The 72,089-nt window shown below is 42.6% G+C and overlaps 3 protein-coding genes across 3 annotated transcripts in view; 1 reads left to right on the plus strand and 2 right to left on the minus strand.

The window, feature by feature from the left end:
* Window positions 1–821: 821 nt before the first annotated feature.
* Window positions 822–13,504, minus strand: urod (uroporphyrinogen decarboxylase). Its single transcript, XM_007899937.2, has 10 exons — window positions 13,372–13,504; window positions 11,349–11,461; window positions 10,658–10,737; window positions 9,719–9,781; window positions 9,011–9,208; window positions 8,179–8,340; window positions 5,297–5,434; window positions 2,141–2,241; window positions 1,334–1,400; window positions 822–1,233 (listed from the first exon to the last, which is right to left on the minus strand). Exons 1-10 carry the CDS (start codon window positions 13,395–13,397, stop codon window positions 1,069–1,071), a joined length of 1,113 nt encoding a protein of 370 aa, XP_007898128.2. The 5' UTR covers window positions 13,398–13,504; the 3' UTR covers window positions 822–1,068.
* Window positions 13,505–14,365: 861 nt separating this feature from the next.
* Window positions 14,366–30,890, plus strand: hectd3 (HECT domain containing 3). Its single transcript, XM_007899938.2, has 22 exons — window positions 14,366–14,547; window positions 17,077–17,400; window positions 18,322–18,482; window positions 19,768–19,860; window positions 20,424–20,559; window positions 20,686–20,801; window positions 21,410–21,523; window positions 22,080–22,162; window positions 22,565–22,730; window positions 23,050–23,131; window positions 23,266–23,448; window positions 23,987–24,039; window positions 24,446–24,510; window positions 25,382–25,485; window positions 25,751–25,870; window positions 26,213–26,302; window positions 26,909–27,115; window positions 27,603–27,732; window positions 27,919–27,993; window positions 28,678–28,759; window positions 29,210–29,281; window positions 29,650–30,890. Exons 2-22 carry the CDS (start codon window positions 17,083–17,085, stop codon window positions 29,732–29,734), a joined length of 2,535 nt encoding a protein of 844 aa, XP_007898129.1. The 5' UTR covers window positions 14,366–14,547; window positions 17,077–17,082; the 3' UTR covers window positions 29,735–30,890.
* Window positions 30,891–58,196: 27,306 nt separating this feature from the next.
* The window catches only part of ptch2 (patched 2), a 73,722-nt gene continuing 59,829 nt past the window's right edge, over window positions 58,197–72,089 (minus strand). The window contains 7 exon segments of the mRNA XM_042335007.1: window positions 58,197–58,353; window positions 58,619–59,164; window positions 59,708–59,977; window positions 61,040–61,139; window positions 66,770–66,912; window positions 67,385–67,522; window positions 71,453–71,733. Coding sequence (XP_042190941.1) covers window positions 58,619–59,164; window positions 59,708–59,977; window positions 61,040–61,139; window positions 66,770–66,912; window positions 67,385–67,522; window positions 71,453–71,733 — 1,478 coding nt within the window. The 3' untranslated portion in view covers window positions 58,197–58,353.

Raw genomic sequence — 72,089 nt, forward strand, 5'->3', positions numbered from 1 at the left:
GGAGCAGAGGGAGGCAGCGGAAGAGTCCAAGGGGGAGAGAACAACTGAATACAAGTAGTGAAGGGTGGGGAGTAGATGGGGGCAATTTGGGAAGAGGAAATCCGGGTCAGGGCAGCAGCCAAAAGCACACACCAAGACTGGAAGCAAAGCAATCAATGGGGCATTTTCAGAGGCTGGAGGAGATAGCGCAGAGGAGAGAGGGGGGGGTGGGGGAAAGGCACTCATAGTGTTATTTAGGCTGGACAAGAGCCGGACAGAGGGTTTGAGAGAGAAGCGAGAGGACAAGGCAAGGGAGGGAGATTACAGAACAAAATGATAAAAATGATACTTATCCTGTTTGTTTTGAAATATTGCAAAAGGAAGCAACGTCACACTGTAAATTTTGGCCGTTGATTCAGGCAGGAAAGTTTGAATTGGCATCTCCGCGCCAGGACCCACTGACCTGCTGGTACCCGCTGGCCTCACTCCCTTGACAGTCCCCCTCTCACACTGACCTCACTCCCGCAATAACCTTAATGCCTCGCTGGTGCCACTCTTACTGTTACACCAGCCATACTCGTCCCAATAATGGTCGCAATCAGGTTTCAGAGAATTAAGTTTTGATCAGTTACTATCTCTATAGGGAGAGCACAGGGAGTCAGTCAGATCTGCAACTCAGACATTGATTAAAATACCCTCCATTATACCCAAAAATCTGAATCACATTTGCACATCAGGAGTGTTCCCACCGCATAAATGCTAACCTTCAGGCAACAAGTGGTGGTAACCCACATTCTTGTTCCAATTCTGCTCCTTGAACAATAACAAAACAACAAGTGATATGTAGTGACCAAATATCCTTCAGTACTTTCGCAGTTATAATTTTATTTCACCCACAAAATATAGTCAATTCACTTTACAATATATTCTGTGAAGCACTTTGAGACGTCACAAGGATGTGATGAGGCGCTGTACCAAATGCAATGATTATTATTTTAACTCTTTCCTTGCAACACTTTTGATTACGTCACATTTCTCTTCTTATCCGACTTGTCAAATCCTTTTCCTCAGTACAGAATACTGAAGCTTCTATTCATTCTTGTTCATTTGTTGTGAATGTGAATGTACAGCTTCGACAAAAGCACCCACATGTTCAGGATCCATGTCAGGGTACAGACCGTGTCCCAGATTGGCAATGTAGCGCTGTGTGCCAAATTCTTCAATCATCTTCTTCACAGTTTCACCGATTTTGTCCTAAATTTAAGGATAAACCAGAAATATTGACGAGTTAGAATCTGTTCTTGATCACATCAGACTTGAATTCAAGTGGTGACTTTTTCACTACTTTACTAACCTTTGGTGCGTAAAGTGCACAGGGATCCATGTTACCTTGAAGAGTTACATTTTTTCCTAGTTTTTCCCTGAAAAATAAATAAAAATAAATTACTCTTCATTGGAAAACTTTGACACCTTTAGTTTGTAAACTTCCTGGCTACATAAAAAACATACTGTGGCCAGGGAACTACCTACTGGAGGAATAATGGATGAGGACGATGGGGCAATACCATACATCTTCCACAACAGGTTTTCAGTTGCTCAGTGGTGCAAAGCTTTGGCATTCCAAATAGATACTGAAGCACTTTGTAAAACTGTGTTTGGTATAAAAACAAAGCAATCTCCACTTTGCATTAATTCCAGAAATTTCAAAATACAAATTATCAGTTTGTAAGTTGCCAGTTTGTTGCCAATATAATTTCCTGTATTCTCGGCATCCGTGATCCCAGTGATTAGAAAGTTAGATATTTTTTAGCCTAGGAAACCAGCATACCATGCTTCTGGTACAGTGCAAGTCCACAGTAGACCCGCTTTGGATCTGCTGCAGAATGATTTGTTTTACTCAAACGCAAAGCACTTATCTGTAATTCAAATNCCCCACCTCCCACAACCAAAAGACCTGTTGTTCAGAGCACCCAGAGTGTTCATTACTATAAGTGGTGTTGGCCAGTTGGCGAGTTACAATATTTACTATGTTTCAACAACAGGTAACGTGGTTACGTTTAATTTTTTAAAAAAGTTTAGGTTTCTCCTCATTTCCCACGGTTTTACTGGGTGACCACCATCTGGCCCACTGCTCATGCCACTCCACTGATGATATTCTTACCGTGCCACTTTAGGCTGTATGGTCCAGTCCAACCCAACCACCTCATACCCAGACTCAGAAAGATCTTCCAAGGCATAATGGCCATCCTTTGCAAACACAATCTAGAAAAATAATTACAGTAAAACATTGGAATTAGGAGAGCTAAAGGATCCCATATGAGATCAACAAAACTCACTGCTGAAACAAATACTTATTTGAAAATTAGAACTTTGTAATGGTTTGATTCTTAACTGTGGGTTTCGCTAATTAAGGAGATTACATTATTTTCCTGTGTATATATCCACAGGTTTGACTGCCTTGTAAACGAGCATCTTGTGAACAGAAATGGGTTTGAAGTGAACTACCTAAGTTATGAATTCTTTACATTTGTTAAAACACTCTAAAAAAAGGTAGATTATGGTAATTATATGCAAAGTACTAGCAAGAGGAAAAACTTGAGTTGAGTTGTATTAGAATGTACCTATGACATGGAGGGGTGGGGGTAGAAAAGTTATCCATACATTTGAGATTAATGGTTAACAAGTGCAGTAGTTTCTTATTTTAAATAAGATTTCTAGGAGATGAGAGAACGTCAGGCTGCATTCAGGCATAATTTTGTTCTGAACAGACTAGAGTTGTCTGGAAGCCATTGTATTTATGCAGAATATGGATTAGCTGTCTCTTTCCATGCAGCCAGCCAGGGTTGTTTTGTAAATGTGATTTACTGTGGAATCCATCAAGGTCACAAACTCCCTTTTCCCCTTTCAGGAACAATCAATTTTCTTTTTGACAAAAAAATAATAAAGTAGGGCACCTCAAAGTAACAACACACGACAGTGAATGCTTAAGTGTCTCATTAGTATGACCAATGCCAGTCAAAACAATTGCATATTACTTTCTTTTTACACTTTCACATCTCTAATTACCCTTCTGTTTGATTTCCAGTGAAAATTCCTGCTAGCAATTCAGACATTAACAAACCAAAAAGCTTTTTATCAAGAGGTAACAGACCAGAGAACTGGACTCCAAACTAGAAGAGCAGAATTAGAAACGAGTTCCAACAGTCGGTCACAATCATTCCCCTCCCAACTCTGTGGAGTAATTTTAAAATTGGGGCCATAATATCTTGGATTTTGACCATCCCTATGAGGAATAAGAGTTGTGGCAAATACATGAAAGAGACCAATACTTTGTCCCTTGATAAACCTATGATTATATATAGGAAATATTTGACTGCTTAACAGAGAATGGCAAACTTAAACACAGTAGAAAGGTGGTAATCAAGAGTTGATAGTTATTCAAAATAATATTTTCCAGGTAGGTGGGCAATTGGCACAAGGGAGTCCATCAGGTTTTTCAGGTGAGGTTGGAATTTGTATAGTGCCTCATCCTACATTTCAATTAATAATAATTAATGTTAAGTGTTGTGGCTGCATTTGTAGGTAAATTCACTCCTCTTTTTCAATAGTATAAAACCCCGATTGTCCAGCGCCCTGAGCCATCTTTCCAACATGAAGGGCCCTATACAAGTGTAATTTGTTGTTGTTATTGTTGTATAATAGAATCTTTACCATCCACCCAAAAAGGCAGATGAGATCTCAGTTTAACGCCTAATCTGAACCTCCAACAGCTAAAATGTCAGCCTTGATGGAGTTCACATTGCACAATGTGGCAGTGATATAATAAAACAGATTCCACGTTACCAGTGTCAAATACACCGTATATAGAACTGCTGCATTTTCCCACAGCCAAAGAAGGAGGATGATATAAAAAGATTCTTCCTACTTGTTCAAAGTAAACCAGGAAAATCAGAATGGTAAAATTGCAGCTAAATAATACTCTATATGGTAACAATAACGATAGGAAAGATAAAATTATGAATTCATTGCTGGCTTCTCAAGCCTTCTTGACGTGGGCTTGAAAATCTCTCCTGTCATGAAATCTTGCTGAGTCTGCAAGGCTTGCCCAGTGCAGCAGTAACATGTCAAGCCTGAGAATTTACAGTTCTGCAGATCTGTTCATTACCTCCTTCAAAAACAACAAAAAACAAATGTAATGCTAAAATATGAATTTATCCAGTTGTCCTATTATGTAGTTTTGTCCGTTAAACCTTTTAAAACTTAAGTGTCATGTCAGCTTGTTTCCCTGTGACAGCGCATCTGTGCAGATGAGATTTTTTGCACTGTTACCAGGTTCTGTGCTTGTGATCTTATTTAAATGAAGAGCTTCAAACTGCTTTAATGGGCACAGGGATCACCTTATGTATATGTAATGATGTGTGAGGGAGACGAAAAGCAAAAATAGCCGATTGCTGAAGAATTTCAAATCAAGAAGATAGATTACAATAGGATGTCTCATGGGATTAAATAAAGTTTTATAAATTTAAATGAAATGAAAAAATCAGCTGCCTGTGCAAAATGAACCAAGGTTAAAGCAGTGTTTAAATTTGAATAAGGGTTTATACGTAGAGATGCTTTTAAATTTTGCTTTGTGAATTATGGGCTGTTTAAAACAAGAGCAAGCTATGGCAAAGAAACAATTGCACTCTTTCTCATCCCCATCCAAACCTTATTCTTCATGTCTCAAATTATTCTCAGAGAAGTTTGTTCTCTATCGTACAAGATTTCACATCTTAAAATTCAATTTCTAGACATTTTCAAATATCTCCATTACAGTGAAGCTCGTGAAAGGCAGAGTTGGTACAAGTGGATATGAGATGTTGATTTGATGTCTACTTTTGCCTGCATACATTCTGGTACCTTGGATGGTCACTACACTTAGCTACATAAATGATTTTGTTCTTCCTGTTTTACCCTCCCACTCCTGAAGCTGTATCGGTAAGACTACACAGGTGCCAGGTGCCCAAATAGCCATTATTCATTCGAACATTATTTTTAAAGTCTTTCGATTTTACAATATATTCTGTGAAGTGAGAACTGATAAGGAACCCTAACCCTAAGTTAACGATAATTATTTATAAACAAAACTAGAAATCAAACAACTGATGTGAGTCAAACACATGGCAATAAGAGGGATTGTAAAATACTTTTAGTGATGTAAGTATAGTAATAAAAACTAAGATATCCGTCAAAGAATAAGTTGATAAAAATGACAGTTGAAATCAAGACGTAGGAGAAGTTAGAAAATCCACACAAAATAAGGGATGACCGTGTTTACCATTGGTACTTGATCCAGGCTGAACTCTTTCAACTTCTTCTTGACTTGCAAGGCAATCTGTCTGATGTACGGAAGTGCAAACTCACGGAACTGCTCACGTCCGAGGTGACCTGCATGAGATTCAAACACCTGCAATGCCTGCAAAATCATTAACAGTAATAATTAAGGAAAGAAATTAAAGGAACAAAAATTAAATGAAATCTTTTGTAGGATGCTAAATTAGTAGACTGGAAATTAAGTCCTAGCTATCTGGTCATTGTCTATTAAAAAGAAAGTAACTATTAGTTACCAGAGATTTCCACCCCCCTGCAATTTAAAATTATCTCAATATAAATATCTTTCCATGCAGTCCATCAGGTTCTCTTTTTGAAACAATATTTAAATATGAAAGGAATGACACAGAACAAAGGGTATTTGATGGTACATTACACGGTGAGACACGATTGGCAGCAGTACCGAGCTAATGTTAATACTAAAGCAGTGATTCTCATATTACAGCATTTGATTTATGGAAAGCTGTTAGAAAAGGTCATTTTCTGGGCACTTTGATACATGCACACTGTGCATATTATATAACAAGAGTTGTGCATTACTCATTCTCTGCCTATCTAAAAACAAAAATAAAACCAACTAATCTTTGGAAAAATAAACATTATCTTTGCTGTTAAGAAGGTTGAAAACCTGAAGATATTTGAAATCCAATTACTTTTTAAAAAGTCACTCTAAAACTTTTCAGAAGCTGATGGTTCAACAATGGGACTGACTAATTTGATGGGACTGTTAGACCTAATGACAAGCCGGTTACACATGGTCCCACATTCAGTGTAAGCACTTTGTAAACCTACATGTGGACCATTTTCAAATATATCAAATGCAAGGATTATTATTATTATATATTCATTTATTTTAACCAGGCATTAACCAAAGTCCAGAGTGCACATGCCCTGTTCAATGCCAGGGTATTTTGAAGGTTGAAACGTCTCAAAGCACTTCGCTTCTTTTTAAAAGACAATGACCAGATAGCACAGTTTACGTGAGCTAGTATTTATATTGAAAGGGAAGAGCTATGAAGTGTATCATTTTATTAGAATCCTTTAAAAATAACTCTAATTGAAGCTAACCATTATGAACCTCAGTTGAGGAAATGAGGTTTTGTGCACATGATTCTCTTCATTCCATACTCTCATTAATCACTGGAACTACAGTATATAGAAGCTGGGACAGGCAAATAAATATACACTGAACTTTCATACACTAGCTATACATAACTGGCTCAGGAGCTGCAATTGAGGAGGTCTGGAAACACAGTGCCGTTTGGCAAAGGGCCAAATGATGAAGCGTTGCTATTATATCAGGATGTCCTAATCAGCTCATAAATCTTCAGATAGTACAATGACAACAACAAATTGCATTTATGCAATACCTTTCATGTCAGGAGGATGTCCCAAGGCACCAGACAGTGAAGCGTTCGCACCTGAGCTGGGGGTTGGAATGTAGGGGGTGGAGAGCAAGAGGGATGGAGGTGGGAGGGTGACAAAAGGCACAGTCAAAGAGGAAGATCTTGAGATGAGCCTTGAAGGAGGCAAAGGAACAGTGTAACTCCAGGATAGAGTTCCAGAGGGTGGGGGCAGAAAGGCTAAAGGCCTAACTGCTAATGGTAGAGTGGGCAGAGCAGGAGTAGGAATGTCCCAGGTTCATATCCTGCTGTAGTGAGTTAACTGATCTTGTCTTTCAGAACTACAATTGACTTGAGTGTTTAGAATGGAAACTTGGACTAGATATCTGTGCTTGTGGAACCTTACCCATTTCTGGCTCTAGAAAAGGTTGGGGAGAAAGAACTTCTCTAGGATTTCGCTGCACAAAAACAATGATCAATTCTACTGACAATGAACTACAACTTTAGGGAAACCTTTTTCCATATTTCAAACATTGGAAACATTAAATATGAGATAACCATGTAATCCTTCTCCTATTGTGACCTGTAAACTTTGAGTTTGAAACTCAAAAATCTCAAAAACATAGCAAAGTCCTTTTTTTTAAAGTGTTAAAGACTACTTACTGTAATCTTCAGACAACTGAATTAAGACATTTGTTTGCATGTACAAATTCTGCCACGCAGTGGGGTTTCTGTGCTACTGCAGTTCAAGGAGAAACAGTATTTGCTATATAAACATATGCCCATGATTTTCTCCAACTATCCTGACCACACAGCAGCAACCCCGGTTTACTGGATGGTGATCAACCAACAAACTATTACAAAGGCTTTTTATTTTTAAAAAGAACATAGGTTTGGGGATGAATTCTATGGATAGAAAACCGTTCGTGTCAGTATTTTAGCTCTCATAAACTACTTAATACTTGCAGTCAAAATTGTGATGTTACTTTACACTTGCCCATTAGGAACTGTGTGAAGGCACACTACTATACTGGAAACAGAAACTCACATGCCTTTCATCTAGGTTGGATTTGAACATAGATCGTATAAAAGGACAGCATGCTAATCTAATGTGTTAGCATTAATTGCCATTTTCGGTTTGAAATAAAGCCAGCTCTAGGCATTCACAATTAGGCCTTTTGTGAAGAGTGAACATTAAACCACTGTCGATATTCTCAAATTAGAAGTCACAATTAGTGCATCACATCCAGTTTGCAAATATCATAAATGAAATGCCAATATGTCACAGCCATTGACCAATTTAAACTCCCGCTACTTGAATTTTGAAAATTAAAAGCAGGCCATCTTCAGACTGAATCTCTGTTCACCGCCACAATTAGATCAAATAATAATTAGTTGCAGAATGTTCTCCCATTGGTATTACATAGGATTACAGGAGAATGTAACATGCAAAATTACGTTCAACAGAATGTCAGAAATGAGCTACCTGAGCTCCTGCTGCCACCTGCCCCACCAGATAATCGACGATGACATCAGTTAAGATTTTCAACAATTTGTGACTGCCCTCAGGATACTGGTAGAGCCACCGTTTTGCTTTGGACATTGTTTTTGAACCACCTCCTTCAATCATGTATGTCATTAAAGTCCACTACAAAGGGTAAAGATGAAAAGAAGGATTAATGACAGTACATTGGAAAGACTAGTTTTTAAAATAATTCTATTTGGTTTTCTCTTCCAAAGAAGGTATGATATTTGAGCATTTTCATTTACCACAAGATGCAAGTAGAACAAAAATGATATTTAGTGAAATCCCAGCCATGGCAAATTCTAACAAGAGACTATAATTGAAAACCCTTCCTCTTGTACAACTACAATCTCTAAACCACAGTACAAAGTTGTATTATTTGACTTATATGGCACAGCATTTGTTCCAATTGCCTAGATTTGTTGTAAAATCAAAGAAGACATGTTCTTTCCATTTGTAACCCCTCTCTTCCTCAACCCCTTAGTAGCAAAGAGCTGACATAAATCCACACACAAATAAAGATCTCACTGCGTGACGGAGACCTGGATGAAAACCTGTAACCCACTCTGCAGCACAGCAGAATGATAGGCTGCTTGATGGGATTCTGAATAAATCAACTCTCGCTTTACTTTTAAGTGATTTTCAAAAAATAGTAAATAAACACCAGTAAAAGTTTGTTTTACTTAATAATAAAAAATCAATATGAAAATAATTTTTAAAAAGTTAGTTTTAACCAACTGCCTGCTTTGAAGGTTCCGCTTTAAAATTATAATTGAATTCCTCTCCAACATACCGGGGCTCCCGTGAACCCAATTAGAGGAACTTTTCCTTCCAGTTTGTGCCGGGTCAGTGTTATAGCCTGGAACACGTATCTCAAATCTACAGGCACATCAACGTCCTTACGCAGCTTCAGAAGATCTTTAGGCAGCTTCAATGGCTCAGGAAAGCTTGGACCTTTTTCAGGAACCATGTTCACCTCCATCCCCAAGGCCTTAAAATAAGAACAAGTGTTTTAGGAAAAAAAGACTAGGAATATAGAAAGAAGATTGACACCTTACCTTTTTGTATGTGGACGTCGCTACCACATATTTGCTCACCTCAGAAATAAGTATATTTGGATTTCTCTACTCTGAGTGGTCAGAGGTAAACTCCAGGATCTTCTTCCCCATCCCTCTTCCAACATCAGTTAGTGGGTTCATCAAATGTGGTGTGCATTATCAGAGATTTTGCCATTGAGAATGGCATGTGTGGGGCAGGGCAGGGAGAGAAATGGGACACATTTGTTGTGCTAAATATTGAATTTTATTGCTAAACTGACATCAGTACATCCATCTTCCGGGTTGTGCGGAATTTGTCTGGCATGTTTAACTAAGGTGAAAACAAACAGAAATTTGCTCAGAAGTAAAGGAGAGTCACAGCTTATGTGCAATCCTGAGTGCATCAAGAAACCCCCTTTCCATAAATCCAAATTAACCTGATGAAAAAAATAAAATCCTCTTACCTGCGGTATTACCAGAATGTCAGAGAAAATGATCGCAGCATCGAATTGGAACCTTCTGAGGGGCTGGAAAAAGTAGACACGAGAAAAATGCTAATTAAAAAGAGCCAATAACATTGCACAAAATGTAAAAATAAAGGGTTATAAGTGATCACAAGATCAGGTTTCTGCATTACAAGTGAGAACAAACCAACACATATCAAAATTGATCAGTTTATTTTTGTTATACATACAGATCCAATGCAATTGTTACCAGTGTTGCTTGTTTCTACCAAAGGAACAGGCTTGTTTAGTCCAAAATGAAATCTGAAAGATTGTCTGGTGTAGTCATTCAAATGCTGTCCTTGCATTTCAACAATTCCCCTGTCTCACCCCCAGCTTGAGTGCCACGTCAATATTGTACCATAATATTGGGACATCCTCCAGAAGTGAAGAGGGCTAATAAATGTAAATCCATGGCCTACCAAAATTATTGGTGAACTTTTGAGTTTTTACTTTTATTCTTCTACCTAACTTTAGATCCTTGGTGATGCAACCACAAATATTACACTCTGCTGATCTAGGGAGGAGTCATCTTCCCTCCCAATATAATTGCCTGTTTTACCTCTCTTTTCCAGCTGATATTGCCATGTGTAAAAGCCACTCTCTAGGTGAAATTGAGTATACACAAGTCAAAGCTAGTCAGAAATCTAACTGCTTAACTGTAGCTACTAAATTACTGTAGTGCCCATTTTTCAATTCAAATCAGCACTACTTACCATCAGTATTATCTACTAACAGGAATTTTGTTTTAGATACCTCACTCCCTGCTCTCAGCCCCTCCTGATCCCAATCCCCAGCTTGGGTGCACATCCTTGACTTTTGCGTTTTGCGACATCTTCCCGACGTGAAAGATGCTATACAAATTTGTTGTTGTATTCACAAATAGCCTGCCCAACTCACCTGCAATGTCAACTCACAGCAGACCTCTGGAGTTTTACAAGTTTGGAAAAATTCTTGGCTGGCTCTCGTTTCCCGGAATTCTGTGAAAAAGAACAAAAAATAGTTTGTTTGCCCATTAGGAAACCCTTGTGCAGCAGCATTCACCAGTAAATATGTAAGGAAACTTTGTATTTATTATTTAGTTAATGATGAAATAATATGTGCAATTTGGATGTTAAACAATTGGTTCCTTTGATACAGTTCAACATTTATATTCTTGTTCCAGTTCTTGTTCCGTGTAAAATAACAAGATAGCACATGTAATCACCAGATGTCCTTCAGTACTTTCACAGAGATAGCATTTTATTTTAGCTCTTTCCTTACAAATTGTTGGGGCCTTCAGTTCTCTGGTATACACCATATTATTATAAAAGACTCTGATTATTAAGTGCTGCCACAAGGCTACTTAGACTTCTATTCTAAATATTGCCCAGTTGCACATTATACAGTATTGAGTTATGATGCATTCACAACGGTATGCATATACTGTACTATAAAATCAAGTGGTGGCACTTGCACTGGTTCAGTTACATTTGGGCCAAGTGAAAAACTTCAGTTGTTTTTATTGTTGTAAATATACTGTGAAATGTTATGTTCTATATTACATCCTATTATTTACCACAGCAACACAGATAAAAGCTCCGTTCCTTACCTGGGAGGTATCTCCCAGCCTGCCTCATACACCAGACAGGGACATGGTCAGTCACTTCACCCCATGCTGCTTTGAGAAAGGTGGAATTTTTCAATGGAGGAAAGTTTCTGGGGCTGAAATCAATGAATCGCTTTATGAGTCAAATGAACCAGGAACATCAACATGCAAACTGCTAAACCTATTTGAGCCCTTTTTTAAATTACTATAATATTGTGAATTGTTGTGTATTAATTATAGCTAAGGAAAACATTACAGCACTCAGACATTTATAGCTCTGGTGTCACCATCTTACCTTGCAAAGATGTTTTAAAGTCTTTAACTGTGTTTGAACATTACACCCACCTTAAAAGAAACTAACCTTATCTAACAAACCAGCTAACTGAAAAGATGGAACTCCTTTGTTTTAGATAAAGAGGGTGTTCATGAGACAGATAAATGCAGAGTCACGATCCCAAGAACTGACTATGTTGAAGAATTAAAGGGACACCTACCAACATTTTAATTTGAAGAGTAGAATATGTAACTGTAACTAACTGCCATAGAGCTTCATTAACAATAAAATGTCTTCCTGCAAAAATAAGAGTAATGAAAGCAATCATAACGACTTGTATTTATATAGTACCCTTCACATAAAATAACATCTCAGAGCGCTTTACAGTGAGCACTTAACAACGGCACATGAATAATAATCCTTGCATTTGACATAGCACCTTATCATGTCTTCAAGATGTCTCAAAGCGCTTCACAGGATATACTGTAAAGCATAGTGACTATATTGTATGGGCGAAACGCGGCAATCAATTGTGCACGGCAGTCGTGGATTGAACGACCAAATTATTATTATTTTGAAGGAATTATTACCTCCGGAAAGCAAACCGCCATACAAGCAGGTTCTGCTTACCGTTAGGTAAACCGAAGCGCGTGCGCGTGAGAGTGAGGAAACTTGTCTAAGGTTCTCTCTCTTTAAAAGCAGGATATGATTTAATAAGATTGACCGGTCAGCGCATTCTGAACTCAAACACTGGGAGTAAATCTAAATCCTGCGACTAATGATCATTTGAAGCCGTTGCGCTCTGGCGTTATTAATTATTACAAGTTAATTAAAACCCTCGTAACTTGCACATTTAGTTTTTTCCCCCCACCCGCACCCCCCCAAAACTAAAGCCCCTTCAAAAAAAACTCGTGGCGACACAACGACTGCCGACAGCAGCACAGGACGGACGGTCGGCGCGAAGGTTACCTAAGCCATCGAGACGTCGCAGAACCACCGCACAAACCGCCGTTGTTGGCCCGATGTGCGCCGCGGTGGCTCCGCTGCCTCTCCCTCTTTTAGGAGTCCTGTGGTTTAGTGGTTGCAGCACTTCGCCTCAACAACAACAACAACAACAACATTGCATTTATAGAGCGCCTTTCAGGTCGGGAGGACGTCCCGGGACGCCTCGCGAGCCGGAGGGGCCCTGAGCTATTATTATATCCAATGCAGTGATGATGATGATGATGATGAAGATTATTATTATTAAAGCCACAAAGGCCCCTTTTAAAACAAGAGGCATTACAGAGCCCTGGGAGCCATGGCAACTCGCCCCCAGGTGGGTCGCAATCCCCCCCCACCCCCCACACCCCCCACACACCCCCCTCCCACACCCCCCCCCCCACACCCACACACCACCCCCCACACGCCCACCCACCCCACCCCCACACACCCCCGCACACACACCCCCCACACACACCCCCCCCACACACACTCCCACCCCCCACACCCCCCCCCCACCGTGGCCGATCAGTGTGGAACCCGCCGGCAGCTCAGCTCAGTACCCCCGAGTGGCTCTGAAACACCGTCGGCTCTCAACTCAACCATCAGCGTTCAGCACTTCCGGCACTTGTGAATGAAAAGCTCTTTCCTCCGTCTCTCTCACTCACTCTCTCACTCACTCCTCCACCACCACCACCGCAGCAGCAGCAGCACAGGGCCTGAGGTAAAGCCCTCTCTCTCCCTCTCTCCCGCCCTCAGTGCTGTACTCACAGAGGGGTCAGATGTCTGCACTCCATGGTCGGCAGTTCGGTTGTGAGGACTGTCAACTGTCCCCGTCCCCAACCGACCAACTCCCCCCCGATCACAGCGAGAGCTTCTCCCTCTGCTCCTCACCCCACACCAACCGTCACCTCCCCCGCCCCCCTCGCGCCCTGTCACACCAACCGTCACCTCCCCCGCCCCGCCCCCTCGCCCTGTCACACCAACCGTCACCTCCCCCGCCCCGCCCCCCTCGCCCTGTCACACCAACCGTCACCTCCCCCGCCCCGCCCCCCTCGTCCTGTCACACCAACCGTCACCTCCCCCGCCCCGCCCCCCTCGCCCTGTCACACCAACCGTCACCTCCCCCGCCCCGCCCCCTCGCCCTGTCACACCAACCGTCACCTCCCCCGCCCCGCCCCCCTCGCGTCCTGTCACACCAACCGTCACCTCCCCGCCCCGCCCCCCCGCCCTGTCACACCAACCGTCACCTCCCCCGCCCCGCCCCCCTCGCCCTGTCACACCAACCGTCACCTCCCCCGCCCCGCCCCCCGCGCCCTGTCACACCAACCGTCACCTCCCCGCCCCCCCGCCCCGTCACACCAACCGTCACCTCCCCCGCCCCGCCCCCTCGCGCCCTGTCAGACCAACCGTCACCTCCCCCGCCCCGCCCCCCTCGCCCTGTCACACCAACCGTCACCTCCCCCGCCCCGCCCCCCTCGCGCCCTGTCACACCAACCGTCACCTCCCCCGCCCCGCCCCCCTCGCCCTGTCACACCAACCGTCACCTCCCCCGCCCCGCCCCCTCGCCCTGTCAGACCAACCGTCACCCCGGTGACGTCCCACGCCGCGCGCCTCGGCTCGGCTCAGCCAATGAACGTTGGGCGTTTTCAGATCACGAGTCCACAACCTCTTACGTGACAGCCTCCCCCCCCCTCCCCGCGCCGCCCCCTCACGCACCGCCACCGCCACCTCCCGCCTCTTCAGGAAGAGGATCGACTGCGGCCTGTGGCCGGGGGGGGAATGCGGGGCAGCGGCCGGGACAGGGCTCGAGGCGGGTGTCGGGGGGCAAAACAACAACGGGAATCAAAGGGTATTTTGACGCGAGTCTGACAGGGGAGCGGCCCAGTCGGCTCCAGGGCTCCGACTTTGTGACGGGAAAACAAAAGGCCCCGCCCCCGCCAGGAGGTTAGTGGTGTGTGTGTGTGTGTGTGGGGGAACCGATCTGCTTCAGGGACCCCGACCGCCGGCACAGACGAGACACGTTCGTCAAGAGCCTCCTCTGCCCACACGGAGAGGTGACTGACCGACCGCCCGACTCTCTGACCATTCATTCCTCTGCAAATATAGCAGCAAAACCTGATGAACTACCAATGGTGACTGTAATCCCGGCATTGATGGGATACAACAACAACAACAACAACAAGATTCCATTTATAAAGCGCCTTTCACGTCAGGAGGACGTCCCAAAGCGCTGTACAGTTGGGTCAGGACCCGAGCATTGGGGGGGAAATGGTCAGGGTGAGGGGAGGGGAGGGAGGGAGCGAGGAGGGGGGGAATGGTCAGGGTGAGGGGAGGGGAGGGAGGGAGCGAGGAGGGGTAGAGAGGCGAGAGCGGAGCTGAAGGCTGAAGGTCAAAGAGAAAGGTCTTGAGACCGGCCTTGAAGGAGGAAAGGGAGGAAGCGGCGAAGGCACTGGGGATGGAGTTCCAGAGCCTCGGGGCTGAGAGGCTGAAGGCCGACCACCGATGGTAGGGCGATTGGGGCGGAGGATGTGGAGCAGACCGGAGCCAGAGGAACGGAGGGTACGGGCAGGTAGGTGGGGGATAGTAGGTTGGAGAGGTAGGAGGGAGCGAGGCCGTGAATGGCCTTGTAGGTGAGGATGAGGATCTTGAAATCAATCCTCTGGGGGATGGGGAGCCAGTGGAGGCGAGCGAGGGTGGGAGTGATGTGATCGCGAAGCCTGGTGTGGGACAGTACACGAGCTGCAGAGTTCTGAATGACCTGCAGTGTGGAGGGAAGGCCGGGAAGGCCGGCGAGGAGAGAGTTCCCATAGTCCAGCCTTGAGGTGACAAAGGCGTGAACCAGGGTTTCAGCCGCGTGAGGGGTGAGGTAGTGCCGTAGTCTGGCGATGTTCCGGAGGTGATGGAAGGCGGTGCCAGTTGTAGTGCGGTTGTGAGGGCGAAAGGACAGCTCAGGGTCGAACAAAACGCCGAGGTTCCTGACTGGCTTTGAGAGGTGGAGAGTGCAGCCTTGGATGCTGATGGTGTCAGCGCCTGAGGTGCGGAGGCGCAACTGCAACTCGCGCAGCGCCCGCCAGGCAGGGCGGCGCCTCAGAGCGCTCAACCATGGAGCCTGACTCCCAGCCGGAGGTGGGGGGGGAGGGGAGGAGGTGGCCGTGAGCACAGTTCAAGCAGGAAAGGCTTCAGGCGGGACTTGGGGGAGAGGAGAGAGGGGGCAAGGCGGAGGGGTTGGGGTGGGGGGAGGGGTTGGGGTGGGGGGAGGGGTTCCAGAGTTTTGGGGTGTAGATGGTGGGCGGGGGGGGGGGGTGCGAGGGGACGAGCAGGAGCCGGTGCCAGTCGAGCGGCGGCGCTGACCGGGTGGTGGGTTGGGGAGTGAGGTGCCTTACGTAGGGCCTTATCACGTCGTCGAGACGACTCAAAAGCGTTTCACAGGATGTACTGTAAAGGGAATTTGTGGGCGGAAATATTGGCATCGAAGTGGAAGTGCAAGGAAGAAGACTGTGAACTGCTGCTGTGCAGTGTGGAGCCTGGGCTCAATCTGCACCTCCCTCACTGCATACCGTTATATATGCGAGTAACTTAGCTCTCCGCTGGACGGAGACGCGCACGCAACGCTGCAGATTGCAGACAGGATCGGGGTTCAGATCATTGTGTAACCCGAGAGAGCGAAGCTCCGGTCTACTGGTGTCATTCGTCTAAGGCCTTAACAATCAATGTTCCTGCTCTTGTCACAGCCTCAACCCTGTTGTGTACTTTGTATAATTTGTACAGATAAAGAGTTTTTCTTGCATGTTAGCAGATAGCAGGCTGCTACGATTCAGTTATACCGTTTACACTGGAGGTCCGTGGCTCTGTGGAGTTCTGTAACTTAGTGGTTAGAGCACTCGTCTCGAAAGTGAGAGGACCTGGATCCAATTCCCTGGCAGGTGAAACGTTGGACATGTTGCCTTACTCCACATACCTCTGTTTACCGAGCAGTAAGTAGGAACCCAGTTGTTAGTTGATTGGCGGATCGCTTTTCCTGAGGCAGTAACCCCTTCAAAACAAAAATCAATTTAAAAAAAAGTAATAATTTGGTCACTCAATCCATGACTGTTTGTGAGACACTGCTGTGCACAATTGGCTGCCGGGTTTCACCACAAAGTATTCACTTTACAGTGTATCCTGTGAAGCGCTTTGTGACGTCTCAAAGACGTGATAAGGCACTATGTCAAATGCAAGGATTATTATTGTTGTTATCCTGCGGCAGGCAGACCAGTAAATGCACAAATTGCTATAGGATGGCATGTGTATGATAAAAGTTGCAATTATAGCAATTGATGATATGAAAATATTTTTCGTTATTCCTATTACTTCACATAGATTCTTCTTGTGTTATGAAATTGTTGTTTAAAACTGAAAATTAGAATTGAAGTCTTCAGGAGGGGAAAATAATCCTTAGAAATTAGAACATTGTATGCATTTTGTCAATTTCAGACCAGAATGAATCCTGAAAATCCTCACTATACCCTGGGAAGAATCAGGTTTCTGATCGAGTGTATTGATTGCTTCAGGAACAGCAAGTCTTTACCAGAAGCACTGTGTTATGTCCCCAAAGAGGTCTTGTACAAGTTTTGGAAGGACTCCACCTTTTCAAACGCTCCTCCAGGGCGATCTCAGTACATTGTTTCAGTCTGGCAACTTGCCTCCCAACTTCAACGCAAGAAACTCTTTGACATTGAGTCAAAGCGAGGAACCTGTATTAAAGCCACTGGGGAAGAATACTGCAATACCCACGGCCTCTGGGTAAAGCTAAATCGGGTAAGGATCATAAGTATAAAATGTATTTTAATTCTGATGTATCCTTAACCCTAACATAAAATTTTCTGGTAATCAATTGGAAATGACTATAAAGCAGTTGATTCCAACTGAAATCGCTTCAGCTCTCTTGTATTGTTTGATGAACTGTTTATTTTAGAATATTTTCATTAATTTAGTAACNTTTTGTGGTGTCAGTGGCTGTCAATATTAATGTAAACGGTCAAAAGGCATGAAACTAACACCATTTTGCTGGTGGACATGGCAATGAACCAATGAGTAGACTGGATTTCTGTTGCTGACTGATCAATGGACTGAAGTTAGGGCTGCACTGGTCTGTATGAATCTGCTACACTCAATAAATAAATGTAAATAAATGTGCTGAACCATTAGGAAGCTCTGAAAATTGTGGGGACACGTCACTCGCAAATAGAAAAGTATCCGGAGGTCAGTTGTGAGAGTTCACACTTGATTGCAGTTGTTTTACTGCTTATTAAGTTGAGGGCCTCCTGACGTGAAAAGTGCTATACAAATGTAATTTGTTGTTGTTGATGCATCTCAGGAGCAGGAAATTCAACATTTCTTTTAGTACTTAGGGTCAGTTTTAGGGTCTCGTACAAGTCATGTATGGCACAGATACAAGGCAGGGTGTAACCCCTAATCTGAACCAGCAATATGCCTTAACCTTTGCCCATCACCACAGCACCATCCACTAGACAAATATGACAATCCTCACATCAGCTGTTACTGTATATTCTGAAAAAGAGGGTCAAATGCGTTCTGGTTAGTTTTGTATCTCCAATAAGAATTTGGTTGAAACAACCCTTATTTTACTTTTCAGTCTGTGGGTATGTGTGGTAGGAGGGGGCTGGAGGTAAACATTCCCATCAGTTTAATCAGGAATTAACTGTTTTATTTCCTTAGGAACAAATCCAAGAGTACAACAGCAGCTGTGAGAGTACAGAGGGCTGGATTCTTCTGTGTAAACAGCCTGAAGGAGGTGAACGTCTGGTCCCAGTGGAAACACCTGAAAGACTACAAAGACAGCAACAGCTTTTTGGCTATGATTACAAACCCTGTAAAAGGTAGACTAACTGTTTTCTATAATCACAGGTGCTCGGCTCTGGGATTAAAGTTTTCTGGCTGGTAGCTGTAAGGGTCCTATGTGAAATGTTCAGTCCACTTCCTTAATAAGTGTAGGTTCATACCCTTTATATGGCAATGTCACTCAGAGGTGTTACTTAATGACTGACATGGAAAATATAAAACTTCACACAATAGAGGAGAGGGGCTGAGGCATGTAATTTGGGTAGAGTGGATGTTGTGATGTATCTGACCAGATGTTGATTTTGATGCTAAAATGGGAGTGTTTCATTTACCAACACTTAATTTTTTTGTACCATTAGTATCACTAGGCATATTAAAAATGACAGAATTATGATCAACATTCTTCCTCTGCACTTTTGTGAATAATAATAATCCTTGCATTTGATATTGCATCTTGTGGAGTCCTGTAGCTCAGTGGTTAGAGCACTCGCTTTGCAAGCGAGAGACCTGAGTTCAATTCCAGGCAGAGGGCGAAACCTTGGGCAAGTTTCCTTACTCCACACAGAGCCTAATAATAATCCCTCCAAAACCAAAAACAATAATAAATTGGTCATTTTCAATCTACGAGTGTTTGTGGGACATTGCTGTGCGCAATTGGCTGCCGCGTTCGCCCACAAATATACAGTCAATTCACTTTACAGTATATTCTGTGAAGCGCTTTGGGACGTCCTCCCGACGTGAAAAGCGCTATATCAAATGCAAGGATTATTATTATTATTATTATTATATCACGGCATTGAAAAGTCACAAAGCCTTCACAGAATTTCCTGGATGTGTAGTGTGAGTTTAGAGGCTAACAAATGATGAAGTGTGAATGTGCAAGCTAATTAAATCTACCCCACAATTTAGAGAGCATGTTACAATCCAGATGCATTTAAGGAAGTATTTAATCTGTGACCTTTTGTAACTGAATTATTTTTGAAATCTTCCTGTTCTCTTTCTCTACTATTGCTTTTTGTCTGATACAGTGATCAGATTTTTATTAGTTTTCCACTACAATTGGGTGAAGAGGGAGATAAGCCAATGAACATTTTTTGTACGCTTGTGAAAAAGATAAATGTGACAGATAGACCTTTCTTACTGTATTAAGCACAATAATGACATCTAGTGGTAGAAAATGAGTACCGTTGTTTGTACTCTGTGTGTGTTGTGAGGTTTTCTTTGTATCCATTACCACCATCGCAAGAGGAATCTTATACATTCACTAAATACTGAACTCCATGATAACCAATATGACCAGAGGTGTCTATATTTTTGATTTAGGTGGGAGCAGGTGGTTGATGTGCAATATTCATTACATCTCGGTGCTAAACCTAAAGTGGCTGACAGGGATCAGGATGCGGTACAGAAGCTCAGGTGGGATTGTGGTTTTTAATTTTGTGTCAATTTCATTTATCTCTGTATAACAAGTAATGGAAGTGAGATAGTAAAATAAAGTACATTTTTGGTGATTCCGTGTTTTAGAATGGTGGAAAAGAGATCTGCACTGTGAGTGATAGATTTTATTGTGAGACCTTAAATGCTGAGCTTTGGATCTCACCATGCTGATTGTGCTGATATGAAGAATTGCTGAGAAGAGATTGACGGCTTGTCCGAAGAGAAAGAAGAACTTCAGCTGTCTCTTGCAGATCTCCTGGTGTCTGGGGAAACCCTAGAAAGGAGAATAATGAGAAATGCAAAGGATGAAATGAACACTTTTGCTGAAGGGCAAATGGTATTTTTGCCACACTGAATTGAAGCTCCTCTGAAATGTCCTCCTCCCAGAAATTTTTAGAACCATAGAAATTTACAACACAGAAGAAGGCCATTTGGCCAAACGTGTGTGCTGGGTCTTCTAAGAGCTTTGCTTAAGTTGAAAGATTCGTAGCACCCTGGTAATTGATTGAGGTTTTGACTATTATATCTCTTGTTGAATGCAGGTATGTTCCTCCCACTTGGACTTTTGAATGTGATGAAGACTTGGTGCATTACTTCTATGATCGCATAGGGAAGGAAGACGAAAACTTGGGCAGTGTCAAGCATTTAGTAGACAGCGTTGATGTCTCCTCTTTCTCTGTAAGTTATTCACATTACTTTCAGAAGTAAGCTATGTTGCCAATTCAACAGTTCTCTTTTCTTACTTGCAACTACAGTACTTGAAATGAAACTGTTTTTTCCCCAAACATTTGTTTTACTTAACAGGATGAAGCCAACGTATGGTGTTTGACGGATGGAGACAATGACACCTTCTGGGAGAGTGAGGGGAACCAGGGCCACCACTGGATTCGATTGTACATGAAGAAAGGCACCATCGTAAAGTAAGACGACATTCGCCCCTTAAATTGCCCTCTTGTGGAATCCCTCAAGAAAAAAATAAATAAATTGGTCACTTCAATCCACAACTGGATTGATAAACCTCCTTTATACAGGTCAGAACCAGTACTTAAGCAGATATTCAATATGTCAGGAACTTGTATCATTTCCAGGAGAAAATAATAATAATAATCCTTGCATTTGAAATAGCACTTTTCACGTCTTCTAGACGTCACAAAGCGCTTCACACAATATGCTGTAAAATGAATTGACTGTGTATTTGTGGGCGAAGCGAGTGCTCTAACCACTGAGCTCAGGACTCCACATGATGGTACTTACCTGTGTCAGTACCAATGTCGATTTTTTAAAAAAAAAACGCAGAAAATGCCCTTCCTACCAGATAATACAAGAAATGTATTTCTCATTATAGAATTTGAAGAATTCTTGCCAAATGAGGACATGAACTTAATGTTAATTTATTCATATGCGACTTTTTCTCCACATCTTGAGAGAAAATATTCAGCTTAATAAATTTGGCCATATTTGGACATTCTGAGATGAAAGTGTAGTCTAGTAGTGTAATTAACTAAATTAACTACTTTATCCTTTGCAGAAAGCTTTTTCTTACAGTAGATGCAACAGATGACAATTACATGCCGAAAAAAGTCCATGTGTATGGTGGTGACCGAGAGAATTTGAAAAAGCTGACTGACCTAATTGTTGATGAGTAAGTAATGACCTTGGGTTTTAATGCACGTCGGAAGAGAAAGTCCCACTAGCCTTTCTTTAAAAAACTGTTCTATTAGAGTAAGTAAAATTCTAGTCATTTTTTCAGTATTACTGAGAAATATTCCTGATTAAAGCATTAACTTCCTGTCCTGACCCTGTGTGCTTCTCTATTTTGTTGTCCTTTTGGTAATCTCTTTGTCAGATAGTTTTTGCTGTTTGTTGCAATAATATAGTTATTGTAACTTTCATGTATTATATCTTATCACTCGTTATAGTATTGCTATTGTCTCTTTGTACACAAGTTTATTGTATTTTATCCACATATCTCTTATCTCATGGGATTATGCTAAGTAAGAGAATAGTAGATTTTAATTGTAATATCCTATCTTCTATTTTAGAGATCTTGTGTCTTTTTCAGTTTTGGCTCGCTAGTTCATTCGCCTGCAAAATGTTATCAGAGTGGACTGCTGAGGTTTCACAGCAATAACAAATTGGAAACCACAGAACACTTGTTGCGATTGTCTTAACAGCTGGAACATTGTTTTCTATTCCAGGACTTTAGTCGGTGACCTCTGTGTTCTAGAAGACATGATGGTGCACATTCCTATCATTGAAGTACGCATTATGGAATGTGTGGGTAAGTCATCCAATGCATTTGATTTAGCACCTTTCACGTCAGGAAGATAATAATAATAATCCTTGCATTTGATTTAGAGCCTTATCATGTCTTTGAGATGTTTCAAAGCGCTTCACAGAATATACTGTGAATTGACTGTATTTTGTGGTCAAAAAGTGTTTCACAGGATTTATCGTTAATTGCAGTGACTGTATTTGTTGGCGAACTACTACTAACTTGGTGGGGAAGAGGAGACAACCAACATATGATGGGGCTAAGGAACAGACCTTCTGTGCACTTTCGATAAGAGAGATTGGCAGAAAATGCATGGTGGCAGCTCGCACCATTGTTTTACATGAAGTGCAATAATATCTAGATTATATGAAATGGGTGCACTTCTTTGTCTTCACTTTTTGTTAACAGATGGAGGTATAGATGTACGAATTCATGGTCTCAAGATAAAATCTTCCAGAGAAAGAGATTTGGGGTTAAACGTGGATATGTTTCAAGCAACAAACCTGGTTCGTTATCCACGCCTCGAGGGCAATGAACCAGATGTGCTGTACAGGAGGGCAGTGGTGATTCACAGGTTGGGATTTACATTCCAGATTCCTTAAATAAGAATGCATATTCATTTTTTTTCAACAATTAATTTACAAAGCTTTGTATTAGTAATTGAAATAGTGATAGAAATTCACCTGTTGCAGAAAACCTCACAAATAACCACTACTCATTCATTATATCCATTTCGGAATGCAAGGAAACCTCATTAGATATATGTTAGCTTGCTCAGTTGCTTGGAAGCATTCTCGCCTCGAGTCAGAGGGTTGTTGGCTCTAGCTCCAAGTAAGATCATTGGACTCCCAAGTCTAGATTGACCATTTAAACATTTTAATATTTTTTTTAAGATTTCTTAAGATCCTGGACAATCTGCTTCACCATCTGGTGCCAGCCTGGGATCACACAGTTGGAACATTCAGTCACGTGAAGGTGAGCCATTTCAATAATTTGCTGGCCGTGAGGGAGTGCATTGTTTCTTTACAACATCCCCACCACCCCCCATGTGACTAATTCGATGAACCTACAAATTGCTAAACAAATTTTATTTTGTGTGTTTTTTTCAGTATATTAAGCAGTTCCTCCTGCTGTCAAAGCGCCGCACAGCCCTCATCGCTCAGAGTCTGAAAGACTCAGAAACCAGCAAGCCCAACTTCATGCCCAAACTCTACATCAATCGCAGAGTGGCCATGGAGCACCGAAACAACCCTTCCCTTGACTCCACTAACAAGAGTGCTGTGTTCACGCAGGTGTGTCCACCTTAAATAATCTAAAGCACTTTTTTAAATTAGGTACAGGATTTCTGACAGTTTAAAAATTGAGACTTCTGTTAAGCAGTTGAGACAGCTGGTTAGTAACATTAGAAGTTCCAAACCGCAGTGGTCAGTTAATCCTTCCAAGCTACCGTCTAACTTCCAAAAATATTATTTTCGCATAACTATCTAATACCTGCAAATACTTTTATTTTCTAGTTTGCTTTGGCTTGGTTGGCTGTTATTGTTAGCTGCTTTCTAGAGCTTCCAGGTGATGCCATTGTCTGTGTTGAGTTAGCTGGTCCCAGCTCTGGTGACAGAGTCGGTGCTAGCTTACATCACGTGTCTGTCGGTATGTTCCTGATTGTTATCCTATCTGTGTCCTGCTTGCTTCTGTGTGTGGAGACATGTTTAGAGTTTGATAACATATTTGGTTTGAGAGCTTATCCCATAAATTTCAATTGTTGTGAAAAGGAATGCATACTTTGAGAAACAAAGTTAAAATTCCATGTCAATCATTGTATTTTTTTTTCAGATGTTTGAAGGTTTGAAGCCTTCAGATAAGTATGAGAAACCCTTGGACTACAGGTAATGTTGGAAACAGGAAAAAGTACTGAGCACCAGGCTGACAATGTGAATAGCACTGATCAGTGATTAATAGTTAAATGCATTAGTTGTTTTTCTTGAATAGTCATTTTCCCATGGTAACAGTGGCTAATTGTGCATTGTAATGAGTTGCTGCTTATAAAATCAATATTTGTTTCCTCATATAGACACTCTATAATCATAAAGCTCATCAATATTTTTGGCTTCATTTTTTCTCACACTTATTGTAATCAAAGTTAGCCTGCATTTGACTTGTATTTGTTAAAAATATATTCACACTTCCCATCACTTATTTTTCTCTCTCTCTCCCTCTTTGGTTTCTCCCACTCTGGGAGATGGGCCTGCTACAATAATGATCTTGTATATCTGTAATATTTCTTATCTGTAGGTGGCCAGCACGCTATGATCAATGGTGGGAATGCAAATTTATATCGGAAGGAATCATCGACCAAGGTAAGCTTATTGTTTGTGAATTGGTAATATTGTATTAAACTTTTTCGCTTAGTAGGAAACAACAACAACAACAACAACAAGATTCCATTTATAGAGCGCCTTTCACGTCAGGAGGACGTCCCAAGGCGCTGCACAGTTGGGTCATGACCGAGCAGCAGGGGGGGAAATGGTCAGGGTGAGGGGAGGGAAGGGAGGGAGAGAGGAGGGGGGAAATGGTCAGGGTGAGGGGAGGGAAGGGAGGGAGCGAGGAGGAGGAAGAGAGTCGAGAGGAAAGCAGGTCAAGGGAAGCCAGAAGATAGCTGCTACTGTTTCACCTGCCAGATTGACCATGATTAACCTTATCCGGTGGATGTCCTTCCCACCTCACATCACAATTAGTTCAAACATTTGAACACTGAACTTGAAATCAGCACGAGACTTTAGATCATAAAGTTCTTGGAACATTTGAATCCCATTGGATCCACTCAGCCCTTCACTTGTTTGGGTGCTATCTCTTAAACAAAGCATCATTCTTTTGGTGTGGTAAGAAGGGTCTCTGGAGTTGAAGTGACTCATAGAGGATATGTATCTGGGAAAGCCAGGTGGGTCCATATAATCCAAAGCATTGTTCATGATTGAACAGCCGGCAGCACATTAGTGAGAAATTGAGGTAAAGACTTTCCAAAAATCTAATGTCCAAATCTATAAGGACAAGTACCATCAAATTTTATCCGCGTTTTGTATTGTCATACTGCTGTTATCATTGCTCATACCCCATGATTTAGGTGTTTGTGAGGTAGGAAGTGGTGGAAAGGGTTGGGTGGATTTAGGATTTATAGTTAATGATATAAACTCATTTAATTTATTCCAACTTTCTTTACCCTATCACCAGGTGGTGGATTCCGAGACAGCCTCTCTGACATCTCTGAAGAACTATGTCCGAGTTCTGCAGAGAGTCCTGTACCTTTGCCATTTTTTGTCCGCACGTCTAATCAGGTATGTTGAAAAGGTGGCCAGGCATCCCTAGTAGACAACAACAAATGACATTTGTATATGTGTGCATAGTGCCTTTCACGTTGGGAGAATGGCCCAAGGCACAGACACCAACTCATTCAGGGGTACAGTTTCTTTTGTAGTATCAGTTGTTTTATATTTCACCCAAATGATCATTTTCATCTGTGAGCTTGGCCAGGATGTTGAATGTGGTACAATATTCTAACTGGAAAAGGCTTCACTGACTCTCCTTTCAATCCCCTTCCAGGGTAACAGCACTGGAGAAGCCCGGGACATGTACGTCCCAAATCCATCGTGCAGAGAGTTTGCCAAATACGAGTGGATCGGACAGTTGATGGGGGCTGCATTGCGAGGACGAGAACTTTTGGTAACTGATTTTCTTTTTAATCCGTAGAATTGAGAGCATGAGGAACCATAATTTATCACTCCAAGGATATATTCTGCCCACCCCAAACTCTTATCCATTACATCCTGCAGGAAGTCTCATTTTGATAGAGTTCTGGAAATGAGGCACTATCAATTATGGAATGGTAAAGCGTAAAGGGAAGATAAATGTTCACCATAATAATAATAATAATCCTTGGTGGCATTAAGGAAATTTTCATGTTCAACTAAGGGAGGGAAATGATGAGGGAATGTATGCAGAGTTTGGTCATTTCTTATCTTAATTTTCCTACAAGGACAAAAGCACATTGTGTATGTTTAACAGGTGCTGGCTCTACCTGGTATAGTGTGGAAACAACTGGCAGGGGAGGAGGTGAGATGGTCCAAGGACTTTCCTGCAGTCGACTCCGTTCTAGTGAGTATTATTGGTTATTTTTATACATGCCTGGAAATCCTTTTAATTAAAGGAATAAATTGAGTGGGGTGGGTGGGGGGAGAGAATCAGTTAGGGTTCTCACTCTACAGACTCGGGCTTGTGATACCTCCCACAATCTCAAAGCCTGCCAACAAATACTGTTAAGGATATGACGCGAATCACTTGGGAAAATTACTGGAATCTTAATCAAGTTGATGGGGGAGGATAAATAAGTTATTTTTAACTTGATTAAATCAAGAAATTCTTGACCTTAACTATTTGTGAGAGTGTTTCCAGCTCCCTTACAGTGATGTACCATTTGTTGCTGTCAGGCTGTAGATGGGTAGGAATGTGTACCTGGCTGCTCAGACTGCTGATGCTGCAGTTGGTGATTCTAACACAGTCGCAAGAGTACAAGTGCTGTAAATTTCTTACGTTAAACTAGCAGATTGTTCATGACAGAATTACAATATCTGTGATTCATATCACTAAAAATGGCAATCCTGGAATTGCTAATTTCATTTAAACAAAATAAACCAAGAGTACAGTAGACTTTCACCTTTGAGAACAAATTTCTATTTAAACTATCCCATTCCTGGCTTGCAGGTGAAGCTCTTGGAAGCGATGGAAACAATGGACAAGGAGACATACGAGTTTAAATTTGGGAATGAACTGACATACACGACTGTACTCAGTGACCATTCTGTAGTGGACCTAATTCCAGATGGCAGCAACGCCATAGTTCAGTATGAAGATCGTAAGGAGTTCATTCGGCTTGTACAGAAAGTAAGACTGGAAGAGAGCAAAGATCAGGTAATATGGGGTCCCGACATTGTTTGGTTAAAAGGAATTGTGTGTCTGAACAAGAGGTGGGGGTAAGGGATGAGATCCATAAATGTATGTCTGTTGAAAGCCAAGCTGGCAGGTGCATATGCCACGACAACGTTAAACTCCCGCTCATGTAGTTGCTAACAATGGCTGAGTTGAGCTCCCTAACTCCCTGTCAGAGAGAGAGCCTGCTGCACGGGTTGTGATTGTCATTCTTCCCACTTGCTGGATAGTGCAATCAGTACTGAGGGTGGTTCATGGAATATGTCTAAACTACTGAACCGAAGCAAAAAAAAATACATTTCCTTTTATTCTTTTAACACTTTACAACAGGATGGAACATCATTATTCTTATCAAATGAATACTTTTTGAAATGTCAATAGGTACAATGTTTGATTTGAAACTGTATGGTGTGTATATAGCTCTGGTAACCTTGGTATTGTGTTTCAATTTTCTGTTTACCTGCCGCAGATTCAGGGGATGAGAGCCGGCTTGCTGAAGGTGGTACCTCAGGCAGTGCTCGACTTGCTGACCTGGCAGGAGCTGGAGAAGAAAGTATGTGGTGACCCGGAGATTTCAGTGGAAGCCCTCAAACGTTTAAGTAAGTCTGCGTGTTCATTGAGCAGCTGCTTATGATCTAAGTTCTACAGCAATCGCTGCCAATTTTACTGGAAAGTACATTTTTCAATTGAAATTCCTAATGACCGGGGTAACTTTCTTGCCAAAGTAAAGTTCATCAACATTGTGTAGTTAACTCTTGTCAGTTGTTGTTATTCATTGTTTTCAGCTCGCTTTGAAGACCTGGAGCAGTCTGACACTCGAGTTAAATATCTTTGGGAAGCACTGACGAATTTTACTAATGGTAAGTGACATTACCACACACATTAAACCAGATTAACCAATGCTAAACCTTGGATTGAGGCATATTTGATCTGAAGATAGCATCAATTTAGTGGATAGGGGTACTTTTAGCCATTCCAAATTTCTAAGCTATTGTGTAACCTACCTCCTGACATTCAATGTGGCAGAAGGTATTGGAGTATTAATGGACTGTGATATCAAAATATACAGAACTCTTCTGAGGCAAATATTAATGCCACTTGAACTGTGTCAAGTAGACATCTAAACTTTGCTGGGCTCAAAATTAAATGGATTTAAAACATTAGTGAACTTTTCTATTCAGTATGGCAAAAAATTGACATAGAAATTGTAGGAATACATCTTCCTGACTTGATTTATGTATTCACATTCTATAGAGTTATCAGCACTTACAACTCAGGCACCAGCTTAGAACTATTTCAGTTCAACCCCCACCCCTTGCAAAAAGAGCAAAGATACTATCAACCACTACAGTACATTTCACTTCAGTTGCCTCAGAAATGATCGAATTCCAGTGATTTTTGTAATAAACCTGTTAGATGGGCCTGTGCTTTGTGATATTTATAGCTGTTACTTCAACCACATAACCGCTCTTTGCTCGTTGTTTTTATTGTTTCAGGTTAGAGGGTAATTTTTGGAGGGTAATTATTTCTGATTTATATTTCAGAGGATCGCAGTCGATTTCTGAGGTTTGTCACGGGCCGAAGCAGGCTTCCTGCCCCTATATTTATTTACCCAGATAAATCCGGGTAAGTGTTTGAGGATTTTAAATAGCAATTAACTTGCTAATGCACAACACTTACTAAACAGGGGATGGTAAGAGTCCTTTGCTTAATCCTTAAATGGAGCACAAAATAAATGCTGCATCTTGAATTTTGTACCTGCTCTAACCCACATAGTGTAGTTCCATTCCCTGGAACATAATTGCAGTTGTACCATAGAGTGGTTTTAATCTGAATCTTAGAAAGAAAATAACAGAGCAGCATTGGTGAAGCCAAGGAGCGGGTCTGCAGTTCCACTGTTGTAAAGTGACATGTTGCACAAGGAAATACCAAAGAGGAAAAATGGGTGGGATAGTAAGCTGCAGGTTCAAGACTGATTCCCGTGAACAAAGTTGGGTGCCTTGAAATTGGAAGATAAGTGGAAGGATGTGGTATTTCTCACTGAATCATGTGGCAATTTACATTTGCTTTTGACAGATCAGAGAAGACAGACGCTCTCCCAGAATCCTCTACGTGTTCCAGTACGTTATTTCTACCGAACTATTCCAGGTTAGATGTTGATATTTACAACCTCGTCTTTCTTTCCTTACTTCCAAACAGGCTGACTGGTTTTGGAGAAAGGTTTTACAGTTTCTGTCAGTCCTCCAGAACCTTCTTCAAAGACCTAAATATATATATCTTTACCTTGGTGTTTCTCCCAGCAATTCCAGTTTCAAACTCAGCTGTTTATTAAATCATTGGTATATCTAGCTTTCCACGGTATCATAATGATCTGATAGTAGAACCATATTTCAAATGCTTTGATCCTATTTTCTTCATGACCTTTCAATATCCAGCTCTCTGCTGTTTAAAGGTATTAGACCCACAGAATGTAAACTTCCTTCTCAATGTACTTATTCTTTATTCTCATTCTGCAGTGCAAAACTCTGTGAAGAAAAACTGCGATATGCAGCCTACAACTGCGTGGCTATAGACACAGACATGGTGCCCTGGGAGGAGTAATGTTTGTCATCTACTAACATCTTTTGTCAAAAAAATGACAATGAAACCGACTGAAAAGTCATGCCTACTTACTGCTGATTTATTTTTTTGCAAATGCCAGTTATTATAATAAAAATAATAAATAATCATTGAATTTGATATAACGCCTTATCACGTCTTCAAGATGTCGCAAAGCGTATCGCTGAATATACTATAAAGTGTAGTGATTGTACTTTGTGGGCGAAACGTTATAGGATTGAGAGAGGTCTCGTGTTATCTTTCCCATCTTTTGCTAATTCTTGGGTGATATAATTACAGCCATTCAACGTTTCCAATTCAAAATAAAAATATGTGTATATTGCATTTCAGATCCAAGTGCTTAATAAGAGAGAGTCATACCCTACGCCCCCTTTATCTTTTCCTTCAGAGCTGCTGATCCTGTACAGCAAGTTAACATTCTTGGGCTATGCCACTTTTTAGTAAAGTTCTTAGGTCAAACAATTCTCACCAGGGAGGGGAATGTGGGCCAGATTGTCCTGGCAGCTCTGAGCAGCTGGTTACAGATATATTGGCACCTCCTGAAGAGAAGATTGTGTGGCCAAAAAGCATGCAGTGAGTGGGTGGAATGGGAAGGAAATAATTAATTGAAATTACATTTATACCGACATTATTGAGTGGTTACTATCAGTGTACATATGCTTCATGTTGTGTTTCACTGAGAGGGATGGGGGCAGGGGGAAGACACTTATCTTTACAGCTTCGTATTTCCGATTAATGCAAGCATGCTTCAAGTGATATTGTGCTGTATTCATAAGAATGGACTTGATTGAAGTTGTGCAAATATCATACCCCAGAAGCAATAAACTTGCATTTTCTGGGCTGTGCTATGAGTCTTCTCGTACCCCAGAAAAAATACTTGATTTAAATTTTATTTCTGGCACAGTACGCAGTGCAGTCTAGCATTGCTATTTGGTGCATTCAGGTGTAGAGGTGCTTTATGACCCACAAGAGATTTGATTTTGCACTGGTTGTGGGTTCACTCTTGTTTGTAAAGAAAAAAAGTCCTTAATCATACAGCTATACAAACACTATATAGTCTTATACATTTGTGTTAAATATACACAGAGCCATTTCTGTGAAAACACCAGATGAAAATAAAACAATTTATAAAACCTCACTAGTTTTGTGGTGGTCCTCTTAATTGTGAATGCAATGGTGAACTAGTTACTACCATTTAGAGAAGAGAGTCCCAGTCTGATTGTTCCACTGCCATTTGAACACTTGGATTGCATCGCTGGGTGTTTTTTTGCTGACAGTAAGACCACTAGATGGAGCACTGCAATTGGTGGAGACCTCATCTCTACTCGTCTGGAGGTGATGATCCCTGTCCTTACATTTCTGTTGAAGTGTAAGGTGCCATAGAGGAGCAGTAATGGGAATGTGACTGAGAAAATATGCTATTGGTTTCATAACATCATCTGATAGAAGGTTCTGCTTGAAGGCTTAGTTGAGGAAGGGCGGGAGGGGCTCATGTGGAGCATAAACACCGGCAGAGACCAGTTGGGCCGAACGGACTGCTTCTGTGCTGTAGATTCTCGTCTGTTCTAATGTAAATCACATCCTGTGCTCATTTTATCCTTGCTGACCTCTGCTTCAGGTAGCAATAAGTGAAGGATGTCATTTGAGCTGAGCAATGTATGTACTGTAATAACATCTAAATCAGAATGTGAGATTTGGCGTAACAAAGACCCACAGATTCACAATAAGACGAGAGTTGCTGAAAACAAACAATCCTGAGAGGTTAAATGACATAGGTACATCTGGAAGCTATTTGTTGGTAGTTGGTATGATGTGTTTTTAAGATGTATATGGGGCCTTAAGACTGTCAGTATAAGCCAGTTTCTGCAGTTTTATTTAGGGTCACTACGTTTTGAATCTGAGAGGCCACAAAGCAATTAATGTAGGGCTTCCCCTGATGGCTCATTGTAAGTGCATCACATATTGTGGTATTAAGAATTACAATGGCGCTTTTCTGAGGTTTATGTTATAATAATAATAATCCTTGCATTTAGAATAGAGGCTTTCATGGCAGGAGGATGTCCCAAAGCATGTCACAGGATTTACTGTGTATTTTTTGGCATAAAATGGGTCTGGTAAAGAGCAGAAGCAGCTTCATCTTGCATCTCTTTAAGAGGAAGCGCATCTGGTTCAAGGGGAACCAAGTTTATGAAAACAAGTTCCATTAATCAGAGAGTTTACCTTGAGTATAAAATTCTCTTTTCCCCACCTTGAAAAGGTGGCTTGCAACCCCAAAGGCTTTGTCTCTTAATATGACATCAGCGTAGTTGGTTTATTCAGCTTTAACTGCTTCACTTATGGAGTACCTTGGAGCTCAAATGTCATGATCCACAGTATTTGTGTGTGGACTAAGTACATAGGTACTTGCTTCAGACTGCTTAAAAACAGATTTTATTGTCTGCCGTTGGTAACAAAGAAGGGAGTTTCATTGGAGACCTGAAGCAACAGAGCAGAGGTTTTATAATAATAATAATACTAATCCTGGCATTTGATATAGAGCTTTTCAGATCTTCTAGACGTCTCAAAGCGCTTCACAGAATATGCTGTCAAGTGAATTGACCATATATGTGTGTGCGAAATGAACAATTCTGCCCAGTCAACAACAACAACAACAAGATTCCATTTATAAAGCGCCTTTCACGTCAGGAGGACGTCCCAAGGCGCTGTAGGTCAGTCGCCAACGCAAATCAGAGTCTCTCCCCAGTTAACATGAACAGACGTGGGGATGAAAATGTTTAAATTCTTTAAAGCGCAGTCATTAGACCAAATGTATACAATGATTATAATAGGCCAACAAAGTAACAGTGGGGCGACCGCAAATACTGATTTATTTATCCTTTGTTCTCCAGTGCAAGTCATTTTATCCACTTATGTAGTTTATTCACTTGATTCACATGACTTCTATTCACACACTGAGTTCAGATTTCAGAAGAATTGGTAGTGAAGGTAGGCTTCATCCCCAGCAGTCAGGGAATGATAATCATAATGATGATGAGGAATTTAATGATGATGAGAAAGAAACAGTTTGCTAAGAAATAAAACCCCTGGATCTGCAATTCCACTCTAAATTCCATTCTAAATTTAGCATCAAAATGTCAATTGGGAAATCCACCAATCCATTCCGTTTAATCATTAATTCAACAATTTCCACTATCTAAAGAACCAATAAAAGTATTAAACAAAAGCAATGATCTCAAAATGTATTTACAATTCTATAATCCACTGTAACAGCAGTATTTTAATTGTTACACCCCCGAAACTCTGGAACACTCTTCCTCTATCCCTCCGTCTTGCCCTTTCCTTCCTTATCTTTAGGTCGCGCCTGAGGACCTTCCTCTTCAACCGTGCCTATGGTCACCCCCCCCCCCCCACCCCCCGACTCGGTATCTGGCTCCACCACTGTCAAGCGCTCTGGGACATTACCTTGCTTGAGGGGCGTCATATAAATGCAAGTTGTTGTAGTTGTTTAATGCTGAACATTAAAGCAAGTAGGAGAGTTTGCACAATGGGAAGGGGTTTGTGAGGGCAATTTGTGTTTACCAGTTCACAACTACCTCACACCTTATATAGTGATTACTGTATATCTATTTATTACTTGGTATTTTTCTCTCAGCTCCTGAATGTTTGGGTTTCAGGGTTGCCAGAAGCCATCTGGTGTTTCACAATGTAATACTCTTTACACTTTTAAAGCAGAGTGCCTTTCATGTCAGAAGCATGTGCCAAAGTGCTCGACAATTCTGGCTGAGTACCAGAGCTGCAGGTCGTGGTTGATAGGGGTGAGGAGGATAAAGATAAACTAGTGCGTGGGCAAGATATGGAGTGGGCTGGAGGAAAAACAAGAGTCTTGTAGGACGGGGGGGAGGGGGAATGATAATGATACAGAATGAGAAACGTGATGCATGCAGAATGGAGGCTAAGAGAGGGAGGAACCAGACTCACACAGGTTTGGGGGAAAGAGGGCACAGAGAGCAATCAGCTGTTTACTGGGGTGGAATTGGGGTAACTGGAGATCCAGCCACAGTGGGGGAATCTGCAAAAGGAACTGCAGATCTATGGGTGGGAAAGGGAAGGAGGAATTAATTTTTTTTGATCAGCCAGATGTCTGACACATGTGGAAACCCATCACCGTGCTTAAGAGTCTCCAAACCAAGCTGAGATTTACATGCATCACACCTACACATGGAAATTCCAGAGACAAATTGTTGGAATGGAATGCGCTCTCTCTCTCTCTCTATCTCTCTGGAGGAACGCCTCCTGATTACCTAATTCCAGAAAGTATTAGGCGCAGGTTGGCAAGAGCCAAGGCTTGGGGAATAGATAAAGACACATTTGCTACAAATAACATGTGAATCATGAAATGTGGATAGTGGGGTCAGATGAAGCACAAAATGTATTTCACCCTTCTCCATACTATGGTGATTTGAAACACAAGGCTCCACCTCTTAGTGTGGTATTTGTCTTGTTCAATAACACTTTGTTGACTATTTCACTCGGGCGATATGTTGAAGCTGCCAAGTTAGAGTATTTTTTTTGTGGAGGACTAGTATTCACTGGGAATCCTGTTTTAGACTGCTCCCAAATGCATATATCTTGTATTTATTTTGCTTGCAGCTGCCCACAAAGAGGTACATTTTATTGATGTATTTAATGATCCTAGTGGTTTGCTTCTTATAGTGCTAAGTCACAAACGGCTGTGGCCTGAAGGCATGAGGTGCTGTACATAAATCACGGAGGCACAAATTAGAGTAGGAAATTGCAAGACCTCCAGTAATGTGCTGAGAATTGGCGAGCGGCACTGAGGTGGGTTCAGTGTGTTTGCTGCTAAACTTCCATCACGTCAGTTTGTTTCCGAAGGCAGTCTTTTTGGTGAAGCCAATTAAGATTCCATGACCAATGTGAAGCAAATGTAATGTTGAAACCTTTTTTATTAATAACATAAGTTTTATGTGGCAGCACCTCATTTCATCAAAATCAATTGGCCTCTATAATTGGGTGGTCCAATTCATATAAAATCCTTTAGGCCTTTTTTTGATAAAAATTAATTGTTTACCTTTTGCTGAAATGTGATTATAACAAATGGTTATCTTCTGCTGGGACTTGTTTTTACATTTAGAAAGAATTTTTAACTTGTTTGGTTTAAATACCTTTTAAGATCAAGAAGGTTTTTATGTCATTCCTTCCTTGTCCCTGTTCCCCCCCGACTACACCACACACACACACACACACAAGAAATAAAACAGATGTCACAATTAGTCATAAGGACTGATCTCGATGTAGGCCCTATTGCAACTGTTTCCTGCGAGTGCAGTCTATGCCTTTGCCGCTGTGTGTGGTATTACCTGCTTCACTCTCTCTCTCTCTCTGCTTTCCTCCTCTCCCCCTCCACCTCTGGCCACCTCATCAAGCTCAATTACAGAGCAGACAGCTAAAGAACTACTACTCCTTAATTCTGGATGTAAAGTAGCACTCCGGGCCAGGGTGACCTCATGTTGTCCGTGCTACACATTAACTCCCTCTCCCCCTTCCTGGCTCGCCCCCAACCGATATGGTAATTAGCATGCTATCTGTTGCTTCCTCGTGTAGTACGTTAGGATACTGGGTAGTAATTTAAGGGTAAAATCAAAGTCAGAGGTCAAATAGCTGAACCAAACGAAGGAAAAACATTGGCAATATTTAGAGCGTTTTGCTGGAGATCAAATCTGTCTCCAGTTCCCTTTCTTTCTGAGGGAAAGGAGGATTATTAATGTGTGAATACCGAAGCACATTGGTGCATTTTGGGCTGATTTCTTGCATCTGTGATATCAGATGCAGTTGATCGAGCCTGTGTGACGCCTTAATAGAACTCAGTTGTTCCATCAATAGATTGAGAAATACAATTGCTCAATGTTTCGAAAACCTGATAAGGTGCTATATCAAATGCAAGGCTTATTATTATTATTATTATTATAATGAGCATTTACCCCTCCCTCAGGGAAAAAAGAAATGTAAGTTTCTTCGCAGAGAAGCTGTCAGATCTACTGTCCAAACACTGATCAAGCAGCTAACCAATAGAACCGAAACACTCTTGTGAATACACGTGGAGTGTTTGCCACTGAGGGCAGAAAGCGTTGTTTCCACACGTGAGCAGTGTTTTTTTTACCCACATTGTCCACTTCAGTAAGGAATGTAACTGGATCTCGCTGGGACTCGTTTGAACAACTGGAATATTCACAGTTGTAAAATTGTTACACAAATTGTTTCTTTAATGAGTTCTGCTCTGGATACTTCTGATGTCCTTTTCATGGCTGATATCACAGGATTACTTACTGAGGCATAAGCAAGAGTTAAACCATTATTTAAAAAAATAATTATAGTTCCAAAGTCCTTTTGATTGAACAACACACATTTTCAATTGAAGGAAGATGGACAACAATAATAATAAAATAATAATCCTTGCATTTGACATCAGGCCTTACATTGTTGAAAAATCTCAATGCAGCAAACAGGAATTACTCTAGAGTGTAGTGAACAGTGTATTTTGTAGGTCAATGAAAGAGAGCACAGGTTGATCGGTGAAAGGCCAGAGGCCTGTCTGGGTCAGCAATGGGACCTGATGATTGAGGAAGCCCACAAATATACAGTCAATTTACTTTACAGTCTATTCTGTGAAGGGCTTTGAGATGTCAAGAAGACGTGAAAAGCACTATATCAAATGCAAGGATTATTATTATTATTATTATTAGACATGTCAATGAGGGAATGGGATTATGGCTTCTGATAAACTTACTATCGGCATCCAGTCATGTCAGGTCCAGCACAGTTTGGATATAGGATGAAGCTCTCTTTACACTGCCTCAACACTCTGGCTCAAAAAACACGCGTGGCAATCTCATTGCATTTTCTTTCTCTGCAACTGCCTTCCTCGTTGCGTTTCTGAATAAACTATCAGTTACCTTGGATAGCAAACCCTAAGTTAATTAGCTGTTGGGTTAATTCCAGTCCTTGGGCTGGATTCCAATCCTTCTTCCACAAGGTGGAATGACAATACACTAACTCACTGCCCCGTCCTTTTGTGTTTCAAATAAGTGAATTTGAAAAACAAAGCAGCTTTGGTGATGGAGCATTGAACCCCTACTCCTGTTTTCAAATCTTGCTTTGACAGCTGTTTAAATTCCAATATCTGGTGTGAGAAAGTTCCCATTGGTTTTGGCCAGGTTCAGCACAAGGTGCTCGACAGAAATAAAACACAAAATTCCATCTTGTGGGGGTGGAGAGGTGAATTATAAACTTCTAATTCCCAATTCATTCCTTAACATCCGTGTGCCCACACAGTCAAGAAGATTGTGGTGATTTGTAAACCTTCATGAGTGGGCCTTGGCAAGTTTATTGGTCAATCAGTGGTAAAAGTCATGTATGTATATTTCACTGGATTCCATCAAACGTTTTCTTTTTCTGACCAACTATTTATACCCTGTGTTGTTGACAAGAAGTGGTCTACAGCCCCTCCCCCACCTGCCCCACACCCACATATACCGACCACAGTGATGGATATAAATGAAGTTTCTTTACAGGAGACTCACCAAAAACCACACACACACACAAGAAAATAATTACAAATTTGTTATCACCGCACAGAGAGCCAGACGTGTTGGTATTGGCATAGCGAAGTATCTCCAGTTCCATGAGTAGCACATGAATGAGTTAGATTGAAGGTTAAATGAGTTTAGCATTTTAGGCAATACTTTGCTATTTGTGCCTTAGTATCAGGATGGATGGATTATGAAACCATCTACACGGTGACAGGGATTTTCATATATGGTTTTTTTGTTGGTTTGTGACCTATTCACTCTTTTGTGTATATTCATCGAGATGAGGGATGTAAAGAATTGAGGGTTTAACTACTTTCCATTCTGGAATCTCAGAATCAAGCAACAGAATAAGTGTTAAATCAATACTCACTGACATTGTTTTGTAACTACAGGGTGACCAAAAAGGTGTGATGCCATTAGAATGTCTAATAAGTCTTGAAGAAATTATGATAGTTTTGTTTTTTTTAGATAATACATCACACACCACACTCACTCTCACACTCAAACACACTCTCTCTCATCCACATACCCTTTCCAGCAGAGGTCACTGTCATAGTTGGAACACAGGCTGATTTTTCTTCTTGCAGATCACCGGTGGCCTTGGTCAATGACAACATCTCACACCTACACTGAGGTCACTTAGCTCCGGACAAACCCAAATCAATTCAAGGGCCATCTTTGTATCGCAACGCCACATGATGCATCTGTAGGCTGAGCTTTCAGGGAAAACTGAGAGGATAAATGTGAGTGAAGGATATTACATACTTTAAAGATGATCCAGTACATGACCGCCCCCCCCCCCCACCACCCACCCTTCCCACACACACAGAGCCGGACGAGCTGAAGAACCTTTTCTGATTCTTACAGTCACTCTCCCAACCTGCCTTCCTTTCTTTTCCCCAATAAGGAAAGCAATATCGATTTGGAAAAGCTCTTTTCAGAGAGTCAGCACAGACACGATGGGCCGAATGGCCTCCTTCTGTGCCATTTAATTCTATGATTCTATGAATACAAAGGATTCTGATTCATTTTAGCATCTTTTTCTATGGTGTTTCTCTAAAACGACTCTAAAACTAATACGTTTTGTTTCTGACAGGAGAGCTGGTTTGGAGGAGTTTGGTGAGCCACATGTTGCTCGGGAGCTGAATTAACGCACATTCATAAAACGAGATGACACTGAGACAGCCCTGAGTGAGTGACCTTATTACCACTGAGTCTAGTTCAGCTCCTGCACAGTGACGCCTCACAACCACTGACTCCCCCCTCGTCATGTCATATGGAAGGGCACGAGTGAAGAAAAAATCAAATCAACAGCCAGATAATCAGCCAAAGTATTAAAGTCGTTTTCATGACTTTTTTCCCCCAAAAATTAGGGTTTTTTTAAGCTAAAGGGAAGTGATGACACGGCAAAAGCTCTTTAACATCGTTTTGTTTTTGGTTTTAGTTTGATGGCGGCCATTGCTATTTTCTGTCAGCATTCTGCTGTATCTCTTGGCTACAATTAACAGCCCAATACAGTCATGGATTCCAGCTGTCAGAAGGAATATTTTCTCTGTGTGGAGTGCTGGCAAAAGCCCCAACAAATTCGCCGGCCTCTGCAGACTAAATAAACACAGCTGCCACCATCATCGCGTAAGAGAAAGCGAGGTCTTGTGTTCTGGGAAAGACACTCAGGGCTCCGCTTAAAGCAATAGTCCTGCTTGCTCATGTGCTCACGCCAACCATGCAGATAGATCCCTCACCATCACATCTCCCACCACTGTCCCCTATCCACAGAAGCTGGAGGGGATGGAGCGGGAGGAGAGGACAGGACAGGACAGGAGAGGAGAGGTGATTTGCAAACACTCTCTAGAAGCTTTCAGCTCAGGCCTAAAGAATCATTTAGTGGAGTCCTGTAGCATATTGGTTAGAGCACTTGGCGGGCAAGTTTCCTTACTCCACACACACGCCTCTGTTTACCTCGCAGTAAGAATCCGGTTGTTAGTCGAATGGCTTTTCCGAAGGTAACAATCCCTCAAAAAAACATTGGTCACTCAATCCACCGCTCTTTGTGGGACGCTGCTGTGCGCAATTGACTGCCGCGTTTCGCTCACAAAATACGCAGTCACTTTACAGAACATCCTGTGAAGCGCTTTGAGTTGTCTCAATGATGTGATGAGGTGCTATATCAAATGCAAGGATTATTATTATTATTAGGTCGAGTCAACTCCCTACTAGATTGTGGTATAATCTTTACAAAGGCATGTGTGGTTGTACTTTACATGTTCTGGACTTAAAAGTATGTTGTTTATCCCCATGAACCAGACCTGCAGCCAGTAACAATAGAATAATTTCCCCATATAATGAAACTACTCGACTAATTGAACGCCTCTGCACAGGAACCGGTGACTAATGACAAGGGAAGTATGAAACTCAAGTCGGCACTCCCTAATTTGTTGCAGCCTTTAAACAGTTGTAGTATCAGATAATATATTATCAGATCAGTAAACCCTCTACATGCAGGTCTGACTCTAAACAGCTCCTATGTCTATTTCTCACATCTTGCGAGTAACAGGATTACACTCGATATTTGAGCAAAATGGTAAAAATAAACTTACGCAAGGTTTTACCAAACCCATTAGTCAGACCGGTTTATTTTATTAAAATCTCTGGCAGATGATAGTAATTATAATAATAATTAATATTATTTGATATAGTGCCCTGTTGCACTGTCAAGACATCTCAAAAGTGCTTCGTGATACAGTTAGTGTATCAAACTAGGAATACTCACAGGCCTCTCAATCCTACAGTAAACTGCCTGAGCAAACTGAGGGGACACTCTGCAATTGTGATTTCCAAGCGTTGACTCAAGGAAAGCCCATCTTTCTTTACTTTGTGCGGAAGGACAGATAAATTTGAATCACGGCTTCAGTGAAACTGTTTTGATGGCTTGTTTGTGTGTGTGTGAGAGAGAGAGAGAGAGAGAGAGAGAGGGGGGGAAGGGTTAGATGGGGTGGGGGGAGAGGGTGACTGGAGTTCCAACCAAAATAGAAAACCCTTCAACCTGGGATTATTCTAGAGCAAATATCTGAGCAAAAAAATAACCCTGCAGAACACATCCATATTATATTCACAGTGGTGAACACTGGAGTTTACTATTTCATCTAGTATTGAGCAGCAACTAGGTAATATTGGGCAGAAACTCCCCCGGGTCTTTCTTGACTCACTCAGTCACCAGCAATGATCCCTGGAATTACTATCTCCCAGCAATGGACAACCACTCAAGCAAATAAAGCCTTCTTACTCATTTTACCAGCGAATCTTTGAAGTTGGGCTGCTCTGCAGTAGCGGAGTGTTGTATTATACTCTGCACATGTACCAGCTTGTCCTGCCAGGCCCGACAACGATAAACAGTCACAAGATTAGGTTAAAGATAAAACTAGAAAGTATAAAGCAGATTCGGACTAACACAGAGCAAAGATCTTTTTCATTTTGTGATAGGCGAATGGGTCTTCCGTGCCCTGAATGTGTTCCTGAAAAACACCCGAGCTAACGTACAGGAACGTTCCTGGTGGAAAGAAGCTAAATTGAAAAGTTACCAAAGAAGAAAGGATAGTGAGGGATAAAGAGAACAAGAGAAAATCAATATAACGAAAGCCTTAAAAAATCTGAGAGAGGAAGGAGAGGGACGGGTTTGAAGAGGCGGTGGAGAGGTGGTGAGGCTATGAGAGATTCTGTGAGGGCCATAATACTTCCGTAAGGTCTCCTAAAGCCCGACAGCGGCCTTTAACTTTCATGGCACAGACACATTGATCTCCTTCGCAGATATTCAGCGTCCCATCCCCATTCCCACCATTGCTCTCCCTCACACACACACACGCAGACACACACAGAGAAGGATACACACACACACGCCAGCAGTAGCAACCGCCCCCCCCCCCCCCGCTTCCCTGGTAAGAATCCAACTTGAATACCATGCACAGTCATTCGGTCGAAGGGGTCGTGAGTCAAAGCAAACAATTTTCATCTGAGGGGTCAGATAACCCTCATAAACTGCTCAATTTTGGCTCTTGCAATTAAGGACATTATCTTGAATATGTCAATGACATGACTGTCTTAAACTCGCCCCCACCCCACCCCCCAGTCCCTATTATTCTCGGTGATGGGCCCCACAAATAAGGCTGTTAAAGCTGATACTTTGTTTACACAGGTGACAGAAACAGGGACGAGGAGTGTGGGAAATGGAATACGACACCAGCTCAGGAGGACTTACTCTTGTGAGGTTTCGCGTTGAGGTGTATTGTGGAAGCTCGGCCCATATGGAGCCCCATAGTTTAGCGGTTAGCACCCTCGCCTCGCCAGCGAGAGGACCCGGGTTCGATTACCAGCCGGGGTGTAACCTTAGCCAAGTTTCTTATTCCTAGCCCCCCCCCCCCCAAAAAAAAAGGTGGGTAATAATCTCTAGCCCCCCTCTACTCTCCAGGACACAGCCCTGCACAATTGGCTGAAACATAGCCTGGTGCTGAAGTAGGAGGAGGGTCGTGTGGGTATTCTGGAAGTTGAGATCAAGTGAGCCAAAGAGCCTCCTTCATCCGCATCTGTCTTGTGACGACATTTCATCCACCATCCTCCCCGCATCACGCAAAGGCAGAAAAATAATTATTTGATCCAATTTTTGCGCTCATATAGATTCACATAAAATCTGTGAAGGTTTGTTTCTACGCCTCTCAAACGCAGTTCAAAATCTTCAGAAATAGTCATTTTCCGTTGCAGCCCTTTCCTCGTCCTTGGCATGGCTTACTATTGCTTCTCCCATCAGTGTAGTTCTCCCATAAAGTTCTCAGTTCCGCCCTACTCTCTCTCTCTCTCTTTCTCTCTCCCTCTCTCTCACGCACCGCACATACAGTACTAGACTGTCTCTCCTCCCAGCACAGCCAGCTGTGGACTTCCCCATCTTGACTAGGAATGTCTCCTTCAGAACCAGTTGAACCCCAGAGGAATTCTGCTTAACCCGTTGCCCCTCCAAGCACCACCTATGTTTGTTATATACCTGGAACTCACCATGATTTTGAGAAGCTGTCGCAGTCTCCTGTTGTTGATTTATTACCCCCCCCCCCCCCCCCCCCCCGACCCCCCGGTTACTGACACTGCTCTTTTTGTTATTTACTGACAGTTAGATGAAAATTATTTTTAATGGCCAACCTTTAACCCATTTTAAATCCACGTTTTTTAAACAACATGTGAGGTCCGATGACAGATGAACACAGGAAAGCCCTGGGGAACAGCCAGCCTTTCTCTCCCTCCACTTTTGTTATTGATGTGATAGAAAATGAAATATGAATAACATTCCGACCTGGGTACAATCTACACAATCATCAACTTTCACATTCGCTTGTTTATTTTTTTGTCCCTTTTCTTTCTAAATCTTCCAAATCAATAGATACTAGAAAACCCATCGAAACATGTGTTGTTATTGCTCGCTGCCGGGAAACCCAGGCAGGTATCTCGTTTGGCTTCGGGATTGTTGATGAACTGGCATTGGGGCAATTGTGTTTACTGTGTGGTTCCGAATTGTTTTCTTATGGGTGGTCTGATCTTTCACAGGAACGAACAATTTGAATAATGTCTCAACACTAGTCAGGCCTTTCGATTTACTTTTATGAGGACTACCTGAAAGGACTTGTTATAATACTGTCTGTCTGTCTGTCCGTCTATCACAACATCTGTGAGGGTTTCAACTAAATAACACAATGGTGAAAAGGTACACTTTATTCTTTTAGAACAAAAGACAATTGTATCGTTCTCCCTCAAAACGGTACCATTTTTTGTTATGAAAAAGATTTATGCTTCTTCCAACTACTTTGGTGATGATTTGATTTTGCCGGTGGATTTCGTAACTGTTTAAACCAGTCCCTGCCTCCGTTCAGATCATGTGAGTGTTCGATGTGATTGTGTGTTAATCTTTTAGCTTTTACTTAAAATCCTCTGTTGTTGTTGTTGAGAAGTTGTGGATGGTAGAGGCATGATATTGACACGTCTGAAGGCTCTGAAGTTCAATAATAATAATATAATTATCCTTGGATTTGACATAGCGCCTTATCACGTCATTGAGACGTCTCAAAGCTCCACAGGATACACTGTAAAGTGGAGTGACTGTGTATTTGGTGGGTGAATAAGTTTGCTCTTGCTTATTTATATACTTAAGGAGTAACCATTACCCCACTTGAATCATCTAATGATTGCATTTGATTTTCTCTTTGAAATGGAAGGTATTAATTCACAGAGCATCAATTCACAGGTGGATATTATCATTTACAAATTACAAGTGACAATCTTAGATTACCGGGAGTCATTGCAGAAGCCCTTCTCTGTGGGAACTGTCACTCTCTCTCTCTCTCTCTCTCTTTCACAATGTTTTTCCACCTCCCATGATCTACACACAATGTTGGCCAACCTTTTTTGGTCGGCAGACAAAATACATGATCTTGATTGAATACACTCAGGGTTGAAGCACCTCAGCTCCGTGACTGTAGCGATTGAAGGTCATTTCGGCTGGACTGCGGTCAGCAGCAACCGTTAGTCAAACAAAAATATGTTAAAGATGGGTCGAGAGAACAGAATGTCAAAGTTAAATAAGTGTCTCGTTCTTTATTGGGTGAATTTTGTGCTGGAGAAGGTGATGGATATTATTGGTGGGAAAAGGAACACCTGAGCTTCAACCACTGCTGGGTCAGGTGTTGGATGTGGAGCCTGGGGGGGTGGGGGAATAGAGGAGGTGACCACCAGCATGGTTGAAGAGGAAGGTCTTTTGTCGTGATCTAAAAGAGGGGAAGGAGGTGGCAATACAAAGGGACCGGAGGAAGAGAGTTCCAAAGTTTCAGGGCGTGGGTGACTGAAAGGACGGCTGCCGATGGTGGAGCGGAGGAGACGAGGGTATGATAGAGTAGGGCTCACACTCACTTGGTTTGGATCTCAATCCCAGTTTCAATGTTGTCAAAACGTGGTTCTCTTCAATTGCTAAGGCTTTCGAATATCTCAGTTATTGGCTTGAGGCCAGGTCACTAGAAGGAGTACATTAGGTAGCAGACTGTCAGGGGAGAGAAAGCCAGCAGGAGCAATCCTGGCTGGAACAGAAGCACATCTTGTGTGGGCTGTTTCTTGGGGGTTATTGTCGACTGTTGGGAGAAGTGAAGGGCCCATACTGTGTTGGAGAGGAGGGAGTGCAACAGTATGTTTTATCAGCGTCTGAGGAGGTGAAGAGCAGGTCAAGGCTCAGGGTAACGTTCTCTGAGTTGAACGAGGAATGTTGCATAAGGCAGAGTCATTTTTTTATTGAAAGAAAATGAAGAATAGCGCCAAATCCTGCTCGACATCCGTTTAGTTTGCCAAAAGAAACTAATTTGTGCACAGTCTCAACCTGAACCCAGCATAAACTGCATCTAAACCTTCAGGGCTTTCAGTAGAGAAACCAGTAGATCTCTCTCTCTCTCTCTCTCTCTCTGCCAGCACTCTTTCCACAACAGGATTACACAATAAGTGGATGTCAGGACACTTGGGTGATATGGCCTCTGATATTCCCTCACTGTGAATGCCCACCTCAACCATGATCTTGTGGAAAAGGAAAGTCATGGATCGGAGCAGGAGGCCAGAAGGCCAGACACATTTCCCCAACAGAGGCAGAAAACATCAATGTAAAAGTCACTGAGTTGCACATGCTGTAACAGCTGGCTGTGAATGAGCATTAGCGGAGACACCGAACTTCAAAACTCTGGAACTTCTGCACCTTTTTCAGTCTCCCCTCTAGTGATGTGCGAGTGCGAGTGTGTGCGAGCACTTGTGATCAGGTGATGTCTTTTACAGTCAAATAGCCTTTCCAACATCCACCACTTTGGCTCAAACCTGAACGACCATTTAAGTGAAGGAGTGTATGGAATTATACTCTACCTCAGGATTTCAGGACATCCAACGCAGAGGCAAAGGACCAACAGGCTCTAACAGGACCAATGCATGCCCAGTGGGCCTGGAGTCAAAGAGGCAGCAACCAAAGGAACACCACAGGAAATCTGCAAAAAAACTTCAGAGAAAGGAAACATCCTAACGCTTCCCCACAGTACAACAAACTGTAAAGCTAAATCAATAGTGCTCGGAAAGTGGCACACTAACAACTTAATAAAGGGAGTCCGGGGCACGTCACCGAACAAGGAGAGATGGACAGCTGAGGACGAAGCTTTAAAGGAAAAAAATTATGTTTATGTCGCAGAAATGAAAATAATTGCCTCCCTTTTAAGAATGGCTGAAAAGTTATCAAAGGAATTGCAATACTGACTGAGAAGACATTCAAGCGGCTGAAATGGGGCAAAGGATGAAAATGTGAAAAATGTGAAATTATGCTGAAATACGTGTACAACAACAACTTGCATTTACACAGCGCCCCTCACCCAGCGTAGCGTCCAGAGCACTTGAAGTGCCATGTGTAGGGATTGACAAGTGGAGCCCTGTAGCTCAGTGGTTAGAGCACTCGCTTTGCAAGCGAGAGACCTGAGTTCAATTCCAGGCAGAGGGCGAAACCTCGGGCAAGTTTCCTTACTCCACACAGAGCCTAATAATAATCCCTCCAAAGCCAAAAACAATAATAAATTGGTCATTTTCAATCTACAACGCTTTGTGGGACATTGCTGTGCGCAATTGGCTGCCGCGTTCGCCCACAAATATACAGTCAATTCACTTTACAGTATATTCTGTGAAGCGCTTTGGGACGTCCTCCCGACGTGAAAAGCGCTATATCAAATGCAAGGATTATTATTATTATTATTATAATGTCCCCTCATTGCAATTTCAAAAACAGTGAGCTCTACTCCACTAGAAACAAGGAAATAATGTGGTATTTTCATTTACGTTATTGTCTCTGATTTTTGTCAGAACCAAAACTGGCACCAAAGACCCTGTCTTTCAATGTCTTGCCGCAGTGGCTCTTGTGATGAGATAATCACATTGGTACCATTTGGAGTCGATTCAATTCCAGCACCCAGGGATGGTAGGGCTGTTTCTGACGCTGTTTGATCAGCAGCATCCAGTTGAAAAATAACATGTTCCTCTGATGTGTCCTGACTGGATTTAAATGCAGGTCTGTGGAGTGAAAGGACAGTGTACATATCCTATCATTATCTTCCCCTCAGGGCATTGATTGTTGGAAAGTTACACAGTGTTGAGCGGCACCGCAAGAGGAAATTACATAACGGTGTCAAATTAGCCTGGCAGCATTCTGGTTCTCTCACAATCTCTCGCTGTTTTCACAGTGAAAACTTCTTAAAACAAACAGCTACTCCGAGCCAGTATTAACTCAGCCTTTGTAATCAAGTATTAGCTGAAAAGTACTCTGTGGTCACTTGTCAGACTGACAAACCCACCCAGAATCAGGGGTTCACCACATCCCAGCCTGTGTCACGGCAAACCGGGGGATAAAGAAAAACAATTGCAGTTACCGCCTTCCTGATGTAAACAGTTATTATGTTTAATTATGGTTTTAAAAAAATCTATATTTCCATCAACGTTACTCATTTGGCTGCCATAGAGGGTCTCAGGCTTGCTGCCTCTTGATGGTCAATCAGTCATGAAGGCTGCATTATTTCTGTTCGGGAAGAAACCCATAATAAATCTCTCCGAGTCTCATTCTCTCTGGTGACGTCTCCTAATGAGAATACAGTAAAACGTGGAGCAACAAATGACCACTGGCCCTTCAAGCTTGTAGCCTGCACAGTCCCATCCAATTGTGAAATGTATCACACTCATTCCAGCTCCCGGGAAAACATTCTGCATCGATCCCTAATCTCTAAAGGTACAGTCGTACTAGTTGGGAAAATAATAATAATAATCCTTGCATTTGATATAGCGCCTTATCATGTCTTCGAAACGTCTCAAAGCGCTTCACAGAATAGACTGTAGAGTGTTAGTAATATTTTGTGGGTGACACGCGGCAGCCAATTGTGCACAGCAGCGTCCCACAAACAGTCGCGAATTGAGTGAAAATAAGACCATTCAAGTACATTTCAATACAACTTTCTCGTTCTTATCACAATACATTTCCTCTCATACTGCCATCTGTACCACTGAATTAACAAGTTAGAAACAGACAAGGAAAACACGAGTATCCTGAAGGCTCTTGGGTGCTGTAATGTTAGTTTGCGTCTAGTGACACGGGTGTGTTTAGTGTTCCTCTCTGTTAAAGGAACGTTCATAGTGATTAATGCCAGTCTGCACTTTCCACATACAGTATTAAACCCAGCTGTAACAGAATACCTACCGCACATTCATTAAAATGCCAGTGAAGCCAATTATTAAGAGGATGGATCTGATTAGAATAACCCACACTGGTATTTTCTCCAAAAGCAAAATACTGTTGGAGATGCTGGAAATCTGAAATAAAAACAGAAGTGGCTGGGAACACTCAGCAGGTCAGGTCAGGCAGCATCTATGGAGAGAGGAAAGTGGGTTAATGTTCCAGGTCGATGATCTTTCATCAGAACACTGCAGTCACAAAGGTCATCAACCTGAAATGTTAACTGACCTTCTTCTCTCCATGGATGCTGCCTGACTTGCTGAGAGTTCCCAACCACTTCTGTTTTTATTCCTGGTATTTTCGCCACAAGTTGAGGGTGGGGATAAACATTTGCTGTGGGTTGTATTGAGATCAGAGTTCTTTCCTCCCATTGCCACACAAAGTAGCTCTGTAACAAATTTCCCAAAATATTTCCGTCAAATATAAGCTTGTACGATCTCTGTTATTCTTTACTGTGACGCATTTTGGGGGAGTCCAAGTAATGTGTTAGATATTAAAATGATCAGCGATGGTTATATTTTACGATACTCGTGGCTGAATAGAGCACTAAGAATTACAGCAGTGATTTCAAATGGGAAATCATGAACAAGGAAACCACAACAACATCACACTGAGTCGAGGGAACGCCATTTTGACGTGATCTACTTTGGAGTGACATTCCAACAAGTTGGAGTGAGATACGTGGGAATCCTCACTTGGTGTCCTTAGCCAGGAATCCCATTATAACTTGACATGTATTAAAACCCAAACTCTACAATTTCACAGCCCAGCACATTTCACAAATGAGTTGGTGTCGGGCAAGTCACCTGGATCAACGGGGGCAATTAAGACCCTAAACACAACATGGGGATTAAACAATACTATTGCAATACACTTGACAGTTATTTTGCTCCTTTCATGTCTGAAAGTACTGTATACAGCTGGCTGGGCACTTGAGCCGGGTGGGGAGCTAAAGGGTATTATTATTATTATTATTAAGATAATTCTGCTTCCTTCACTAAAGTGGAGAAAATTCACTGGGGTGCACTGGGCTATTGTTTGTTAACCTGAGTGAATTTGACACCGTGTGCTTAGTAATAACTGTAATAAAATGTTGGATTTATAAACGTAACTTCCTAATGTCACATTTCACGGAGGGATTGAGGAGTCTGTATACCTGAGCACTGTGTCTGATGTGTCTCTTCCTTCCTGGCAGCTTGATCCTCAAGTGCTGTAGCTGTCTAAGTGAAGTAAAGCAGACACAAGCTTAATCATGTAAAACACACAAGAACGGCAGGAGTTTCAATGAGCTGACATTACTACAGATGTCTTGCATCTGTTCACATTTGGGCCTTGTGGTAGTTATTGGTCTGAAGGTGTTGCTTCTTCTCTCATTTGGGCTTTGTTGTGCTCTATGGATGTGTCCTTCTCACTTTACTCCTTCTCAATCAGTTCATCTTCATCTCTCCACATCCCAAGGTAAGATGTGCTTGCCCTGGGAAGTGGAGGATTCACCTGCGAAGATATTACTATAGCAATTAAGAATTCATGGCTTTCACCTGACACTCAACAGATTGCCCTACAAGCCTATAATGGATTACATTTTAAAATTCAACTGTTTCTAAAATTTATAGAACCCAGGCACGAGCCGACAATCAACATTTAATGTTCTTTTCCTTTCTTAAAAAAGCGAATCCCAGGCTTTCCTGGTGCCTGAAGGAGTAAATTCATCACCTGGAGTTAGTGCTGCCTGATGATGATCAGGAGGGTCCCAGGTTCACTCGTTGTGTTGAGATTGATGATGTAACTGCTGCTCATCTCCCTCGACTTGAGAGAGGAAATATCACCAGCCATCACGCGTTTATGTCCTGTTTTGCCATCTTTATTCAGATTATTCGTCCCCTGAATAGTACGTAGAGTAGGAACATTTAAAAGAGTGGAAGAGAAGGTAAAGTAACAATAATAACAATCCTTGCATTTGATATAGCGCCTTATCATGTCAAGTGCATCACAGAATATACTGTAAAGTGAATTGGTTATATTTTGTGGGGCCAAAGGTGCAAAAGCATTCCCAAAACAGTGGAAGCCTTTTTTTTACATTCATCTGCATAATATCCAAGCATTACCCATGGATGCCAGCTTCTCTCGTTCTCTCTCTCTTTCTCTCTCCCTCTGTTTTATCATTCTCTTCCTCTCCTTTCTTCCTCACTCAATTTCTGGTTATCTTTCTCACTCTCAAAAAATACACAGTCACTACACTTTACAGTATTCATTTTATGGTTGTTTCTGGGATGTTGCTGGGTGCAAATTGTCTGTTGCGTTGCATCCCACCAAACTGGCTCTTCTTTATTTGTGAGCTCAGGCTGTGAGTTTTGGCAGAGGATTTAACCATAGGAGGGCATCAGAACCCAACCCAAAACCTCCTCACCCGACATCCACTTTCCAGCAGAGGTCACTAAATAACGATCAGGAGCAATAATCCTTCCCTAAGGCAGGTTTGAGGCCAATACTCGCATCCAGGAATACCAACACAGGTAAGATCAGCAAACTCAGTACAAAGTGGGCATTGAACCTCCGACTTACCTGGTTCATATGGCTCAGTGCCTTTCCCGACTGAAACTCTTTCTTCTTTTACTGTAATACAGTTCCACAGACAACAGTGCCTCACTCACCCCCTCAGTGACCATAAATCACCTGAGACTCTTAACAATATTCTTTGGTTTTAAAGTGGTTGTGATGTCCTGATTGTTTGTATCATTGCATCAGGTTTGTAAAAACAGAGAGACGCATTGACATAGCTGGGGACTGGATTGTACCAGCAACAAGATTGAAACAAAGGCTAGATTAATTAAAACGTGTATTTAATAAATGGAAGAGCTTGTGATTTCCGTAAAGCCACTCTTCACTGCTCCATAAAGGTGACTGCAACAGTACAACAACATCCATTCACTTTACAGTCTATTCTGTGAAGCGCTTTGAGACGTCAAGAAGACGTGAAAAGCGCTATATCAAATGCAAGTATTATTATTATTATTATCCTGCATTTATATAGCGCCCTTCACACCGGACGGTGTCTCAGAGCTCTTGACAATGCTTTTGTGGGCATGATAGTAGCCTCTTTAAACAATTATATAATAGTTAAACTGGACTCGATTCTCCTCAAACATTGACACAATGCAGTGAACGTGGAGGAAATCTGGAGATGTTTGTTCAACAATTTTTTTAAAGAAAAATTATTTTGTTTACCAAGTGAGTGAGTTCACTCCGAACTCAGTCAAACCCAGATTTTAGCAGAATATTTATTGTCCTTTCCCAGCTGCGCAGTTTAGTCTGGAGAAAAAAGAAAAAGTACATATGCTTAAAATAAACAGGAAAGGCACTAAATGCGCATTGTATTAAAGCAGCCTCTCAATAAAATGTTTGGAATGAGAGCTCTAACATGTGATGGTTTCCAACAGATTGTTTACATAGAGAAACTGAAAATGGGAGCGTTACATGGTCAGAGATGTCACCATTCGGATGAGATATAAAACCAGGAGATATAAAACCTGTTCACGTGGACATTAAAGATCTGTTAACAACAACAACTTGCATTTATATAGCACCTTTCACACGGGGTATCATCCCGGAACCCTTGACAGTGGCGGAGACTGACACCGAGCCGGGGGGAGAGGGAGGGGGGGAGGTGACCGAGAGCAAGATCAAACAGGAAGCTCTGTAGGCAGGATTTGAAAGTGGGGAGGGAGGGAGGGAGGGAGGGAGGGGGCAAAGCGGAGGGATTGAGGGAGAGAGTTCCAGAGTTTCAGGCGCAGTGGCTGAAGGCAAAGGATGTTAAAGAACGGCACTTCCAACAATGGAGCACACCCGGACACTGCATTGGGAGTGTCAGCCGAGATTTTGAGTTCAAAGTCCCTATCGGGGTCTTGAACCCACATCCCTCTAACTCAGACTGACACCCAATATTACTGTAAAGACCAACACTAACAGGCTTTGGAACCTTGGGGTCCCCCAATCCCTTGTGATTGAGATGTGTTCAGTATTGCTGTGGGCTCCAAACACAACTGTATTGAGAAGAAAAGGCAGCCGTGCTGACAGTGACTTGTTTGTGAGACGGACTATATTCTGGCACCGCATCAAATGCTGCACATGAGGAATCATACAGCCTTCGTGAGACGCGCTGTCAGCAAACGAGTCTCTCGTCTGTGAGACAAGAATTATACGTTCAATACATTTCTGAAAAGGAGTTGTAATGCGTATAAGAGGCAACCATTCAGTCATGTCTGCTTCTGTACGCTTTGTGTATGTCTCGGTGTCAGCTTTGAACATGTGTGCTGTAAACTGAACGGATTTGATGTTTGGTGCAATTGAAAGCCAACATCTGAGAGTGGGACAAGCTGTGACCACGGTAAAGGAGCCAAAATTTCTGTCTGTAATCCCACATGGGTGCAAGAGCTGTTAGGCATTTAGCTCTACAGTGTAAACTGTGTGTGAAGCGCTTTGAAACGTCTCGACGATGTGAAAGGCGCTACATCAAATGCAAGGATTTTTATTATTACACTAGGTTTATTACACTGATCTCGTGGATTACTTTAAATCTCTGAATTCTAACACTTCCTGTGGTTGAAATCAAAAGTGATGCACGCACAACATCGATTTGTAATTAAAAGGTTTGGGGGGTGGGGGTGGGGGGGGGATGTCATCTGTTGGCCAGGTGATATATTCTGTGTAAACCAAAGAGCCCTGAGCTGTTCCTCTGTTGCCTGCAATGCTAATCACCATTTACCAAAACCCACTGGATGTTCAGAGCCAGTTCCCAGCCTTTGTTACACATCACAATAAGAGCATTGAAAAAAAAAGCAGAAACGGAATGAGGAGTGAGGGAAATGGAATAAAAAAAAAGAGAAAAATAAATAATAATTACCTCGAGGCAAAGTCAGCTCACAGTCTGTAATCAGGCCCCTGTCTTACTGGCATCACAGTGAGTGTTCAGCGCACCATGGCCACCCAAGTAGTAATGATTGAAGATCAAGTGTCAGTCCTTTTGTTGCTCAGCCCTCTGTCTCAGGCTGCAAGCTGGCTCCTTGAAGATTGCACCACCTAGATTAAACCATCTGCTTTCAAAGAATTGTCAAAGCACGTCACTCAGTGAGTGGTTTGTTGGGGGCAGATTATGTGACAAACACCGTTCACTTTGAAGGTGGAGTTTCCCTTTCTTGTGAAGGACGCAGACTATCAGATTTGGGAGTGTTGCTTGGGACCCAGCCCATTTGTCAGCCAGTCACAGCCCCCAGCGATGCTGGCTGCCCGGCAGGTGTACGGTGCTCCCGCTTAAAGAGATGGTTTCACTGTAAAACGGCCAAGAGATTTAGCCTTTTGGAACAGTTCATTCCATAAACCACACACTTCACACTCTGAGGCAGTGTAACCCCACTTGGTGGCTCGAGCCTCCTCTGCCCTGGACACACCTCTGCCCTGGTTCTGTGTCAGCAGCATCCTCTGGTTTCTAAACCAGATGCTCTCGTGCTCTCTCCTGCCCCATTTCTAATGGTTGCTTGTCTGTGGACACTGCTTTTAATAGAACAACAAATTGCATTGATACAGCGCCTTTCACTCTGGGAGGACAACAACAACAACTTACATTTATATAACTCCCCTCACACAAGGCAGCGACCCAGAGTGGAGCAGATGGGAGCGGAGGGGAGTGGGGGGGGGAGTGAAGCTGTGTGTGGCGGGTGGTGGGGGGGGGCGGAAATTGTTTGATAACAGCAGGTTTATATAACGATCCTAATGTATTTACGATGACTTTGTGAGATCAACCACTTGGGAAGAAATGTGTTGAGATGACGCTACACTCTTACCCCTGGCTCGTTGTCAGACTCCACCGCTGTGAAGCGCCAGCCCGGGTGAAGCCGCTATATAAATGCAAGTTGTTACACTAGAACTCAGCAATCGTACACGTAACGTTCCTGCCACGCGAGCCAATAGCAGGACATTCTTTACACCGACGACCACAAGGCTTCCTCCAACCCAAACTACAAGTCATAAAGTGCTTTGTAAACTTGTGTGTCACTAGATTTTATGGGGAATCAACTAGTAGTTAAGTATTAACAGGTTTTATACTCCAGCCCCTAGAAACATTGAACATCGATGGTGCCTTCAGACTTTGCTAATACAGTACTTAAGAACCATCGATGTTTAACAAGATTATTTAAGCAGACTGAAGGACAGGACCTGCGGAGGGTATGCCTGGAATGCCAGCTAATCCTTTGGTGTGCTTTCTAAAACTAATAGAATACTTCTGAGCAATTACCCACACAGCTGTGGATCAGTTCTGGACACTTAAAGGGTATGTAGAGAGTAAGTGTGAAATACACAAGAGAATAATGGATGACTGTCAGCGAGCTGCAAGTCAATAATCTTTAAGCGACCGATTAAGTCACAAGCCATTGGACCAAAGCTCAAGCTGTTTCTGAATATCAGCGGCTTAGAACATTCAATGACGTGACTGAAACTCACCACCTTTACCAATTGTTTAGCTCTTATGTTATATGATCCTTAAATAACATATACTTATAATCAGTGTAGGGTATGAGCACACTAACTTCAGCATCAAAAGCTTCAGATTCATGGTCTACCACGTGTATCAGCAGATTTAACAAACACTCAATGCCCCGTCTAACCGGAATTCAGGTGTAGCCAGACCAGGTCTGAAATTTTTTTCGAGTAAAACATTAGTATGTGTTGTGGTGAGATTCTAATTGCACTGTAAAGCGGTGTTAGATTCAGTGGGCAGTTTTGTGAACTTAAAAATGATGCTGATGAAATGACTGAGATTTTGAAATAATAGTAATCCTTGTATTTGATATAGCGCCTTATCACGTCTTCGAGACATCTCAAGCGCTTCACTGAATATACTGTAAAATGAGTTGACTGTATATTTTGTAGGTGAAACACGGCAGCCAATTGCGCACAGCAGCGTCCCACAAACAGTCAAGTGACCAATTTATTTATTTTAAGGAATTATTACCCCTGGAGAAGCGATCTGCCAATCAACTAACAACCAGGTTCCTACTTACTGCTATGTGAACAGAGGTGTGTGGAGTAAGGAAACTTGCCCAACATTTCGCCCTGCTGGGAATCCAACCCATGGCTCTCGCTGGCGAGGTGAGTGGTCTAACCACTGAGCTACAGGATTGGCCTGTGTTACGATGAAGGCTATGAGTGAAAGCAAATTCTCTTGCCTCTAAATGGAAGAGAAGATGAAGAGAAAGTGAACTGGAACCTAACATCTGGCTGCTGAGTGAGACGAACAGATGTGCAACTGTTGTGTTCCCTCGGTGGAAGAACGGTGATAGTAAAACACAATGAAGAGAGAAAATTACCCACAGAAGCTGTTAGCGAAAGGTTATAGCAACAATAAAAGAAATCCCCAGCATCCGTTTCAACCTGATATTTTTTTACCAATGAAATATGGAATAAACTACACGCAGCAAACATTAGATTAAATGGTTCAGGTTTATTTTGTTAGTTAATCTCCTATTGTGCTGGAGACTAAACACGGCAGTATAAGTCACATGGAGAAAGCTCACTGGTCACAGTGTCTGGATGTCCAAATAATCACCTCAAATTAACAGGGGGGGCCGGTGTGAGGAACAAGGAACACATCAAGATGATAAACACAGAAAATAGCAGTTCTGTACACATCTTTCATTCTGGGGGTGTACATAAAGAGAAGGCATGCCACCGAACCTCTGTAATGAACCCAAGTAACAACAATATATAATATATAATATATATTTACTCTTTAAAAATATACTTCAGTCAGATGGCTACTTCTGTACAACTAAAAAAATAAAAATTTATATAAATAACTTATATGGCATACAACATTTTAACTGTGATTACATATACCCATCAACCAAAAAAAAAGAAGCATGATCAAATTAGGTATCTTTTTTTAATGTGACGGGTATACCTGTTTCTCTCTCGTGCTACAAAGCTACAAGATTCACAGAAAGAAAGAAAGAAAGACACTTCTCTACTAGATCCTATAATGCAAATATTTTTTTCCTTTTCTTTTTTCCCCTCACACTTGATACAGCATTTGTATTTTTTTTAAATGAAATATTAAACAAGGTGTTAAGAGCGAAGCAGCCACTTTGCTTCAAGTATATAACAAAAAAGGTTGAGAAAAAAAATGTAAGTTAAAATTCCCTGCATTTTTGCTGAATTGGCAGTGATGAGACAATTCACAGCTATCAACCCGTAAAACTCTGGAAAGCCAACTACATTCTGAGAGTGTTGTATTTTAATAAACTCTGTGTTAATTCCATCTAGACCATCGCACGACTTTAAATGGTGCAGAGAGATGTGTACAGTGACTGTATACCCTGGCTCCTGTGAAAAGTGATCCGCCAATCGACTAACAACCAGGTTCCTACTTACTGCTGGTAAACAGAGGCGTGTGGAGTAAGGAAACTTGCCCAACACTTCACCCTGCTCGTGAATCAAACCCAGGTCGTCTCACTTGCGAGGCGAGTGCTCTGAGCACTGAGCTACAGGACTCCACCTGGACAGCTCCCACTAAATATCCCTATCCAGTTATAATCCACACCTGGTAAGATCGTTTGTGAACAGGAATGTTATCCAGGCATAGGGATGGTCCAACATTTTCTTTTGAAAAAATGTTATTCACGGGTTTTACATCAGAAACATTTTTAAATCTTAAAATTTCACACAGCAAACAGGAGGCGAGTTGAGAAGATGCTCAACTGATGGGAAGGAAGGAAGAGTTGGGTGTGCATTGGTTGCTAAGGTAGAAGCAAACATGTCAGAAAATATGTGTATCTTTAGAGCTAAACAAAGCATGTCCCTAAGACATCTCCCCTCATTACTCGTTTCAGCAGAGTTGCGATTGGTATTTTGGAGGGTGAGGGAATTGCACAGAAGGTCATATACATTTATTGATGTTCTTCCTGTGATATTTAGAGGATACAAACCATGTGACTCAGTATCCAATCCAGAGTGTTATAGGTAAATATCTATGTGACGTATACTGTGGGGGTTTTATTGTACAAAAATATAAATATAACATCACCAAAATGACAAAAAAAAACAGAAAGACTCATTTATTTTTTACTGGCTAAGTGTGAGGCTCTGATTTCCTCAGTCCTGTTAGAAAGGGACACAAAAGGATACTCGAATCTTAAAAGGGGTTGCGGACACTATGTTGGACGGAATGGTGCGTGGGAGGTGGTGGGGTGGGGAGTGGGTGAGGGGTGGCTCTGTCAGGGGGAAACGTTTCAACTGTACATGTTAATGTGAATTAGCCGAGCAGGAAACAATTCAAGGGCCCAAACAAAACTTAGTTGCGTAAGTCATTTGAGTGTGAAAGGCTAAAGCTAACCTGTGTGATTGACATTCTGTCACAGGTGGTGGGGACAGACACGGAGAGCACCTGTGTGGTTGGAACCAACACTACACACATTCTTAAGGGCGTTATATTTCTGTTCTTGTAAGATACTGCAAGCTCCCCGCTGAGAGGGTTTCCTACACCCCCTGTAATTGTCGTTCACAGCGCAAGGGAGAGAAAACAGCTAAGACAAACACGCCATTACTCTTGGCAGTAAAATCACCTCTGAGCAGTGGGTTGAAACATGGCATTAACAGAGGCCAAGGAACAGGTTAGTTTGTCCACCCTGAGGGTTAAGGGTTTGAAAGTGGCTATTTTCTCTCCTCCTCCCCCCGCCCCTCACTGCTAACTTTTCCGCACTTCTCTGCTGAAGGCTGGAGTGAGCTTCCGTGAGCTTTGTGCCCATTCTGCAGGTGTGAGTCTGAACAGTGAGTGTGAACAATCTCTCCAGCCATCAGGCTGAGCACACACAAGGGATGGCATTGGGTCAGGGATGGATTTTTAGACTTAACAAATTAAAATGACCGATAACTTTAAACTTTTCGAACAAAACGACAGAAGAATGCCCAACATTCCCAAACATAGACCCGGAACCATAGTGATCGATCTGACACAATTCTTTCAAGGCAACTAGTTATTTGCATAGAAAGAAAAACCTGATGGGAAGGGATGAGGTGGGGGGGTGGAGGGTGGGGATGAGAGAGGAAATGTCATCTCTATAATCTTTTAGTTTTTTTTTAAAAAAGAGTAGCAGCAAAATAATCAAGCAATTATCATTTACCTAATCAAAAAGTTACATACCAAGATTCTCTTCAATGTACACACACTACACATCACCATTTATTAGATCTCTGACTCTCTGGGGAGGGCTTGACATTTCTCTGGCTGCTAAATATGGTGCCTCATATTTAATGTGCGAGCGAGCGTGTGAGGAAAATATCCCCATCCCAAACGCACACATTGTCAAGGTCACTACACGTAGCAGCAAGAGGAAATTCTCGCACTTTACGTAACACAGCATATAATACAGAAGTATACAGTACATCATTAAATAGGTTTGTCTTGTTTTTTTTTAGTATTAAAATATATTTAAACACCAACTTAATATTTTAAAATAAATTCTCCTGACTGTCTCCATCTTGAGGTTTATGTACATAGGCAGTTTCAGACGTTTCTGGAGCTGGAGGCCGGCAGGATATGGGAGGGGGTGGGGGTGAGTGGGTGGCGGGGGATGTGGAAAGGGGGTGCTTGTGAGCATTCTTTGGTTGCCACGTTCATGTGGGGCGACCTGCAAAGCACAAAGTGAAAGATAAGCACATGAGTAAATCCAGTCCAACACATCAGGGGAGAGAGAGTGACAAAGCCGTTTAATATTACATTCAGTTTCTCCTAAATGACATGTAAAAGTGGCTAATGTTCAAGGTTTACATTCAACACTGTTTATAATCAGATCATCCCATAATAACAGGTGGAGACCTGCATTCTCACTAGAACATGCGCATTAATATGAGAATTATTAGTATTATTATGAGGAGTTTGGTACAAATACTGACCTAATGCCTTCTTGGGGCTTCCCTGCTCTTTGCTTCACATTCAACAACATCCTGAAGTTCAAAAACCTCCACTTTGGAGTCTGTCCTTTTCTCCGGGAATGGACAGGAGGCCACACACGGCTCCTCAAAGCAGTCCGACTCACTGTCCTCGAACCCTTCGTGGGTGTAGCCTCTGAACGGCTGCGACACCCCGGGAATCACGGCCACCGTCACTGAGGCCGTGGCGGTCACTGTGGTGAAAGGGTTGCTCGGCCCAGGCACACGGCTGCAATAGGCTGGGAGTGTAGTCCTAGGGTGGTGAGTCCTGTTGTACCTGGGGCCGCTTTGACTCCTGGAGGAATTGACAGGCAGAACAGTTTGAGAAGCCCCTCTGTTGCGCAGTCTGTTGTTGGGGGCCTGTTTCCTGGCTTCTCTGGCCTCTGGAAACAAATCTTTCGGGTCCTGCCAGGCCAACTGAGAACTAACAGAATCCACCGTTGGCCCCTTGGAGTTCAGCCGATTCTTCCTGTACGAGGAATCCTTTAGCTCCTTGAATGGCTTCACAAGCTGTTCATGATAATGATAATAAACACAGAGAAAATCAGATCCATTGGATTTTTTTAAGATAAAGTTAATTAATATGAATGACATTTACCTTGCCCCTGCATCTAGCTTTCTAACTAAACAGTTACGCTGGCCTGAAAGACCGAGATCTGTTCAAGGATTAAAGCTACCGGCTACAGGCTTGTAGCTAGGTTACTCCGCCACAAAATATACGGTCACTACACTTTACAGTGTATCATGTGAAGCGCTTCAAGATGTCTCGAAGATGTGATGAGGTGCTGTGTCAAATACAAGGATTATTATTATTTATTTCTATTATTATTACTGGAGGGAAGCAGAACTCTGAAACCATCGCTAAAGCAGCCTTGAGAACAACAACAACAAGATTACATTTGTACAGTGCCTTTCACGTCGGGAGGAACAGAGGTCTTGAAGACCCAATTTTGTGTTTTTTTTAAAGAAAAAAACACTTTTCTAGTTCAGAGAGAAGCACAATATCAATGCAATTTGTTGTGTTGTTTGCAAATCAAAAAGAGCAAGACTTACTGTGACTCGTGGGAAGCTGGGATTGGTGCCGGACTCCACCAGGATCTGTGACGGGGGGATGATGTAGGCACTCTGGTCAAAGTGCTGCAGGTCCTCCTGACTGATCCCAGACACTGTCGTCTCAGAGTAATACTCGGAATCCGAGGACTCACAAAACCCGCTCTGCTGCTGCGGGAACGTCCGGACGTAAAAGCCGTGATGGTTCATGGGCGGCGGGATGGGTTCGGGCGAAGGGGTTGGCAAACGGCTCCCTCGATCTGCTGGCATGACCTACAGACAAAACGTATTCAAAGGATTAATGATAAAAAATGGAATAAAAGGATTAATGATNAAAAAAATCAACATTTTTCTCTCTCTCCGGAGCTTAATCTCTCAGTTTTTCTTGAGCATGGACTCACTTTGGTCACCAGGAACCAACTTCCCATTAAGAGCACATTTGGGCCACTCCTTCCTGACGTTGAACCCACACAAACGTTTGACTCAAGAGGCGAGAGGGCCACCGACTGGGACAGGGTGGGTAAATGGATATTTGGGGAATAATTGTAAAGTTGTGATCTACTCAAGAGCTTCAAATGGTTTATATGCAGAAGAACGGATAGCTTGAGTAACACAAGGTTCACAAACTGTGAGAGGAGAGCTTGCTAAACCCTGGGATTACATTACAGCCTTGAAGTTACTCAGCTGCTGCACTTATGCTGCAGATTCACAACAAACGAATGTGTAACTCTCTGGGCCTAGTTCCAATTAGACTAATTACTTATACGGGGTGAGGCGCTCGCTGGGCAAAATTCGCTTTGAAATGATTCTGAAACCTTACGTAATCAAACATTACCATGCTTCCAACAAAAAACACAATAGTTTCTGTTTCTTCATAGAAGTTACATATCGAAGAATCCATTCAGCTCACCAAGCCCAAACTCCTAAGAAATACTTAGGCCTTTCAGAATTTTTTAAAAACATCACCCTCTAATTTGCAGGTTGTGTTAACAGCCCATGACAAAGTTTGCAGGTTGAGTTAACCTTGTGCAAATGTTAACAGATGCCACGACTCGTTTTATTAAACCACCAGTACATAGAATTACAGCATCACTTCTATCATTATGGACATTTCTTTTCTGACTCCTTTTAATCATTTGCTCATTTGTTATAATAATAATCCTTGCTATATATAAATATACACACACACATTGTTGTTATTGTTGCTGCTAGTAGTTATCAGAAACAACTAATGGATTGAGTGTCCAAGCTCAAACAGTTTGCATCTTTCTTTCCTTTTCACTGATCCAAGCAGTTGCAATAAATTAATTTTTTTTAAACATTTGCCGTGCTTACCTCAGCAGGGGGTCCGATAACTGACAACAAGACAGGAAGTAGGACCAGACCATTAAGAATGCCCAGGATGGTCAATATAGTCAAAACAGCAAAGAAATACCTGTGAATGGAGAGAACACATGGATTTGTACTACGATTGCTCTCGTTCAGTATATTTCCGATGAACGTTTGAGATAACAACAATAAAAGCGGGCCAATGAATATTAAGCAATTAACCAGGAGGTTATTGCAAGCCGAGGTCCAGTTCAAAGCTTTCTGTATTCTGACAAACTATTTGAAAGATGTTCTCTCTCTCTCTCTCTCGCCCACACCCCCAAACACACACACACACACACCCCACCCCGTTTCTGGTACTTGGAAAGATAATTCACGATGGGGTGAAAATGCAATCTGTGATGTAACAATTAGGACGCATTCCACTTTGATGCATTAACAGAGTTATGGGGGAAAATAAGTTCCATTGGGGATGAAAGCATGAAGGCAGACAGACACCCCTTTCCCCCCAGCCGTTCAACAACAACAACAACAACAAGATTCCATTTATTTAATAAATTATTCAATAATTTGAATGCGCTGCAATCCCACATGTTTTGTGACTGCGCTGTGTAAGTAGGTGGCATATCCCAAGGTCAGCAATGAGTTACATCTCCTGCTGTGGAAATAAATTGGGAAAGGTTGTGAATAATTATACTCAATTTCCCCTTTCAGGCTCGTTGGTCTGGAGGCATTAATTACAGAGCAAAAGGTCTCCAAAGAAACTCCTCACTGTACTTAGAAGGATTAAGACATTTGGCTCGATTTCAAGTGAAATTCCTCAGCAAAAGGCTTAGCCCTATTCCCAGTGGCAAGCTCATCTATCATTACAGTCTTGGTACTTCCTGCTGCATGTGTCTGTGTGAGAGTGTGTGAGTGTGTGTGTGTGAGAGTGTGTTTGTGTGTGTGTGAGTGAGTGTGTGTGAGTGAGTGAGTGTGAATGAGTGAGTGTGTTTGTAAATGTGACGAGGTGTCTGCCACAGGCTCAATTCTACAATCAAGAAATATTCAGTATCCACCTTGTAATTCACAGAGACAGTCCCACACCGTGTCTGTCAAGCGCTCCCCAGACATTATCCTGTGCGAAGGACTCTATATAAATGCAATTTGTAGTTGCCGTAGTCATATTGCCCTTCGCGTATGTGCGAAGTTTGACATGACCCCAAGTTAAGCACCTCCTGCTATATAGACGGGTTCTCACATCAAATGCTCATTTACTGCTGCCATAAAAAAAACATATCGACTCAGAGCTTCGATAAATCTGCGGAAAACTGTCCAGTGTTCAAAGATATTGTAATAACAATAATAATCCCTGCCTTTCACGTTGCACCTTCTCATGTCACTGAATGTCTGAATGTGCTTCACAGGATTTACTGGAGAGTATTACCGTGTATTTTGTAGGTGAAATACACCCACCACAGATAAGGTGTTTAAAAAAGCTGTACACCAAAGAAATCGCTCAATGATTGATTAAAAAAAGACCACCTAGTAACTAGCATTACTGCTGTATAGTCAAGAAGGTTGAAAGTTCAATTCCTGATCTGTGCTGTTATCTCAGCCAGGCTGAGATTGTGAAATAACAACAGTCATGGTACTGTATGTAACAGTATCCTACCACCAATGGCAAGCAAAGTGCCACCCGGTTGCCCACATCAACAAACACAGGCATTTCGAAAGAGCGACATTTTACACACCAGATGCTAAATAGCACATAGGCTCACTTCCCAACCCCCTGACGTCAGGAACAAAGCATCAGCGAGCACAAGAGCATGGATCCAGAAGTCAATTTTTGTTCAACGATATTAAAAGTAATCTATTTTCCCTTCCATGAGATTTGTTGGGTTAGGGAACCAAAGGGATACGGGGCAAAGGCGGGTAATTGGAGTTGAGGTACTGATCAGTCCTGATCTTATGGAATGTCGGAACAGGCTCGAGGGGCTGAATGGCTGCCAACTGTTCCTATGTTTCTATGCCATGTGTCCACATATACACTCCCCTTCAGGCTTTCAATCATTATTCTCCAGTTGAGAGGCCAGGCTGGGAGAGTGGGCGACTATTACTGGGAATAACACAACAGTAGAACATGCTGACATATCCATTTTCTCCTCTGGATAGAAGGAAGTGGTCTTGTTGTCTGGATTCCCACCACCCCCTCCCCACCCCACCCATTGAGATCAACTCACTGTGTGTAGCATTTCTAGATATTGTCCTGTAACTCTGTGATGTGGTGTATTTACGCTGGAGCCCATTACGCAACTTGTGTAAACTTTGGGGTCTATTATATTAGTTGCATAAACCATGTGCAAACCCGGAGGGAATGACTTGTGCCTTTAATTATGTAACTAACAATCAACGGCCATTTAAACATGGTTTACACAACTCGCATAACAGACCCCCATGATTATCACATCAACACGATCATTTCCGATTGGAATATAGTGAGCCATAATCCCTCCTGGGGGTTACGGGGTTAATAGGCATTTTCAGAAATAAGGTTATTACACAATTGACTCTGGTGTTGATTATAGCAGCAAATGAAAATGATTAATGGACCACCTCTGATAACCTTCAACACCAACCCCATCCTTTAAACTAGTGCTACACGATTGCTGCAGCAACCACACAGCGTATTATCAGCTATTCATTTTACGTAATGAACATTCTGAAAATCATATCTTGATTTTTTTTTGGGGGGGAAGAATGGGGGGGGAGGGAGGGGAGGAAGAGCATTAGAAACTGTTTGTTTCCTAGGACCTTCATACAGGCACTGTGCCTCACAATCCTGTCTTGTTATTTATACTTTCTGTAATCTCTTCCCATTGCAACACAGACTCGCTGAGAAATGCAGTTTGCTCAGCTGTTTATGGTGCACGCACTGAAGGGGAAATATTTACAACAAAACCCTCTTTACAATAAGCCACGCTATCTGACCAGCTTGAGGAATGAGACCTCCCTGAATCAAAGTGTTCTGTGTGCTTCACTTATTCCAACGCTTGTTCCTCCACTTCCCCCCGGTGGCCGTGCCCTCAGCCACTATGCCCCGAGGCTCTGGAACTCCCTTCCTCACTCCCTTCCCCTCGTCCCCTCTCTTCCTATGTTCAGGTCTCTGTTGAAGACCTTTCTTTTCAATCACACCTTTGGTCACCTTCCGCCCCCTCCCTGACTCTTCCCCCTCCCACCCCCGGCTCGGCCCCAGGATCCGTTATTGTGAAGCTCTGAGATGCCGTCCGGCGTGGGGTGCACTATATACATCCAAGTTGCTGTTTTCTTTTATGAATTGGGAGTGGGTGGGTGCAAAATAGTGTCGCTGTTTCGTATCATTTCTAAAAGGAAAATGCAATCCGTAAGTATATACGAATTTGTTGGCGAAAGAAGACCATGGTCCATCTAGTCCGCCTTCCACCTCCTGGCACTCGCTTGACATGTCATGTCCCAAACTATATACAGTATCCCCAGATATTTATTTTCTAGGAGAAATCGATCTAATTTGTTCTCAAGACAAGCAACATTTTGCATAGCTTCTGTCTAGCTACTGTGCCTAATGGCAATCTAGTGGGGCAGGTGATGATCTATTTTTTTTGTATTGTTCATATTCGAGTTGAAATAGTGGCATATTGGGGAATGATGGGTGTAAATCTTATCAGGAATTCCAAATCTTATTCTCCCCCCTCCTCATCCCTCACTTCACCTGAACAGAAAAAAAACGAGTGGGGGTGAATTTTCTTTGGTTTCTCAGCTATATTTTCCTTGTGCTGTCTTGAATGAAATGATCGTGAGATAGGGGGTCAACACCTTCAAGTGAAATGGAGAGAAAAAAAATCAATGAGCGTGAGAGAAAAGAGAGGGGGGGGGTGGGGAACGCTCCCTTTGTAATTAAACCTACAATTTTATAGATGGCTTCAAACCGTGCACTCCAGTCTTCTCTGAACGTCAAACCCCGAGGACCACCAGCCCACCCTAGAAGACAACACTTTTCCAGTCCCAAGTTCTGCTCTGGGAACACGCACTGACTGGATAGCTACTGAGTGCCATAGGTTACGCCAATCAAACGAGCAGACATGACAGCTGAGGATCAGCCTGGCCGAGAGCGATTGAAGAGGCTTAAATCACTATCACATATGGTTGTCAATTCCCAATGGACACAGGAAGCTGCTTCCCATCACAGGACCGGACCAGCTCCACTTCACACTCTGCTTCTCTACATATTTTTTGCATCATGATTTATGACTGTTGGCACCTGAATATTCAATCCCTCCGGAGTACAGAAAACTCATTCAGTGATGAGATCACCTTAAATACTCCTTTTATTTAAAAAGAAACATTGTACCTTCAATTCAATTCCCCTAAAACATGGCCCCTTCCTTCTCCAGGTGAGAGTGAGAGGGCAGAGACACTAGCTATCCCAGCCAGGCTTCACTCAATACCTGGCAAAGGCTTCTCCTCCTCTCTATGTGCTAATTCCTTTCAGGGATCTTGCCCCAAACAGCCATTGTTCATGTGCAGATTTCATAAATGTTAGCCAGCACGATCAGTATGTGGATCAGAGCCAAGCTGGGATCTGTCCTCACCCTAAGTCCATACACAGTTTCCATGAGGTGTCTTCAGATATTGGGAACCTATGTTGATTTCCTCCCCCAACCCTCCCTCAGCTCAACCGAGATGAGCTAACTCAGCCCACAGGCTCGGACATTGTCGTTTTGCTGAGAATCAGATGAGTTCAACCCAGGAGGTTTGAGCACTTTTATTTCCCTGTCACGGAGCGGGAATGGAACGAGCCTGGTAGGAATGCATAGCCTCTGTCTACCTACTCTAATCACGTGGATAAGCAACATACAAAAGCATTCCAAAGGATACACTGCAAAGTATAGTAACTGTTTTTCCTAAGCAAACAGTTACAAGAAAAGGTAGGATATTGTGTGCATGATTCCACACACAGCTTCCATGGTCAGGTTCATCATCAGGTGAGGGTGTGAGTGGGGGTGGGGTGGGGGGAGATCAGTGTAAATGAAGGCTAAGAACATTCCAACAATTAGGTCCCCCCCCAACCCCACACACTCCCCTCAGCTGCTGTTTATGACAGATGGTGGTTTAATGTTTTCCCCATTTGTTGTGAGAATCAGTAGACAGAGTGATAGGGTCAGGTGGGAAAACTCCTATCTCACCGGCTTTTCCCCTCCCACTCCTGTGATAGCCCGGACAACTGTCTAACCCTGCTCCTCAGACCTGTCAGCGACAGGCATCAATGTTAATTGAACGGGGAGGGGGTCGTGGAGGTGGGGGCACGGGGGGGGAAATAGATCGCCCATACAACATGCAACATGATTGGAGTATGAATGGCTTGTCACTCAAATCTCCAGATTTGTAAGGAATTGAATCCAGTGGGAATGGGACAGAATTGGAAATACTGGAATTTCTCCCCTTTCCCAACACAGTGGCAGAGCACAATACTCCCCCAGAATAGAAAGGCATCAGATTCCCTTCCCCTCCCTGCCCCCCAAAACAAAGTCTGGTAACAAATCATCCTCTCAGTCCCTTATCTGAGGAACATTGATGGGGCAAAAGAAGAAATGGGGGTGAGGGGCTGAAGGGGGAAAATAACTTTAAAAACTGAGCAATTTAAAACATTTCACCGAAGAACACAATGAAAAATAATAATAATAATTTTGTCGTCTAATAAGGCTTCCAAGCAAAACCTACCTGATAATGAAATCAAACTCGGAGCCAGCTAACATCAGGACCCCGAGTAGCGTGGAGATTGCCCCGTCTATCACTGGTGCGAACATGTGTTCCAATGCTACAGCTGTACGCAGGTTTCTGTTCCCAATGGCAGTAAGGAAACCCTAGAGTGTAATAAAAACAGAATCGAGATTAAAATTAAGGTCCTGCAACCATCAATCTCACCTCATGTTCAACACATAGTCCAACATGGTCATTCAAAATAGGTCTTTGAAGAACCCATTCCCTCTTTTGCTAAAAAGCACTCCTCTAAAAAAAATTGATTAATTCTCGTGTCCTCAGTGGTTTCTGACATCAGATCCACCTCAAACCACCCCAACATTTTGGGGCATTATGTTTCCATGATTTTCAGGAGCGGCCACTAAGCTGTTGGTAAAGGTTATTCCAAGTCTGCTGTCAGATATCCTGCAAATGTTGAAAATGCCCCTGCTGGATCGCTCTGTACCATAAGGTAGCACAGTGGGCATGGGCAGGTCAAGGTTGCTTAGATTCCCTGGAACAGTGGCCAGGATACTCCTTGGGAAGATGGCATAGATGGGTAGAGTAGTAGAGGAAAAGCAATGGTGATGTACTTACCAGAGCCACGTGGACAGTGAATTCCACTCCAATTCCCACAGATGCAATGAGGATGACCACAGGGATTGCACTCAGTTTGATGCCAATTAATCCCATGATTCCAAACAGCTCCACCGTCATCATAGCCAGAATAAACACCTGGAGAAAAATAAGAGGTGGTGATGATTTTAGATTAATTTACAATTATCAGCAAAAGCAACAGAATACGGACAATGTACAAAATATACAGTTAATTCACTTTACAGTATATTCTGTGAAGTGCTTTGAGACGTCTTGAAGACATGATGAGGTATTATGTTAAGTCCTGCATCTAAACCTTCATTATTTCTTTCGCTTTCAGCCGCTACACCACAAAACTCTGTCACACTGTCCCTCAATCCCTCCACCTTGCCCCCTCTCTCCCCTTTTTCAAGTCCCTCCTGAAAACCTTCCTCTTCCACCTAGCCCTCCCACCCACCCGGCTCGGAGTCAGGCTCCGCCACTGTTAAGCCCTCTGAGATGCTACCCTGCGTGGAGGGCACTATATAAGTGCAAGTTGTTGTCGTATATTAAACGCAAGGATTATTATTATAGATTATACTTGTAATGACATGAGGCCAATGGATTGAACCTCACATAGATTATCTGTTCAGTTGATCAGATCGGAGCACTTAATAAAACAAAGGGGGAGTGTAATATTGACATAAATAATTAAGGTATAGATGCAAGACTTTAGAACCATGACGTTTTATTCTGGGACCCTTTCGTTGACAGAATTTGAAAAGCTTCCTGTTAGGTTGAAGATATACTTTGAGGGTTAATTCGAAAGGGGGAAGGGTGCTTGCCCTTTTGTAAGAAAACTCTGCAGCTCTCGGGGTTTGTTTATAGTCTGTGCTTTTATCTTGTGCTCAGAGCTATTTAAATGTAAATTCCTCGAGCCCCTCTAGCCCAGACCTGGGGAAGATGAGGTTAGCAGCAAGCCAGCGTTCTCTCTGAACCTTGGTGCCACTATCATCTGTTAGGCATCAAGTTACAGGGGCCTCCAGTGCGATTCAAATGCTCAGTGTTTACAAGGAATGTCTGCCACCTTTAAACTAGGGATAAGCATACCTCACAAAAACAGTGCCCACTCGGAACTCTTTGCTTGAGAGACTTACATATTTGGCTGCATGACTATGGCGAGTGGCTGAATCTTTTTCTGCCTGCGTGAAAATGTCTCTCTACGTCTCTTTTTACTCCTCTGCCTCCTCCACACTTAGGCTGATATGATTTTTTGCTTTGAAATCAGCACGGGGCAGGTATTGTCATGCGTTTAGACGACCGCACATGGAACTATGGAAAAACTATGAAAATATTCCTGCGCGTGAATAGGATTCACGTTATGCCTGGCGAGGGCAGGTTTCCTGCATGTCTCTCATCACAAGAGCCGTCAAGAAGCATCTACTCATCCAACCAAAGACACCAGAGGAAGAGGAACGCTGCATTCAATTTTTCTCAACACAAAAAAAAAATGATTCTGAATGAAGTCCGACAGCGCTTGAACACAGAAGCTAGAATGAGACTTTCCATCTGTGAGGATCTATTCTTACTCCCTCCACCTCAAGGCTGCAATCTCAACAGTGCTGAGCTTCAAGGCTGGGCAGCGGAGGAAAGACTTAAGGAGTGGAGGAAGGGCACCTCACATTTCTTGGGCAACTCTTGCACGTCAATGACTGGCAGAGACCTGGGTACAAACTACACATCACGCAGTAGGTCGAGTATGTTCCACTCACAGGGCTCAGATCACAGTGTCACAATCAAATTTCAGGCTTTACATTTTTATGATGACAACTGCACCCCGAAGGTGTTGCAACCTGGAACCCACCCAATCCTTGAACCCACCCAATCCTTGAACCCACCCAATCCTTGAACCCACCCAATCCTTGAACCCACCCAATCCCAGCCATTGTTTATTCTCTTTATAAATCGCAGTGAGAACTATACGAGCTACTAATCCACCAACATAATAACATGGTACTGACCATACCATTCACTTTCTACCCTGAGGTTGAATGTCATATTCAGCCCGGGTACATTATCACCATCAGTGGCACGGCAGTTTTGTGCTGTTTACTATACTGGATGGTTCCTATTATAGATTTACTGGCGATTGCACCTTCTGTTGCTGCTATCATTACAGCCATCAGCTTTTGCAACCTGGCTGTGTATTACATAGGAGGACGGTGTGTTAAATATTACCAGGCCATACCTGGGGGGTAATGAATTAACCGACTGTAAAATCATTTATTCCAAAGAAACAGTAACATCCTCTTGTGCAGGTATAACACTGCTGTGTGCAATCGGCTGTGGCATTTTGCCCACAAAACAGTCACTGCACTTTACAGTATATTCTGTGAATCAACAATGTGATAAAGCGCGATATCAAATGCAAGGCTTATTTATTATTATATTATTGTGTATATTGAAGATTAAAATACCCTTACAATGCAAAACAACTTTAATTTACATTTCACGACTAAGCAGCAGTTAGGGATTCCTTTACCAAAGATTCCTGGTTTTCCCCTGTGGTTCTCTTTTGAAGCTGAATATGCGTTTTATGGTATCATTCCATGGCCTTGGAAAAATGCCTTGTGATGACCCTTTCTGGCCAAAGCCCTCCCTCCTCCTTCTACACTGTGAAATCCTTCCCAGGCACATTGCTGCCTTAGCCCTTCAGCTGTTGATGGATTGATTTAGCACATGAAGGTCAAGCCAAGGACAATTCTTTTCCCAAATTCAAACAGACAGGGATGTGGGGGTCCCTTGAGCGCTGACTATTTTATCACTGTTTTCTTAAAAGATTACTTCCACTGTACTCCATCAGCCCGGAACGATATCTCGTGGAGTTTAATTTATTGGCCACTGTCAGTGTTCCTTCAGAGACTACGAAGGTTATAAAAATGAAGCTGTACTTTCTCTCTGGCGTTTCCAACTGTCCATTTCTACGAAGAATGTTTAAGGTTTGGTTTTACCCCTATTACAGATATCTTACTTGTCCGACAAACACTAAGCCTGACAGTCTGCACCACAACGTCAGCTAGAAGATTTGCTTTCCAAAAACCCTGATTCAGGAAGAGCTCCAGTCAGTGCTATCCGTGTTCCACCTGTCAACACGATCCAGAACAATCCATCCAACTCCATGTTCAAGATGCGTGAGTGTCTGTGTGTGTGAGCGTGTGTGTGTGTGTGAGCGTGTGTGTGTGTGTGAGTGTGTGTGTGTGTGTGAGCGTGTGTGTGTGAGAGCGTGTGTGTGTGTGTGAGCGTGTGTGTGAGCGTGTGTGTGAGCGTGTGTGTGAGCGTGTGTGTGAGCGTGTGTGTGAGCGTGTGTGTGTGAGAGCGTGTGTGTGTGAGTGTATGAGCGTGTGGTTCTGCAAGGCCGAGAGATCCTGGAAATTCAAAGAAGCCGACCACAAGATCCACAAAGATCAGACGTAAAATATTGCATGTAAAATGTGAAGTGACAGTTAACGATCCCAGAAATTGTTTCAAAAGTCCACCTCAAGGTTTGCCCAGGATGCTCTCCAACAGAACAGAGACAAACACCAGATGTGCCATGTTGGGAGAGTTCCAGGTGTTCCCTCACATCTGGTAAAAATCTTAACTCATCCTCACGGGCAAGGCTTGCGAGTCTGCAGCACCAGGGAGATAGATAGGCTCTATTTATGGAATATTCTAGGTTGATACCACTTTGTCTGGTTTTAGCACAACAGAGAGGTGAAAACTTAAGAGGAAAAAAAATTATGTCTGGTGTGAGTGTTGGTAATAAGAGCAAAACTGAAAAACCTTTACTAAAATAAGGTCAAAATATAGGTCATTTGGTAACACTGTCTTTATCATAACATTCCCTCTTCTAGAGACTCAAATTGTAGTGCATGTTAGACCCTATAGTCTCTGAATATCTGTATAAATCTGCAAAGAAACAACAGAACAACAACGACAACAAATTACATTTGTATAGCGCCTTTCACGTTGGGAAGACGTCCCAAGAACAAGGTGCATCACATTTCCCTTCTGACTGTTGTGCCCACTAAACGATTGGCAAACACTTACAATGATGCCTGCTGTCCAGGGATTGAGGAGGAGGAGAGCGCACACCAGGAAGGTGCAGGCCAGTACAATGCTGATCGAGAGGAGGAACCAGTGTCTCAGGCCGATGTACTGCTCCCAGAACAGGAAAGGGTAGCCATTGGGATAGTTCAGCACCCCCTTCTTAGTGAACTCGTCACAGATCGCCCGCACGCTCTCGATGGCCTCGATAAAGTCTGATGTCCGCTGCAGGCCGGTCAGATAGAAAGGAAACTGGGCAAACTCGATGGGTTCTGCAGCAGGAACTGTGGGAGACAGAAAAAGACTTTAGTGAAGCTGAGACAGACAGTTAAGCAGTTTAAGTCACTGTCACTGCACATCAGTTATCAATTTCTGATTAAAACCAAAAATGGTCAAATATTGAAGGGAAACTATAGATTTAGTGATTATTGATATATTCCTCATTCTGTATTTTAGGACAGTAGGGATTAAACTCTGTCATTATCTCACTGTGTGATATGTACCTCTTGATCTGATCTGCATCACAATAATCCTTCTATCGCAGCAAGTGCAACCAGCTTCTCCTTAAAGTGGGAGTTAGACGTGCTGCCACAGGGAACATCTGATTTCTGTAGGCAGGACATGACCATTTTGGAAGGGT

Source organism: Callorhinchus milii, unplaced genomic scaffold (assembly GCF_018977255.1).
Source record: "Callorhinchus milii isolate IMCB2004 unplaced genomic scaffold, IMCB_Cmil_1.0 Scaffold5, whole genome shotgun sequence".
Lineage (NCBI taxonomy): Eukaryota > Metazoa > Chordata > Chondrichthyes > Chimaeriformes > Callorhinchidae > Callorhinchus > Callorhinchus milii.

Excerpts from the sequence above, each read along its gene's own strand:
- urod (XM_007899937.2), bottom strand. The coding sequence starts at position 13,397 with ATGGAGTGCAGACATCTGACCCCTCT. Across the intron at positions 10,738-11,348 it reads GGCTGGGAGATACCTCCCAG|AATTCCGGGAAACGAGAGCC; the intron begins GTAAGGAACGGA and ends TCTTTTTCACAG. Across the intron at positions 5,435-8,178 it reads AGGTGGCAGCAGGAGCTCAG|GCATTGCAGGTGTTTGAATC; the intron begins GTAGCTCATTTC and ends ATGATTTTGCAG.
- hectd3 (XM_007899938.2), top strand. The coding sequence starts at position 17,083 with ATGAATCCTGAAAATCCTCACTATACCCTGGGAAGAATCAGGTTTCTG. Across the intron at positions 27,116-27,602 it reads TGGAAGAGAGCAAAGATCAG|ATTCAGGGGATGAGAGCCGG; the intron begins GTAATATGGGGT and ends TACCTGCCGCAG. Across the intron at positions 27,733-27,918 it reads GGAAGCCCTCAAACGTTTAA|CTCGCTTTGAAGACCTGGAG; the intron begins GTAAGTCTGCGT and ends CATTGTTTTCAG.